General features: G+C 40.4%; 6 protein-coding genes across 11 annotated transcripts; 2 read left to right on the forward strand and 4 right to left on the reverse strand.

Annotated features, from left to right (window-relative positions):
- Window positions 1–744: 744 nt before the first annotated feature.
- LOC113135619 (gap junction delta-3 protein-like) lies at window positions 745–2,123 on the reverse strand. The gene has a single exon (XM_026315805.1). The coding sequence runs from the start codon at window positions 1,940–1,942 to the stop codon at window positions 1,064–1,066; it is 879 nt and encodes a 292-aa protein (XP_026171590.1). The 5' UTR covers window positions 1,943–2,123; the 3' UTR covers window positions 745–1,063.
- A 1,104-nt stretch (window positions 2,124–3,227) lies between these two features.
- On the reverse strand, window positions 3,228–15,634 carry top2a (DNA topoisomerase II alpha). Of its 2 annotated transcripts, none has more exons than XM_026316139.1 (35): window positions 15,480–15,634; window positions 14,742–14,888; window positions 14,406–14,496; window positions 14,243–14,306; window positions 13,923–14,068; window positions 13,301–13,398; window positions 12,985–13,197; window positions 12,639–12,812; window positions 12,199–12,300; window positions 11,898–12,035; window positions 11,647–11,785; window positions 11,366–11,523; window positions 11,008–11,133; window positions 10,630–10,740; window positions 10,130–10,235; window positions 9,879–9,988; window positions 9,604–9,696; window positions 9,404–9,518; window positions 9,142–9,263; window positions 8,759–8,907; window positions 8,386–8,617; window positions 8,167–8,301; window positions 7,840–8,040; window positions 7,509–7,704; window positions 7,175–7,266; window positions 6,941–7,090; window positions 6,739–6,822; window positions 6,302–6,508; window positions 5,968–6,088; window positions 5,168–5,332; window positions 4,667–4,832; window positions 4,486–4,541; window positions 4,287–4,406; window positions 3,807–4,033; window positions 3,228–3,720 (listed from the first exon to the last, which is right to left on the reverse strand). In XM_026316139.1, exons 1-35 carry the CDS (start codon window positions 15,495–15,497, stop codon window positions 3,571–3,573), a joined length of 4,722 nt encoding a protein of 1,573 aa, XP_026171924.1. In that variant the 5' UTR covers window positions 15,498–15,634; the 3' UTR covers window positions 3,228–3,570. The 2 variants fall into 2 exon arrangements, with proteins under 2 accessions (XP_026171924.1, XP_026171923.1); XM_026316138.1 differs by having other exon boundaries at window positions 14,742–14,891.
- A 5,828-nt stretch (window positions 15,635–21,462) lies between these two features.
- On the forward strand, window positions 21,463–26,249 carry lrrc3ca (leucine rich repeat containing 3Ca). Of its 2 annotated transcripts, XM_026315627.1 has the most exons (3): window positions 21,471–21,554; window positions 21,877–22,212; window positions 24,961–26,249. In XM_026315627.1, the coding sequence occupies exon 3, from the start codon at window positions 25,043–25,045 to the stop codon at window positions 25,835–25,837; it is 795 nt and encodes a 264-aa protein (XP_026171412.1). In that variant the 5' UTR covers window positions 21,471–21,554; window positions 21,877–22,212; window positions 24,961–25,042; the 3' UTR covers window positions 25,838–26,249. The 2 variants fall into 2 exon arrangements, with proteins under 2 accessions (XP_026171413.1, XP_026171412.1); XM_026315628.1 differs by lacking the exon at window positions 21,877–22,212 and having other exon boundaries at window positions 21,463–21,554.
- Window positions 26,250–31,506: 5,257 nt separating this feature from the next.
- csf3a (colony stimulating factor 3 (granulocyte) a) lies at window positions 31,507–33,871 on the forward strand. Of its 3 annotated transcripts, none has more exons than XM_026315844.2 (5): window positions 31,507–31,634; window positions 32,051–32,223; window positions 33,040–33,147; window positions 33,227–33,367; window positions 33,465–33,870. In XM_026315844.2, exons 1-5 carry the CDS (start codon window positions 31,547–31,549, stop codon window positions 33,654–33,656), a joined length of 702 nt encoding a protein of 233 aa, XP_026171629.1. In that variant the 5' UTR covers window positions 31,507–31,546; the 3' UTR covers window positions 33,657–33,870. The 3 variants fall into 3 exon arrangements, with proteins under 3 accessions (XP_026171629.1, XP_026171630.1, XP_026171631.1); XM_026315845.2 differs by having other exon boundaries at window positions 31,578–31,736; XM_026315846.2 differs by lacking the exon at window positions 31,507–31,634 and adding an exon at window positions 31,650–31,740 and having other exon boundaries at window positions 33,465–33,871.
- Window positions 33,872–34,559: 688 nt separating this feature from the next.
- On the reverse strand, window positions 34,560–46,039 carry med24 (mediator complex subunit 24). 2 transcript variants are annotated; one of them, XM_026315843.2, is made up of 26 exons: window positions 45,936–46,039; window positions 45,529–45,682; window positions 45,270–45,352; window positions 45,129–45,167; window positions 44,677–44,750; window positions 43,958–44,181; window positions 43,622–43,733; window positions 43,345–43,495; window positions 42,457–42,570; window positions 42,123–42,176; window positions 41,878–41,960; window positions 41,642–41,728; window positions 41,334–41,433; window positions 41,108–41,250; window positions 40,888–40,925; window positions 40,693–40,775; window positions 40,269–40,447; window positions 39,430–39,529; window positions 38,860–39,035; window positions 38,475–38,739; window positions 38,081–38,262; window positions 37,882–37,975; window positions 37,575–37,674; window positions 36,599–36,679; window positions 35,632–35,780; window positions 34,560–34,919 (listed from the first exon to the last, which is right to left on the reverse strand). In XM_026315843.2, exons 2-26 carry the CDS (start codon window positions 45,659–45,661, stop codon window positions 34,803–34,805), a joined length of 2,961 nt encoding a protein of 986 aa, XP_026171628.1. In that variant the 5' UTR covers window positions 45,662–45,682; window positions 45,936–46,039; the 3' UTR covers window positions 34,560–34,802. The 2 variants fall into 2 exon arrangements, with proteins under 2 accessions (XP_026171628.1, XP_026171627.1); XM_026315842.2 differs by having other exon boundaries at window positions 41,334–41,445.
- Window positions 46,040–56,343: 10,304 nt separating this feature from the next.
- Window positions 56,344–57,645, reverse strand: kcnj12a (potassium inwardly rectifying channel subfamily J member 12a). Its single transcript, XM_026315539.1, has one exon. It carries the CDS (start codon window positions 57,643–57,645, stop codon window positions 56,344–56,346), a length of 1,302 nt encoding a protein of 433 aa, XP_026171324.1.
- Between the last annotated feature and the right edge of the window lie 12,523 nt (window positions 57,646–70,168).

The following is a 70,168-nucleotide window of genomic DNA, read 5'->3' on the forward strand; positions in this document are numbered from 1 at the left end:
ACCATTAAAAACAAAGTAGCACTTAGTTCAATTGACATAGAGATTTGAGCTTTTTTTTTTCCAAGGTGGAACTGCTGAGTGAGACATTGTGAACTAACAATCCTGGTGTCAAAAAAAAAAAAAAAAAAAGTCCTTAAAATAACTGGGAAATTGGAATAATGCATCTTCAAATAAAGTCTTCTCTCCGGAGAGCTTCATAATTGAAGTCGGCTTTGTTTCCTGTTCCACTGCTGCCACCTGCTGTATTGGATCTTTATGGTTGGTGCAGGCATTCATGATGTCTGTCTGTTTTTACTTAAACAACAAATTCATCTGCACACTGTTTTGTGCAGTGTAACAAAATACACATCATGTTTGTCGACAAACAACAGCTAATCTGCATGTGACATGAGATTAAAAGCTTGAATTGTGTAATAAATTGTGGGAATATCAATGGAAGGAGAAGCAACAAAACAGTTCGTAGTTTCAGTTCCACCTGAGCGTGAGGAATGTCACTGAGCTTGTTTCTGACATGCTGTAACATAAAAAAATATGCCTTCGATTTAAGATTCTCTCTTTAGAGATATTTGTTTATTTCCAAAAACCTGCATTACATTTGAGCAGGACTATCAGTTACAGGAGGACCAATTTTAAAAAAATAGTGACAGAAACATAAATAATGTTCAGTAAAACTTAAACATTAACAGATTCTCATGAAGTCTGCATTTATTTCTATACAATCAAGTGAAATACGTACGTGGCAAATGCAAAGCCTATAACCAACCAGCCCAGCTGCTCAGTATCCTAAGAGGCTTTGGGTTATCATTAAAAAATATTCAACACAAGAGAGATTCAACACAACACCTCTTTTTAATAAAGCACCACAGAAATGGGCTTCGTAGGCTAATGACTTTACCTGTGCAGTTTCATAAGAACACTAATGTCACTCTCATATCAGTGCACTAAATGTCCTTTAGTATAAAACATGGAGGAAACTGCTTTACTGATGAAATGGCAGACAGGAATTATAGTTTTTAAGTTTAAAAAACTACTGTGGTTGGAGCATGTTTGAATCAGTAATCTCTCACACCATGAGTGTCTTCTTGTTCACGTGTCTGCCACTCCTGTACTTGCGGCCAGTGCTGGAGACCTTCCTGCTGGTGCTGGTGCTAGTCCTCGCTGATCCTCCCTTCACCCTCACACTGCTGGCTCTGCTCTCCACCGCTGTCCTTCCTTTCGGTTGCTCCTCCACCTCCGCCTCTTCTTGCTTGATGTTGCTGAGGTTCTGGCAGACGCAGGAGTGATACAAGGGGAGGGGCTCTTGCCTTGAACAAAACCACTTGGTGGTGCAATAGAGGAGCTCTAAAAAGCTGGAAATCGCTGATATCAGCCCTACAGCGAAGTAGAAGCAGAGGAAGATGGTTTTCTCTGCAGGGCGGGAGGTGAAGCAGTCCACAGTGTAGGGGCAAGGAAAACGGCTACAGGGGAACTGGGCCTCCACTTTGAAGCCATACAGCCACCACTGACCCAGTAGAAAACCAATTTCTGCCACCATGCGGAAGGCCACATTGATTATATAGAGCCTCCTTAAATGGCTTTCTTCTCTGTACTCATGGATGCTAAATTGGCTGAGTCTGGAGTTTCCTTGGCTGCTCCTCTTGGAATGCTGGTGCATGGCATACATGAGGAAAACCAGGGAAGGTGTAGCTATGAGCACAATATGGAAGACCCAAAATCTGTACTGCGAGATAGGGAAGGCCATGTCATAGCACACCTGTTTGCAGCCCGGTTGGAGGGTGTTGCAAGCAAACTCCTCTTGTTCATCCTCAAACAAGTCACTGGCAACGGTTCCCAGGATCAGTATCCTAAACACAAGCATGAGTAAGAGCCAGAAACGACCAAGCATCGGTGAGTGGGCCTGGAGCCGTTCAAAGAGTCCGCTGAGGAAGCTCCATTCACCCATGATTGCAGCACTGTCTCAGGTATGGCTTCTTGGAGGTCTGGAGATTTACCCACCTGGCTTTCTCAGTGCAAATGCCGTCTTCTTAAAAAAAGACACCAAAACGTATCTTACTATGCCCGATTCATGACTCATGGTCAGACTAACTGGACCAATGTGCAAGTCGAACGTTGATCTGGGGTTATGGTGATAGACCTGTTGTTTCCAGCGAGCTGAAACCAGAAAATGAAACAATTATACTGCATTTCATGATCAGTCAACAGATGAAACAAAATCATTGGCCTAAATTAATCCCAGAGTTGTGTCTGTTTCACTTTTGATTTCATTTTAACTGGTGATTTGGAAGGGGTTTTTTTTTTTTTTTAAAAAGTCAGTAATATCAAAGAACAAGTTGCTATAATGTAAATTTAATTTAATTACTGTGAAATTAATTTAGGCTCTGCCATTAACACTTTAATGATTCTCATTCACTCACAGGTTGTGTACATGTGTATACTGGCTGCTTGAGCTACTTGACAGTCTGAACCAACAACATTTCAGGCACAATGACAAACCTGTTTCTCAGATGTTTTACATACCTTATGAAGAGACACGCAAAGTCAACCCACATGGATTAGCTTTAAAAATCCTGTTTCTTTTCTTCATCTTGATCAGCCCTCATCTAAACCAAGGAAAAACTAAAATATATATATCTCCAGTGAAAGCACACCAACTTGTGTTCTTCTTGCTCACGCTTCAAATGGAGTATGACTGCAGTTTGACTGCACTTATAATTGAGAGGGCGGCAGCAGTAGAGGAAATTCCTGCTACGTCCTAATCTACACTCATCAAGAGCTCCAGACAGAAGTGATGTTTACCCAAGAACAGCTAACTCCTGATGAGCATTTCAAAGTGCTTCCTAAATGGCAGGAAGGTTCTTTTCTAAACTGTAGCAGCAGTTTCCCTGGTCACAAAGGATAACGTGAACATACAACATGCAAGCAGACTAAAGCATCCTCTTCCCCTTCACCTTCCTACTTCCACTCTGCCTAGAAAAACCAAAAAGTTAATTTGTCTCCATCCTCTGATGTGAAAATGTTACTTATCCTTTTCAAGTATCCCAGTCATCCGTTTCCTAATCATAACAGAGTTCGTACCACATGACTGTTGCTCCTCCCTCGGTTAAACATGGAATTTGGATACACCTACTGAGAACCTCAGGCAAAAATCTGACACTTCACTGCACACTAGCACCAAAGAAAAGTTCTATGCAAATACATATTTCAAACACACGGCAATACAATACAAATACAATACAACAAGCTTTATTTTTCAAATATAAAATGAACAGCCACTGAAATATTTACAAGAAAGACAAGACAAAGACAAACAAGTTGTTTCAAGAAATCTAAGTAACTAATATTAAGGTTAAACTAAGGTAGAACTGTGGCCGAGAACCTGAAGCACATTAAATTGATTCTGCGTTATTGATTTTTAGATTGCAGGTCTAAGGCTCATTCAAGTGTAAGTCCAACCAAATACTTTGAATAAAATTTCTTCCATATTAAATCATATGGCACAAGCTGTGCGTATGTAACGCATAAAAAAAACCGACTATAACACAAAATAGCCACAGGTTTGAAGGCTAAAATTTAAAAGTCTTCTTCTGAGTCGGAGTCTAGTTTGTAAGTTACAGGTTTTCGGCCACGTGAGGGTTTGTCTCGTGGTGCCACAGCTACAGGAGCTGCATCTTCCTGGTCTGAAAATCGGAAACTGTCATCCTCTTCCCACTTCTTTGTTTTCTACAAGCACAGAGAAATTAAGTGTAAGAAGGTGGTGATAAAACCAGAAAATCTCGTTAAAACCAGAGCTCATTATAAAAACTGACCTTGCTGACGACTGTAGTTTTGGCCTTGAGGCGTGCCATGAGATTATCTGAGCTGCAGTCTGAGTCTTCACTGACAATCTGCTTCCGTTTGACAACGGGCTTTTTAACTGGAAGATTAATTTCACCTTCTGAGTCACTGGAGTTGAATGAAGGGACCATCTTGGCTGCACTGCTGGATGAGGTTGTGGACTTGGAGAGAGCGTCGAGGATAGAGGGCTGCTTTACATCTAGGAGAATTTAATGGGAAAAACAAACCAGTATTCTTATTTTTTTAGGTCCATAATCTGCTTCACAAGACAAATTCTTGTTAAACTGTAACTTCTGTAATTATTACAGCTGCTACTATCATTATGAAACAAATTAAAGATGGCAGTGTCAAATTACAACTGTCACACTTCAATCAGTATCTGCTGTTCAGCCTGTGATGTATTTTTTACACTAAGTCGTCCCCAGTTAAGTGAGACACGATTGTCTAAATACCTGCAGCCTTCTTCTTGGCTGCAGCTGGTTTCTTGGAAGCAGCCGGTTTCTTAGGTGCAGCCTCTTTGGTTTTCCGCTTAACTGGAGCTTTGGAAGTTGGCATTGGATCATCTGACTGGGCTGAAAAATTCCACGAAGAGTAAACAGTTAAACCAAACCAGGGGCCCATTATAGATGAGTGTGCCATGACAATACTTACAGCTGGACTTGGATTCAGCTGGATTTGATGCTGATTTGCTCTTTGCCACTTTCTTCCTGCATAGAAATGACAAATCTTTATTAACAGTGAATAAAAAAAAAAAAACAAACAAAAAAAAACAAAAAAAACTTTGAAGGCTGATATAAAATGACAATACAGTTATTGGTTGTCTCATACTCACATGGGTTCTGCAGCCTTGAGAGGCGAGGTTGGCAAATCCGTGTCGCTGAGCTCTAGAAGAAAGCTCGTGTCGTCATCACTGTTTGCAGCTTTCCGCTTTGGAGCGTGCTTCTTCGCCCAGTCATCAAAATCATCTTCGCTGTCGGACATACTGTATTTCACAGCACCTTAAGAAATTGGCAACAGAACAGGTTGACTCAGCAATAGTAGCTATTAATAAGTTTCCTAAAATTTTCCCATAAGTGATGAGTAATGAAACAGCTGCTGCAAACATCAGTTAGGGGGGGAATTAAGATAAGCGAGTTAATCAGCTACAGGAAATGCCTTCCATCAGTGTTTTCATTCAAAGTCCCAAACATGATATGAGTGATAACATCTTGTCTCACGGAACAGTAAGAGAAGAGCTTAAAACAGTATTCAGCATGTCTGAGTAAAGAGCTGAAAGAGGGCCAGGAGATGAGAAACATGGTCTTAACCATCAGTGATTATCTGGCAGATTCACCTTTAGTTTTGCGTTCAACCCGCTCCCTGGGGGCAACCACGTCCTCTTTATCCATTTCACTGTCGGACAGATTGTCAGACTCCTCGTCCGACCATGGGTTAGTCTTGGCTTTCTTGGCAGCAGGCTTGAACTGAATAGTGGTCTGCTTGCTGCTCTTTGATATAGCTGCAGAGAAGTATGTTTATAATTAATCTTTAATAAAGATGCAGTTGAGAATCATTACAGTAAGCCAAGGTACAGTACTAAGAAGGTGCAACCTGGATTTATTTGTCTCTGACCAAAACCTGTTATCCCAGGGGCTTTAAAACTATCCACACTGGGTTTAGCTTTAGGTTTTTTCCAGCGTCTTCAAGCAAACATCCAGCAGAAATCTGTCAAAGCCCATTTTGCTATAGATACTGTATATACTTAATACTCTACAGCTTCAAGGTGCCTCCTGAACCAGTTTGTGATCATGGTGGAGGTGTGGAGCAACTATTGTAAAATTGTTTGCTGAAACTGCTGGTAGTGATAAGCTATGTAATGATAAGGTGTGGAATGTGGCTTTAAAAATACACTATGACCTGTAGATAAACAGTTTAGCAGATGGCCCATATTAACATTACTGTCATTAGATATTAGTAATGAGCCTTTTGTTACTGGTTGCACCTTTAAACAGAGCTGACACACAGGGACACACTAAAGACTATAAGGTATATGCTTGATGTACACTTCTGGACTTCAGACTCAACTCAAACTCCCAGTAATGGACCATTTACAGCAATTACACAAGAGAAGCAGATCAGAGCAGTCCAACTCACGTTTTCCCTTTTCCTGGGTCTTAGTTTTCTTGCTCAGTCGTGCAGCCAAGCCAACCTCCTCAATTGGCTCTGCATTTTCTGCATCTTCTCCAAACTCCATCTTTACCACCACATCTTCACTCTACAACGGCAGATATAAGGTCATGTAGAATGTTACCTTCCACTGGGGACTGTGCTGTACTAGAAATCAAATGCTGCTGACATACATCACACAAGAGTTTCGTTTCTGATTGGGTCATTGTAACTGTGGCCCCAAAACACAAATTAATGTACTTTAGGAAATTTTGAGTTCATCTTTATCTTGTCTGATTCACAGAAATATGAAAAGATATACCTTTATTTTTTTGCCCCTCTTGCCTTCTCCTTTTTTGAGATCAGCCTTCCTGTTGGCTTCAGCTTTCATTGTGCTGGTAACACGTGGGACAACGCGGCGGCCCTGGGGTGTGGGCAGTGTCTCTTGCTTCACCTTCACCGCTTTGCCTTTTCCAGTCCCTTTAACACGAGTCGTGGTGGTGGTCTCCTTTTCCTTTGCCTCGATGTTCTGAGCACAAGAAGGAACAAGACTGGTAGATGATTGAAGAGAGAAAACTCAAAACCCTGCATGTACAAGGATTTCTAGAGGCTTGGATGCTCAAGTGAGACTAGTTATATTGGTATTCACTTTCTAAAACCATGGTGGGCATAATGTATGTGACCATGTTGGACTGATGAGGTGCCATAATGACACGATGTACAGAGAAAAACAAGTGTAGAAAGATGAGGTGTCAATACCGTCAGTTCCTCTAAGAAAGCAGCAAGGTCTTCCCTCCATAGGTCTGATGGGGTCTTCTTCTTCAGGGTGTTCAGCTCTGTCAGCTACAGAACAGTTGGTCAAAAAAAGACCAGGTTTAGAGGTGAAAGACCAATTGCATTGAACAATGAATGATTCTGAATTTATCCATCAGTGACATTGTAACACAGCTGAACATGACACCTTAGCATCTTTCTGTTTGCACAGCTCCTCTTTCTTTTCTTTGGTCAGGAACCACATAGGCATGCTCAGCAGGTAGTTGTAGTCCGGTCCACTGGTGTCCTCCTTCTCCGCTCCTTCCTCATCATCTTGATCCTCTATCTCCTCTTCATTCTGACAGGATAGACAGAAATATGTTATTTGCTTATACAGTGGGTGATTATTATTATTTTTTTTTAATAAATCAAAATGCCCTACTTTCTCTTGAGCCTGTTTCCAAGCTTTGACTGGGTCGGAGTCATAACCCATCTGCTGCAGCATGCGAATCAGTTCCTTCTTCGGTTTGTTTTCTAAAAGCAGATGAATAGTATTAATACTTTTCATCAAGAAAAATCAAAACATACACTAACCCTGCACAATTATGACTAAAGCAACAATCTAGTGATTATCATTATAAATATTATACTTTCTATATAGGTGGTCCAGAAAAAAAAAAAACCCCAAAAAAACAAACTATAAAATCTGTGTCGTTCGTGTGTGGTTCAAATTAAATTGCAGCTTCAAACGACATCAGCCGTTACCAACTACTAACCAATGACCAAGGTTCCCTGAATTTTCTCCAGAATGAAGCGGGCCTGATTAGTGAGCTTAGCGCTCTCTGCCTCCAGCATGCCGGTCAACCAGTCCTTTCTCAGCACATAGTACTTCATCCTCAACTCAAAGAAGTCCTTTAGAATATCCTGCACAGACTCATACTTCTTCAGACTGCCCACATGGTCAAAAAGAACCTAAAAGAAATAAAGGTTTTGGATGGTTTGAAAACAAGTTAAGCTTTGCAGAAATGTCTGGGATTTTAAAGGTAGGTTCAATGCAACACTTATCCTCTATTGAGAGATTGACAGGTGGGTGCATGTGTCTCTTACCATAGAGTTACAAGTGAGGGGGCTCTGCAGTTTGAAGACTTTATGGAGGCCAGCAGCTTCTGCCTCCCTCAGCTTCTCTGCTGTCATCTTGACCACAAATCGCACAGTGGTGTCGGTGTGGTAGTCCTTGTAGTCTGTGATCAGAGGAGGGACTTTCTCTGTGCCATTCAACATAGGCTCCAGAACATTTTCCTTGTAGGCCTAAATCACAGATAATGTGAAATGCGGTAGCAAAAAAAGGCCTCAAAAATACTTAAAAGGAATCACCTCAAATTCTGTGACACTGAACACATCTCTAAAAGGAAGGACAGAGCTTTAGTGACTAACCTGTGTCCAGGATTTTACAGGCAATTCAGAGATCTCAATGGTGGTGGAGTCAATGATGGCCACTTCTCCACTGTTCATGTACTGGTTGTCCATCACTTGCTCAATTGTGCCTTTGAAGTCTCTGTAGCTTGGAAGCTATGGGAGAAAAGGCATCCTTATCAAGTTTTGTACAAAAGTCTGGAATCTTGGAAAGCAACACCAGCTATTTCCTTTCCTCACCATGGGCAGTGGTTCCTCGCTGTTGAGCATACGGTGGATGTTACTGATGATCTCACGTATGTCGTAATTGGGGATCTTGCTAGCCCACCCAGTGCCAATGCCCTCGGCACCATTCACCAGCACAGTGGGGATGATGGGTATGTACCATTCTGGCTCTACACGCTGGTTATCATCATAGTTGTATTTGAGCAGGTTGTCGTCTACAGGTGGGAAAACAAGTCGGGCCAGAGAGCTGAAGGACAAAAAGTTGCAATAATTTCAATGGATTATTTGAATAATCATGAAACCCCAACTCAACTTTCTTGAACATATCAAATCTGAGCAGGAGGCCTGTAGCTTCGGACTATTAGTATTATGCAAGGCTGCTGCTGACCTGAGCATGGTGAAGATATATCGAGGGCTGGCAGAGTCCTTGCCACCATGCAACCTGGTTCCAAACTGACCCAGAGGCTGCAGTAGGTTCAAGTTATTGCTTCCCACAAAGTTCTGGGCCAAACCAACAATGGTCATCATCAGAGAGACCTGAGAAATTTGAAGATGAGGCAATTAAGTAAACAGTATAACATAAAATATATTGATATAATATCTATTCAAAAAAATACTATCAACAGCTGTCTTGTATTTATTTATTTACAGAAACTTTAAAATGGCACACAGCAGTGAACTAGCATCTACTACTACTACTTTGAAGACTGGAAAAAGCAAGTTAACACAAACTATCAGCTTCATAAACTTATCACTCATGAGTGATGTCACCTCTCCATGGTGGTAGGCTGACATCTCAGCCACTGAGCCAGCCAGCTGGGCCACCTTCACTTCCCGCTTGTCATTTCGTTTGAAGCAACAGAACAGCACCTTCCTCTGGCCAGGCTTCAGGCCTGACACACACACACACACACACACACACACGCACACACACGCACACACACGCACACACACACAGAGAAACATTAACATCAGACAATTATTTCTGTGTGTAAGACCTACATAAACTGTTCTTGGTGATCATTTCACACACCATCTACCAGGCAGGGAATGGACCTCTCATTGTCAGAGTTGGAGAAAAGTACCAGCTCCTTGTTGACAAAGTCGTTATAGGAGAGGGACTTGGTGGACTGACCATACAGGTAATCCTGTGAAGGGAGGGCAACCACATACAGATAAACGTTACAGAAAACCACACACAATCATATTGCTCAACAAAAGTTAGGATGGTACCTCAGGCAGGTTGTGTTCCCTGCGCTGGCGTCTGTTGGTCATGAAGTTGGTCAGCCACTCTTTCCGCTCTTCCACTTTCTTCTTGCTAAAGGCCTGGTTTAAATGAAAAAGATGCAAGAATCAGATTTTCATATGCTAACTAATTCCTGATCAAAAAAACCTGAAATAACATATAGTGTATCCTATAACTGATTTACAAGACACTGCAGTGTTTTCTTAAACATTTTTATTAAGTTTAATATGATCCTTCATGGGGTCTAAACCTCACAACTTACAAGGGTGATAGCTTCATCGTCTTTAGGTCCTGAGTACTTAAATGGGATACGGTGTCTCTGCATATCAGAGAAGTACTCTTTGGCCTCCTGCGATGTGCTAGTTCCCAAACCTTGGTGGACAAAGACCAGAGATGGAGAACTAATTAGATAAAGAACCGTAACAACATATAAAACTATAACCTTGACACTGGCCAGATATGAAGGATTGCTTACTTTTCTGTTTTACTACCACACAGGGGTTTGTAACAAACCTTTGTAGTACTTGATTTTCCAAGATTTGTGATTGGGCTGGCTTTCCTTCCAAGCATTAAACTCTGGGATACTGTAGAAAGATAGCTGGGTTTTCTTGTAAGATGCCTAAAAGGAGGAAATAAAAGAAGGCTGCAACACCGTAATGCCTTCTTGCTTTGTCATTTCAATGTTTTAAACATTCACAAAATAAATAAATAAATAAATAATTTAAAAAAACTCTGGACTACAATGAAAGAAGAATGTTCCAGGTGTTTGTCACCAGATGGCAGTCTTGTTGCCAATTAAAGCAGATAGCTTTTTAGACCACTATCAGAGCTGGAAATTGACTTCTATTCAGTTATGAGGTAAATCTCCAAATAACAGTTCTTAACAGGTTCCAATTATTTTTTATGGCAGCTTAAAAAATTAGAGAAGAACAAGACCTATGAGTAGAGTATGTAGTATGGTGAATGGCTGGTACACAGAATTGTACCAACACATCCTGTGAGACCTACCCTACCTTGATAATGGGGGTGATGAACTCTTCCAGGAAGTTGTGGCGCAACAAAGATGGCCAGTTGTGGTGGATGAAGTTGATCAGCAAGCCCTTAATGTGGGAGCCATCTTGATCCTGACATGTTAGATCCCAATCAAATGTATGTAAAGAAGAAGGCTAAAGAACTACACCACATAAACTTTTTAAACATTTCCACAGGTGCAATGATCAGGGTGATGACTCAAACATATACTGAAAAAATTTCAATGTTTAAAAAGCTGTGTGACAGCACTAAAAATATGTTTTAAATAAATAGAAATTGTTTGAGTAAAAAGCAAAGTAAAAGACATGTCTGCATCATGATACATTAAAGATCATCATCAATACATGCTGAAAGCACACCTGATCTGTCATGATCATGATCTTGCCATAACGCAGAGTCTTGAGGGATTCTGGGTCGCTGTAGTTCTTCTTGTACTGAAGACCAAGGATCTTAATGATGTTGTTTATTTCAGCATTCTCCATAATCTGAGGGATGACCACAATAAAAAAATGTAATTAATAAAAAGTCATTTTCACCTGTTAAATTTACAGATTGTTACACACACACATACATGACAAATGGGGGGTGGGGGGACCATTTATTTCTGCTTTAGTCATGTTGATGCTCAGCAACACTGAATCTGTATGAATCCATAAAAACTGGCAGCTGCTAATCACTATGAATTCCTAAGAAAAAAAAAATGCTACTGGGACTAACCTGTTTGTGTGAGGCCTCCCGGACATTGAGCATTTTTCCTCTGAGAGGGAAGATGCCGTAGCGGTCCCTGCCAACCACTCCCAGCCCAGACACAGCCAGTGTCTTGGCTGAGTCTCCCTCAGTAAGAATCAGCGTGCAGCCGATGGAGTTCCTTCCACCTGCCAGAGGTTATCACGGGTTGTCAGCAGACATTTGCCAGAGTGCATTTAAAAAGGAGGAGAAGAGTTTTGTGTACTATACCTGCCATTTAAAAAGGAGGAGAAGAGTTTTGTGTACTATACCTGCATCGTTGGCATCATCCAGTTTAGGCACCCCTTTGATTTTTGTGTGTTTAACAGCTGAGCATTTCTTGTTAAGCTGGGACTGAGCCTTGAACTTCACCCAGTTCATGATGCTTTCCACAATTCCACAGGATGTGGCCTTGAGAGCACACAAAGAATTAGTAAAATCCAGAAGGACAACAGTTCTGAGGTTAAGCATGCCAATTGTTGCAAAGCCAATGTTTTTTTTTTGTTTTTTTTTTTATTAGTACCTGTCTGATGAACTTGTCACCGAGAGGACAAGCAGAACCAAAGTTCTTCTGCTGCAGTGTCATGTTCTCTTTGGTCTGAGAGTCAAAGGTGGGATTTTCAATCAGGCAGTTGACAAACAGCCACATGTGGTTCTTCACCTGAGTTGAGAGGAAGTGAAGCATTCTCAATTATTTGTCTAACAGAATATTATGAATATTTTACCCAGTAGTGCTTCAGGGATCATGACAAGAGTAATGACACCACAATTTCAGTACCATAAAAAACTGCCTAAGATCTGAGTTTACAAAAAGATGACTGTACCTGGAAAGGCTTGACGGCCACTCCAGCTTTGTTCTTCTTTTTCACCACTTCAATGAGCTTCCCAACCACTTGGTCGGCCACATAGTCAATATGTCTCCCTCCCTGGGTTACAGAGAAGAAACAAGATCCCATTTTCAGAATAAATGTCATACGTCTTAATTTCAGTGACACAAAGTGGCTGGGAGAGCAGCCAAACTTGTACTTAGCTGCCAAAGGAACCTGGTCTACAAGTTCAATCATCTTTAAAATGCTTTATAGCTCCTCTATCATGGAAATTTAAAGAGGGCTAATAAAATAAGAAAATTTAAATTGGCACTCAGTTTCCCAACAGATTATTTTGGCAGGAAGGTCACAACCTACACTCATTCATCAATCACTCTGTTACACATATATATTCACAGTAAATGCACAACAGAGGATCTAATATATGAGGAGATTACCTTGGTAGTAGCAATGCTGTTGACAAAACTGACTTGCTGGAAACCTTTCTCACTCAAGGTGAGGCAGACCTCCCAGCGCTCATTGACAGTTTCATGTACCACAGTAAGGGTCTCTCCATGCTCGTCCACCTTGTCTTTAACATACATGTCCACATAGCTACGGAAACCTGTTACCTGGAATACAAGAGCAGTTGTCTTAGGCTTAATCATATGATTTTACTAATACAGGCCTATGCAATGATCAGAAAAACTAGACAGGTTTTAACATTTTAAGCAGACAGGCAGTTGACAGAAAGCAACAGGTAGAAAGTGAAAAAGAGAAGAGTGATACAGCATGGTAACTCACTGGTAGCCTCTTGCCATTAAAGAAGACACGGACACCCTTTGTGGACCCAGCAATGTCATAGGCCCTCCTGGTCATCAGAGCCACTGTGTCCTTGTCCAAGATGCTCATTTTAAACTTGGGCAGATCTGGCTTGAAGGTGATGCATGTGAATTCCTCTCCATCAAAGGGTTTGATAGCAGAATCACCAGCTCTGCCCATGTTATCATACCAGGTCTGTGGAAAATATGGATATACTGTAAAAAAAAAAAATAAAAAAATCTTTTTTTCTCTTACACGTTACAATTAGACAGCACATGTCATTCAACCCCCTTCCTACCTGCTTGAAGGTCTTCTTCGACTCTTTACAGGCAGTCTCTACAGAGAACTTTGTGCTAAAGATGTTGCAAAGTTTAGCACCATATCCATTACGACCACCTAAAGAACAAATATAGTTACAAAAATGTGTGTGACATCAGCAAAAGATCGACTGATTAGACACCAAACATGGTTATAGCAAGTTAATACAAAACCAATGGGGCTTTAAATTAGATTTGTATACCATTTGGATTTTATGATCATAATTTTGTCCAGAGTAGATTTCTTATAATGAAATACTTTTTCAATTGGGGGATGCCAAACATCTCCAATTGAGTTAAAAACATGAATAAATAATATAATGATACTAAATATTTTCAATACTAAGGCTAAACATGTCTGATCATTTAATTGCATTTTTTTCTCCACACTATTTGGAATCTATTGTAATCTTGTCTTTAGAGATGTCATCACATGTCCTCATCGTGGCAATTCCAATGAAAAATATAATAACCAAACAATGGCCAAAACAAAATCCAAGTAATCCAAATGAAGCATTTTCTTTTAACACAGCTATTGTAATACATTGCATGGCCAAAATAATCAAAAAGAATTTTTCTTAGTAATTCCACAATCAGTCTCACCAGTGACTTTCTTCTCTTCATCATCATAGTTACTGGAGGTAAGGAGCTGCCCGAAGATGAGAGCAGGCACATAGACCTTTTCCACCTTGTGCTCCACCACCGGAATACCCTTCCCATTATTCCATATACTGATGGTGTTGTTTTCACTAGGAGGAAAAAAATACACACCTAAACACTCCATCATATGCTTCTGTGATACCAAGGAAAACAGTTCAGCTGGATATGACCCATTTGACAATTTACAAGCCAAAAGGAACTGTGGCCAGATGACAAGATAGTTTGATATCTTGATTGGTCATGCAGTATGGTATATTACTCACACATCAATGTTGACCTTGATGCAGGACATGTTCTTATCCCTCTGTTTATTGTCAGCTGCATTTACTGTAGGGAGAATAAAAAAATATATAGTTGGCCCAGCCTGAAATGGTGAACATTTTGTACATTATACACCACCTAGAACTATGAAAACTGTTTACTCACCAAGGATTTCATCAAAAATCTTGTAAAGACCAGGCACAAACGTCACATCACGGCAGTTAAGTCCAACCTCCTCGTCATACACCCACATTTGCTAAGAGAAGAAGTCAATCAGTGACAGCAAAGATCACTCATTTATTTGTATAATAGAGATCATTAATGCTTTGATCCGCCAATCAGTATTATGCAACTGCGCAGTGAAAGCCAACTTCTTCAAAAAACATCTAAAACACTCCACCGTCAGACAAGTTCCTGTTAGATTTACCTGAGGACTTAAATCAATAAAGGTCAGAGACACCATCAATTACAAAAACACCCTTTTATTCTGTATGTTCTTACTTGGGTGACAGGCTCTACAGAACCTATGTAGGAGTCGGGTCGGAGCAAAATGTGCTCCAACTGTGTCTTTTTCTGATAGATCCTCTCCACCGACAGCCGCTTTGGATCTTTCTTTGTCTGTTGCACCGTCTTGTTTTCAAAGAAGGCCTGCTGTGGAAGACAGATATTTCATGTGAATTTTCTTGCACTGTGGTCAAGACTGCAGCATGAGTTATATTTGATTTTCGACTTGGCTTCACATTCATACAATAATCAACACCACCTACAATGCTATTTGGTAAAATGGCTGTAATTACTTCAATATTGACTTTCAATGCATAGAAAACAAAACACCAGATATTTTAGTAAGCATAAAAACATATGCCTATTTCTACAAAACTACCCCTTAAAGTGGCTGAGAACTGATTTGTTGTGTCTATTATGAGGGCATATGTTTGAACAATTAGCATTGTTTATTAGCTAGCCTACATTGTGTTACCGTTACCTTCAACGTTAACTTTGATTTTTGCCATGTAGCTAGCTACTGGGGATGGGAGTTAACGCTAGTTAACATATTGCTATTGAAGGGGAAAGTATTTTTTGAACCAGCGCATTTTGGGGTTTAATACAACGCCCTGTTAAACACCATACCATATTTTTATTCGTCTTAAACTACACGACGTTTGCTAGCTAGCGAAGTTTCTCCGTAGCTAACGATAGCAACAATCCACAGCAACGTTAGAAGTGACAAAAAATTACCTTCAGAGGTTCAGCCATCCTTCTTATATTTATGGCTAACTCCCACTGCTTGTAATAACCAAAACACAACGTTTAGACCCAGTGAACCTGCTCCCTACCAACTTCTAGAAACAATTGCTGCCTAACTACAGCAAAAGGTATCGAACGGCTCGCGACCCGTTTGAAATTTTGAAAGGCTCGCGCTGGCTATGCTGACCAATCAGACGAAAGAATTCTCCCTCCAATGAGGAACGTAAAGACGTCAAGTGAACAACCAATCAACGACGGCAGAACAGAGACGAACCCGCCCACATAGCGAGAAACAGCAAATCAGATTTCTAATATAGAAAATAATGCAATATAGAGTATTCATCAATGTGGGTTTTGTTATCGGTCTTCGTAAACAACTGATAATTCAGATTTGGCAACATTTGGCTATTGTGGAAGTTAAAAAAAACTGTAAACATTGGCTCGATATATTGACCTATTGATTACTATTTTTCATACCAGTGTCAGAATCCTTTACCATTGTGTGTAATAAAGGGCTACAATTTCTGTTATTCATTGAATATTGATCTAAACACAATTAAAGCTAAAATTCAGTACTACAGTACACACTTTCATTTATAGCTCTGTATGTGCTGTACATACACAATGTCTCACCACATTGCTTAAAAACGTTAATTCATAGTCCCTTTCAGAAGTTTTAACCAGATATCATTACATTGCATATTCTAGGTGAAACAAACTCATTTAGTTTATTTCAAATTGTTAATTAGATTGAGCTTCATATATGTTAAAACACATAAATAGCTTGAATTGGTCATTTTAAAAATCCTCAAAATTTTTACCACAAACACAGTCTCTTTTTATTATTATAAATGAATGTAAGATCATATAGTGCGCAAAATGATTTAGGGACTTTTTGTGAAGAGTCTTGTCTTGAGCTGCCCCTGTAAAATCAGCAAACAAGTGTAACACTATTCCAAAAAGCTAAGCATTCAATAGATAACACAGGTTATGTATATCACCCTGTAGGTGGCAGGTTTAGTACTGGAGATGCAATTTTTTCATGGATGTCAAATAAAACAACAACAATGAAAAAGTAAGGTTTAAACAAAAAAGTTAAAGATACATATTATCATTAAAGTCGGAAACTAAAAGTGAATTTTAAAATCTACAGAAGCCAACGGATTGATGGATTCACCCAGATAGATGAGACAAAAAAAAAACTCTATCACAACAAACTCAACACTGCTGGGATCCAGGTTGAGTTGGCTCAGCCCCCACTGAAGCTGGCAAGAGACCATGTGCTGTTTGTCATGTCTCTCTCACTCCCAAGAATCAGAAAAGAAACGTGAGAACAGGACATTCCAAATTGGTAGGAAAAAGGAAAAGAAACACACCCATTTTCTCTGCACTGCCTAATGATAAGATCACTGTTTATAGGCCCACTGCTGTCTTTCTGAATGTACAAAAATGACTTTGAAAATGAGAAACTGTGCAGCTTATTCTCAGCGTTCAATTTTACTTCATTTATCAGTACTGTCTTCCTCACTTATGTCTCTTTTTCTCCCTCATTTCCTCCAATCTCTTTGTCACAGACACATACACGATGTACATGGTCTCAAAGCTATTTAGTGGCTTATCGCTCCAGAAGTGTGCCATTGTAGTTTCACAGTAGTGCTCGGCTGAAATGTTATTTGCTGCTGTGTATCATCATGCAGAGCCTTGCTATGTATTTTACGGCTGTATTCAGCTGATGTGAAGAATTTTTAAAGTGCACTATTTTAGAAAGCACTAAAAACTGAGGAAAGACAGATGATTTGAGCAAATAATAATATAATACTTATAGTGGCCTCTACATTTCTAGTCCGGTGGCCTGACCATGAGTGAATGGAAATGCGGTAACCTGATTTACCTAGCTGTTCTACCATTCTTATCTATCTTCCTCTGCTATGTTGCCCACTCATACTCATCTGACCTTGGCATGATAATAATAGGGCTGATCCAGCTGATGTAGCGGACTGTATGCACACAAAAACACCCACAGCCGCACATGTGAATGAAGGTGCAAACACACATTACAGCTTCATCAGCTGAAAGAATGATTTAGCCGCTTTAAAAATATGATAGATGACAGCTGCTTTTATTTGTTTTTATACATACAACCCAAGGGATGAGATAAATACTGTATGTTTTCAGTATTCTGTACCTGACTAAGAGATCATTTAGACTCAAAATGCCATTCTTTTTCTAACGAATGAGAACTATGAATGGGAGCAGATGACAGTGTTGAGAGTCTTTTGAGAGATCCAATTTGTTAGCTTCAAAAAATAGCCCATCGTTTCATCAAAACCTTAATCAAAATCATAAACTAAAGCATTCAAGCAGCTCTCAGGTTATGCCATCACATTAATCTAAATAGTTTGACATTTTGCGAGATATGCAGATTTGTTTAATTGACATTTACAGAGCAATTACTCAAGTCTGTCCATTAAACATGAGGCTACCACCAGAAGACAGCTTAACCTTTAACTAATGTTTAGTTTAAGAAAAAACAGGAGGCAAAGAAAACAGCTGGCCTGGCTCTGTCCACACAATTAGTGATATGTATAAACTAAAAACTATAGATAGAAAATGTTCATTTGTGAGTTTGGGTGGTGCTGGGTGGCTTTCACCCTTTATGCTAAGCCAAAATAGCTTGCTTGTTTCATTCATATTTAACAGACATAGAGTTTAAGAAATGTAATCGTACTGTACCTGTCATCTGGGTACATGTTTTTCATGTCATTTAAAAGAATGAATTCTGCAATAGTGTCATTCTATCCTAAACTATAATATACACACACACAGACGCCCTCTTATCTAGTACTAGTGGGCAGTTTGAAACAGAGAATACTGAGCACTTAGCATCCAAAAATAGTCATCTATCTGAAGCTGCTGAGAGACGTTAGGAAAGTAGATGAACCTGAGTCCTCAGTACTGCCTGCTTTCCTGTTTATTTATTGATAGCTGTGTTTTGTTTTTTTTTGGGGGGGGGGGCTGATACAGTTTGACTGCTGGGGAAGCAGTGGAGATGGATCATAGATCTACTGGTAGCTGTCTAAAGGGGCTGTTTAGTGCAAATTGACATCTCGTGTCTGGATTACAGATGTTAGGGTGATAGGAGAACAACTGCAACTTAGCAACTTCAGCACTTGACAGGTGTGTTGGAACAATCACCAGCGATATGGATGCCGTCCTAAAAGATGCTTAGATGAAAAGTATAAATGGGAAGAGATGACAAATAAAAATAGTAATGGTAATGTTCCTTAATATGAGTATCATGAAAATATAAAGGACCTCCCAACAGTGTTTAAGAAAGAATCTACTGTACCTTTAATGTTTCCAGCATGGAAAGGCAGTTTGTATTTTCTCACTTTATTCTTTGGGTCATATTTTGCCCAGGGCATTTTCAACATGCATCCTTGGAGGTCCATAACGTGACCTTTAAGGTGAACACCCCTCCCCGGTTGTCATTGTGAATATGTCAGCCAGACACAATGAAAGTCTAAGAATTATAGCTTACTTTAAAAGGGCAGTGGAAGACAATTTAAATCACCTCTATCCTGTGTTGGCAGGCAACTGCAGGTGACTATAACAACATAACATTTAAGATCCCATATATCACAGTCGGTGACAGCCCTTGGTTGATTGTTTGCACTTGAAAAAATAATGTTACCACGAGGTGTTACATAAAAATAACAGCTTGTCACCAATAAACAATCTGTAGCAAATGGAACATCTTGTATTCACAGTTGGCTGGGTGTTTTTTTTTTTGTTTTTTTTTTAAGCTTCACTTTTTAAAAAAAGTTTTTCTTCTGCAAGGTCACATCTAATATGGATTCAACAAAGAGAGTGGACTGGATTAACTGGCTTCATCAGTGCAATATTCTACCATGACCTTAATAGTAGATAAAGCAGTACTGAGATAGAATTCAGTTTCTGCATAATTTGTTCCTGTGCATGTATCAGTCAGGCTCAGACACCAGCTAATTCCATATTAACCTGCCCGACTAACTAAACTGGCAGTGAATAAACTCAGTACATCAAACTCCCTAAAGCTATTTCTTTTTCTTTCAGAAAAATGATGAGCTGCAAACAAGAATCAATTGGAACATGCCAGTGGAGCATAAATCTTTCATATTCTGCCTCTGCTGAAGATTTAAGACTCCAGGGCCTGTGATGGAAATAATTTGACAACACCCAGTAAGACGCAGCTCTGTCAGCGGGCAACTCACACAAGTCACTTTCATAGTACCAGTCCATTGTTTCCTTAATGCCAGTGATATCAGACTTCAAAGACGGGACTCCTCACAAGGAAGATGAGGTGAGGTGACCCCCACTGGTACCGACAGTAGAAGGAAAATGCTTTTTAATACACTGTTCTCACAGTTACTGATGAAAAGCCTCAAGACAGGCACAGAAATAAAGAAAGAAAGCAGGGTAATGTTGTATTCACAAAGACAAAGCAGGACTTTGATCTTGCTCAGGGATGAGCGGTAAGCTGGGAGCCACAGACAGTGTGTGTGTCGGGGGGAGACAAAGCAGAATAGAAAATGTGAATGAAAAATCTCATTTATATGTATACCACTTGTTTGTTCCACTCCACAAGAAAAAGCTACTGTTAAAACATGCCGTGTGGAGCTGGCATTGTAGAGACGGTACCAGCATTTTCTCAGCCAAATCCCCACTGAGCACTTGACTTCATGTACTAATGTCAGCTTGCAGGTAGTGTGTGCCACCGGTACAGGCACTGGGGTAATAGAACCTGAACCTGCCCCAAGATACTTGACAGACTTAAAAGGAAAAAGTAAGAGCCTTTGATCCACTTACAGCCTATATCAGGACTAATGCTTTGTTGATCATGCATACAGCACCCGGTCTGCCTCCTAAGCACAGCACTGCATTCGAAGTAATCTGATAAAGCTGGGAAAGACTGCCTGCCAGTGCACTCTCTTCTGTCAATGAGGAAAGTAATTCTATTTTCTGCTGTTTCACTGGCATATACCCTACTCCTCCACCTGTCTGGTCTTCTAATTGACAAGCCCAGCCTCACAACCTCAAGGCTGCACAGCTAAAGGATGCATGCATACATACAGCAGCATCAGTGAATATCACGTTGTATGTGTTTCCCCCATGGGGATTGAGATGCACACACACTGGTTCAATAAATTAATTGACCAACAGTAGTAAATAATAAAGACTAAACTAAGATTAAACCAGTATGAAAGCATTCAGAAAAATTCAGTATCTTATGAGCCCTGTCTCATTGTTTATGCATTTAGCAAACGTATCTGTAGGTTGTGTGGAAGACATATTTACAACACAGTCCAATTAGGCCAAAGAAATACAGGCAACTGCAGACTTAAGAATAGTGCACACTATAATTAACTGCATTTTCCCAGGTTAAACTGCATGTCTCCAGGTTCTAAAATAATGGTCGTAGGTACAATCTATGATTAAACTGTCCAAACAAAGACATTGTTTATATATTAAAAGCCAGTGATTCATGTTACATAAATGCTTAATTATCCTGCTGTACTTTCTGTCATCCACACCCTGCCATCATCACTTGAAAAGCTGCCTATTTACCACTCATGCAATCAAGACAAGATTAAGTTAAGAGTGAACCCCTCTTAACCCATTTTTCCTGGAGTCCCGAAAAACCAACCAATATACTGGAATACTGACTCATGGCCCAGGTTTGTTAAAAGTTAGTCTGAAAGTCTTAATAAACCTATTTTATATTAAAGCTTACTTACAACTTAAAGAAAGAAAACCAAAGAAAAGGGAGGAAAACATAACTGCAGTTATATATACAGTGTGTTGCGTTTAATCCCATTGATACCTTACGAACAGCTACTTGGCCAGTGCCAATGCACTTCTGTTTTGACTTGACAGGTCTTTCTTATCAGCAGGCAGCAGGCAGGAAAATGACGTGCAGACAGCCAAAGATCCTCTGACAGCCAGACTTCATGTTAGAACCAACAAGCCTCAGATCAGTCAAGACCCAAGAGCCCCATGTATGAGAACTACGTCTGAGATCACTGGGTGAGTGTGTGTGTGTGTGTGTGTGTGTGTGTGCGTGTGTGCGAGAGAGAGAGGGTGTCAGTATGGGTTGGGAAAAAAAACTGCTTCTTAATTTACTGTCACCTGATGCATGCATCAAATTCGCTTCGCTCACAGTAATCAACAGATGCATATGAATGAATCTAATCAGTCACATCTTATTTGCATGAATGCATTTCCAACACTCAGATCTTTCCAGCAGCACCGGATCCATCCAGCCATTAAGCCTTCCATCTGCGCGTAAATGTATTGCGCGTCATTAAACTCTGCATCAAAATGTGTTTCCTTTTTCTGTCGGATCCAGGATCGGAGTGAGATACCACCATTAGTGGAAGCCTTGCCCTCACGCTGCGTCCTTGCCAATTCTTGCTGGCTCCGGTAATGTTGCCTACTTTTCTGGTTGCGTGGAAACTAAAAGGCTGCGCTGAGCGAGCCCCGGACTGTAGGAGCGTTACCAGTGGCGAGACGTGGTTGCCAGAGCGGATCTCAGCACAAGTTCAACGAGCTGCAAGAAGAGCCAAGGGAAGCGAACCAAAACATTAACCGAACCGCCATTTGGAGTGCGCTCTGGTCTGTTGTACGGTTTTCTTGTTGGGGAGCTGCTGAGAAACATGAAAAGCAGAGGAAAAGCGGCAAAGACGTGAGTGCGTCTGCATTACGTTTTTTTTATGACATTGCTTACACTTACACCTTTCCATCCATAAAAAGCAACTGATTGCAGGCTGATGCTGAGTAAAACAGGATGAAATACATCTCCTCTTTTCAGTTCATTTTCCATCACATACCAGTTGTTTCTCAGCAGAAAGTAAAACTCAGCTCTAACTGATTCCTTTCTCACTGTTACACTTTCATTTGAAGTAATCAGTTTGTGCATTAATTACTAACTAGAGTGTGAAAGTTACAGCAGGATGGAGTTAGTATGCACCTATAGGTTGCTGAGGATATAAGCTTATACATTAAATGCCATTACAGCATCAAAAAGAGCAAAAGAGCTGCTCTTCTGTAACAGTGTTCACTCTAGGTAAACTCAAGATTTCTCTGGGGGGGGGGGTCTTTAAGTAAAAAAGGAAACCAGCCAAGCAGAGAGTTTGTCTCAGTGGAACAAAAGAGCATTTCTAGTAATGGAGATTGACACTGAGTAAGGGATTGGTGGTGGATGGAGCTAAGAGCACTGAAATATGATTGCAGCTGCATTAAACATCTGCATCAAGTTAAAAATGTTTTATTTTCCTGTTTGCCTTTTTGTGTCATCCACACCAGCAGCTTATTTACCATTCATGCAGTGCTTCGAGTTGTGATATGATCACGTGAAAGACGCAATCAAACATAATATATTGATGTTGAATTTGAATCCCTTTAGTGTTTGCATTTGATTCCAAATTGCTGCTCCTCATACAAGTGGCGCCAGACACTTGTCAGTACAGCACTGACATCAGTGAATTTATGATATGAGAGAGTGGCCTTTGCCTACACAAGTGTTGTATTTATTGTGTGGATTAAAAGCAGGAGAGTTATTCATCAGAGAAGTAGGCAATGTGTGTAGGAACACTGACAAAGACCTCATCTGAGGCCAACCAGTTCATTGCTTTTACATTTATTTGATGTGACTCCAGACCTGTGAGTCCTTTTTTGTCAAAGATGTGTTTGAGAAGCACAAAACAGTCTCTGAAACTCTAATTGGCAGCTACACTGGCGCCACGCCCTCTGATTCATTTCGTGAATGCTCTCTTCTCTGTGTCTTGAATCTCATCCACACTTTCCTCCATCCTCTTCCCTTTATTCTATCACTGCCAGTTCCCTCCATCAGCTGTCCCTGTGATTTATCAACATTTGCGACTTTCCTCAGCATCTCATTAGTGTCACACAGTGTTCTCCATGTTGTGGTCGTAATGTTATCCGTCTCCTGAAATCCTCTTGATATCATTCTTTCTCTCGTGTGTTCAATTTCCCTTCTTGCCAACTTGCTTTGTCCTCCTCCGTCACCACCGTACTTCTGCTCCCTCATTAGCTCGCAGCAAAATACCAGGCTGACATGCTATGTGAAGAGAAAAATACAGCCTTTACAGGAGCATAACATTACCCATTGAGTTTAGCCAAGACCTTCCATTTGCTTCGGTGTTAAGCTGCATTTGTAATGCTATTTTACTTTCTCATACACCCTGCTGACCCTGTGTGCGCAGGGAAGTCCTTCAGAAGTTGCAATGCATGATCTTGATAGAGATGTATGAATAAGGATGCTTGAAGGAGGCAAAACTGCAGCAGTCAGAGCTTGATAGACACAGGCTTCATCTGTGTGTTGCTCATGTGCATCTGCCTCCATCTCCCCAAATTGCTCATTATTGAGGTCGTCTGGCAGACGAGATGGAGTGTTATTACCTGTGTCATAGACAAATCACCTGTTCCCCTCACACACATGTACATGCACACCACTATTGCGATTATACTCTGTCCGATTCCCCCAGTGTCATGCGATACTTAGAGGTAGTTAGAGATCGATTTCATTTTTAATCTTGGTAAGTGGATCTTGCCCAGTGTCTAACCATTTTTAAGAAATTAAGAAGTCCGGTTGAACTTTGTGGCTCCTTTTTGGCTCAAAGAAGACAGGCCATGGCATTGTCTGCTTTGCTGGCCTTGGTGCTGTTTATAGCATTAGCATTTACCCCAAAACAAGGACTGGGTGGCCAGCGCTGATGTTACACTGACTTAAGTAGTTTTTCCTTAAGAGGATTAGTAACAGGATATGAGGTCCACCTGATCAGCTATTAATGAAGCGTGTTAGGGTGGCTAGATCTGCCATTTTCTTACATACAGTATATAAAGTGTCATTTTTGGGCCATGCAGACAAGCTGTGTTACTTGTGTTTTTGAGTAAATTATACCTAAAGGACAAGCAACTGCACATTTACATAGATACCAAGTTAGAAATAAGAAAAATGTTGCATCTATATGGCAGTTGTAGTTTTAGAATAAAACAGAAACACGCCTTTTATGTTCCTTTTTCCTGTTTTATCTTCCTTTTGGTGTCACATCGATATGTTCCGTTGTGTACTGGAACAGTCCAGCACTGTGGGGATGTCAATTATAAAAAAGGCACAGTGACACTAAAGGATTTGCTCAGCTTGTTTATTGTGCTGGTGTGAAGGGAATGTTTGATCCTTAGACTTTCCTTGGTGTAGAAGAGAAGTACAGTTGTTTGCGGTCAACATGATGAAATGAGCATGCAGCACCCCTGCTGCCCCTGTACTGCAATTAGACAAGCTACTGTACATCCTGTTTCTGCATTAAAAAACAATATGGCCATGGCAAAACAACATAGCAGACTCGAAGTGCAATTTGCAGGGTAGTCTTCATAACTAATAATGTGACTTTATGTTGTTTTTATCCTTCAGGCTCTGCATCTTCAGGGGGGTCGATGTGGACATCACCCTGTGCACCCTAGCGGTTCTTCCATGAGCATGCCCGTATTCCGTGATGTCCCTGCTTGCAGACTGGTTCCTGTGCCACTCAGTGGTGATGTGTTTGCTGCTACACAGCCTGGTGCTAATGACCTTCTGCTTCCATGAAGCTGCCACCAGTTGCTCTAAGAGCTGCTACTGCTCAGAGAATGAGGGCAGCGGCAAGACGGTGCGCTGCAGCAATCTGCAACTCACAGAGATCCCCCAGGACATCCCCAATGACACACGACGCATCTACCTGGACTTCAACCTCTTCACTACAGTCCCAGCAGACGCTTTTGCTGGTTTGCCCCATGTGGTCGAACTGGATCTATCACACAATGAATTAAGCCAGTTAGAACCGGGGGCGTTTCGAGGCCTGGGCTCCTCACTACAGTTCCTGGACCTTTCTTATAACAAGTTAGTACATTTTAACCCTGAGGCCTTTGAGGGCCTGCAGGCTCGCGCCAACCTAACAAACAATCCATGGCATTGTGACTGCAACTTGCAGATGGCCATGCCCCGCGTGGACCTGGAGCCCGCTTCACTCGCAGGAATTGTGTGCCAGACTTCAGATCCTGAGGAAATAGGAGTTCAAGGAATTGCCTTTTTATTGGCACCAGATGTAGATCTATGTGTGGTAATGAAGAGGACTACAGATGTGGCCATGCTGGTTGTCATGTTTGGCTGGTTCACTATGGTCATTTCATACTTGGTCTACTATGTCAGAGCTAATCAGGAGGATGCCCGCAGACATCTGGAGTATCTGAAGTCGTTGCCCAGCAGACAGGGCAAGTCAGAAGAGTCTTCCACCATTAGTACTGTTGTATAGAGCTGGAGGAGCTACGTGTGGGACCTGAATGTAATCCACACCAAACAGGATGGAGCTATGCCCCTGACAGCACTGGCTAGCTATTGTCAGTGGACAAGAAGACATGTGGCTGCACAAGAAAACCACGCTGATGCAACCTTGCACAGATGAATAATTCATCTTTCGATGGCCCATTAGGAGTTTTTCCTGTTTGAGCTGATGGTCTAGACTAACAGAGTGAAAGCAGCAGCCTGTTTTGGGCAAACTCCAAATATGGGATACAAATGGGATTTATCCAATGGTGCATGCATCTTGAGGCATCTCTTTCAGACAGAGACAAATTGAACGGTTGGTAAATGCAAGACTATGAGGAAACTTGTACTTGTAATGAGGAAATTGTACTGTTTTCCATTAAAATACATCACCAATATAATACAAGTAAAATCATGTTTTCCATTTAAATGGCGGTTTTGGATTTCTCTTAATTTGATGTGATTCATGTGCATATATGTACATGCGAATCATTAGAAGCCACTAATCCTGTATACGGAATCATGTAATTATAGTTTGAAAAGACACTTTTAAAAGCAGGGAGAAGATTTTCTTGTTTTGGTAGGAAGATATCATCAGTAAACACCTTTTATTTAGAGTAATTATGAAGAACATAAGAATCCATCGTGATCATCCCTGGTTATACACACTGAGCCTTTGCGTTTGTGCTGTTTCTCATCCGCTTTCATCCCTTTAAAAAGCTCTTAGGCAGCCTCTGGGAGCCGTGTAGTCTGATGTGGTCACTCCCATGGGTTATCCAAATGACATTTATGGGCCATGACCTATTGGGCCATTAACAAGAACTGATGTGGTAGAGATCGTCAGTGTAAACCGAGACCACAGAAAAGGGAATGTTGTTAAATGGAGACGTACATCATCCATACCAGATCATGCTTTCTTTTCCACAGAGCAAAGTGAGAATAACCCAGTGCGGTGTTGAATAATGAAATTTAATGTTTAAGATATGAAAAATGGTTTTGTCAACAAGGGTTTCCCACATAAATGCCTCTAGAGCAGAGCAGGATCAATACAAGATTTATGATAGCCATAGAAAACACAGAAAGCCTGGGAATACACCCATCATTTTGTGTGACCTACTTCTTGAGGAGAAATAAAGCGAGAATGCCACAGGGGATCAGCTGCCCCACTCTCTGCTGCCTGGCGTTCCCTTGCTGGGGTAAAACACTTTCGAGAAGCCCTTGGGCTGCTTGCTGAGGCTCCAGAGGGCTCACAGTAGCAGCTGAAGTTCACACTTCCTCACTTTCTCATGACAGTTCATTTAAGATAATGTCAATCACAGGTCTATACAGTGAATATGTACCTGGAGCAAGTGAGTGCTTGCACTAGTTACATTCATTTTGTTAGCCATAACTTCTCAATAGTCCCTGTTGGTTTTACAGAAAATGATATTGATCTGGACAGAGCTGATCTTAAGGAAGCTCAGGTAAAGCCTCCCGTGACGAGAAGCACTGAAAAATACATGGTAAGCTTCTCTCTCTGACATTTCCTGCCACGTACACACACACACACAGCTCCCTCCTTCCCTCTTTCCCTTGATAACGGACCCTCACGGTGGCTTTGAAACCAGCCACTGTTAAGGGACTCTCGGCAATACAGGTAAAGCGTTCGTCTGTCGCTGTATTTCACTCAGCAAATGTATTTGAGTGTGTACATTGTTTTGTTCACCTGTATGTACAACAGGTGTGTGTGTGCATGCCAGGAGCGAGGGTACTGGTAATGTAACACCTCTGCTCCCCAGCATACATAAATGTCGCTGAGGTTAATTTAAATTTCAGGGCATCTCAGCTTGCCCCGCCTGCTACCTTGGACACGTTACACTGGTGTGAGCATTACAACTGCTGGGTAATGGGACACAAAGTGGGGGATAAAGTGACGCACCCAATCCCACAGAGCGTGGCCCTGTTTGGGATTGGGTTGCAGGTGAAAATGTTTCCAGGCTCTGAGATCAGATGTGGTCTCCCAGCAAGAGCCTATGTGTGGGCATCTGTCGATTTCCCCTCGTAGCCAAAAAAAAAAGGTAAGTGACACCCAAGATGAGGCTTGTAAGGAGAGTGAAAAGGACATCCTTTGGGTGAGTGTCAATACTCTAAGATAGTCTCCTTCTTTTTGGTCTCCTCCAGGGGTTGATTCAGATACTAATTAGATTATTACAGAAAATACTGTTTCAAGGTCCTAGCTTCATTTTGTGTTACACAGCTCCCCCTGTCCTGAAAAGTGTGTAACTATAAGGAAAATTAATGCTGTATATTTAGGCTTTCATATTTAAAATTACCATTTGTTAAACAAATATACTTTCGTGTTGTAAAAAATATACTTCAGTAAAAACACACATTGGAAACATACAGACTTAAAAAAACACACGTGCAGCAGCAAAAGGGAGTATTGCATTAACAAGTGAATCTGTTCACAACAGGGCTGCATTAAACATGCATTAGACTAGTGGGCCCTTGTGCCAAAATAAGGCACCACCCAATTATCCCCAAATCATTTTGCCTGGAACTTCAGAAACTCAACAGTATGAAAATTTGACTGAACATATTTGTTTAGGAACATCTACAATGTAAACCTATATTATCAAATGACATTAACAGTGTTAAAACTTTTATGTAGGATCTTAGGATTAGGGAAGATTGGGCAAAAATGCAGAAACAGTGTAGATAAATAGATACTTTGTTAATTCCCAGGGGGAAATACTTGTGTTACAGTAGCAGAGAAATAAGAAAAACAGCCTATTTAACTATATAATATACCTATTTGAGACACAGTGTACATTAGTGAAAATCTGGCAGATGAATCATGGCAAGGTGGGATAAGTTTGGATGTTAAAATAAGGTTAACATCCATCCATCATCATACCCGCTTATTCCTAACCAGGGTCACAGAGATCTGCTGGAGCCTATAAATAAGGTTAACATATATAGGCCTATGATTACCATGGTGTGGCATCCCCTCTACTTGTAAAAACAGTCTGTAAACATCTGGGAAATGAGGAAACCAGTTGCTGGAGTTTTGGGAAAGAAGTGATGCAGTATGACGTTTAGCATTGTCCTGTTGAAATACGCAAGACCTTCCTTGAAAAAGACGTTATCTGGATGGGAACATATGCTGCTTTAAAACCTGTATATGTCTGCATTGATAGTGCCTTTCCAGATGTGCAAGCTGCCCATTCCATAGGCACTAATGCACCCCCATGCAATCAGAGATGCAGGCTTTTGAACTGAGCCGGAAGGTCCCTTTCCTCTTCAGTCCGGAGGATGTGTCGCCCACGGTTGTCAAAAAGAATGTCAAATTTTGATTTGTCTGACCACAGAAGACTGTGGACAGAAGAAATTCATAATATTATGAGAGATCCATAAAGGCAAACCAGCAACACTAAGAATACACAGATTTTTTTTTTTAAACGTCTCAGTGTGTATACGGATATGTCAAATTCAGCTGATAAATGTCTCATGCATCTGAGTCAGACTTTTAATGGAATAAAAAGTCATTTGCAGTGAAACAATTTGTTGAGCAACATCCAATTCCTTCCTCTAAGGATGACCAGAGATTGCTTCGCCCAGTTTCAACATGTCAAACCGCGCCTATATAGTTATGTGAAAAAGAAAGTACAACCTCTTTCAGTTCTGTTGTTTTATGTAACAGGACTGACAAAAAAAAAAAAAAACTGGTCTTAGGCAAATTTAACCTCAGATGACAACACATGACAAAGTTGTTTTCTGTATTATTTTATATCTCTCATTCTACAGCAACACTTCTTTACAACATTGCTTCAGTTCATTGATGCTTGAGGCCATTTGATTAGTCGCAGCTCTCTTAAGGTCCCATAACAGCATCTTAATCTGGTTGATATCTGGACTTTTATTTGGTCATTGCAACACCTTGATTCCTCTCATTCTGTGGGAGATTGGCTGGTGTGCAATGCTCCTGACATGTAAAACCACAGAACTGTGGTAATACTATGGTTTTGTGGTACTTTCTTTTTTGCCACTGTAAATTCCCAGGACAGTTCCTTAGTTCTGTCATTTTCCGAGACATGGATGAGCTCAGAATTACACTCTCACGGTATGTGTGTGTGTGTGTGTGTGTGTGTGTGTGTGTGTGTGTGTGGGGTTTCTCTAAAACACAGTTGTTATAATGGGGTTCAGGGCAACCTAACTTAAAAAAGAAGATGAATGTCTCAGAAATGAGAGATTCAATAGACAAAGGCTGAATATAAAACCTCCTTCTGCTTTCTTAATGCCTGCCCATGCTGACCTCTTCAAGCCACAAGATGGACCTCTGGATCCATCATCAGGTTTGTAGAGGAGCAAGTTGATTTTTTTGGGATGGTGAAAATTTAAATCTTGTACGTAATGAGCACTCAAGCTTGTTGTGACATATTTTTACTTGTAAATGGGTCCATCTTGTGGGCTTCACAGTAGTGACATTTCACTGCTGCAAAGCTTTCACACACAGCGAGTCACATTATGCACCATGTCTTACAAGTGCAGCCTTCCCAGCACATTGTTCCACAGAGACAGCCAAACAGTGTTTCCACCTAGATCGCTGACGGGGCCATAGAGCGAGGCCTCGGCAGAGAATAATGCCCTGCTCTCAAGTGCAGGATTGATTGGAGATCAGACGAGTGTGGATTTCAGGGATCAGATTTGACGGCTTCCCTTCGCAGCCTATCAAGCATGGCCAGACGTAACATACAGTAGCTACACGGACTGATCAATGGACCTGGTGTCAGAGCATGACACAAACTGACCTGCTAGAGTTCAGGCACAGAAGAGACCCATTAGCTGATCACTACAGTGGTATATGTTAGGAATTTATAGTTTTGAAATGAACATATAGTGAATAATTTCAGATGTTAAAAAAAAAACAACCTTAGATCTTTTCCAGTTATTCTAATTGTTCTAAATATAGTCATATTTTAGGAAATTTGTCAGGTGGCTGTTAATATTCATACACTTTTTTTTTTCTGTTTTTTTTTTTGTTTTGTTTTTTACAGCAGGTCAATAAGAAGGCATGCGTCACACTTTCCACTTTGATAATGATAAGTCATCCTCCCCAGAAGACTCATGATGTCCCAAAATTGCATGGGATGAACACAGACATCATAGCAAAAGCAAAAAAAACCTTTCTGCTCCCAAAAACCCTGTATTTCAGAAGGAATAATCATTAAAACGCTAAAACACTGTCCAGTATATAGTTTCCTGTTACTGTTGTCAGCGGAAATGCCTGTTTCCCCCTAGACATCTTTAAAAAGACTCATACTCTAGCTATGTTACATCAGAATAAAAAAATATAAGAAATCAGGAGTGAAGGAATCCCAGTTCCAGAAAAAAAAACTCTTAAATTGTGTTACTTTTAAAATTGTGGAGCAAAATATAAAATCACTATAAAATTACTAATGCACTCGATAACTACCGGTACAATTTGGATTTTTTTTTTCTCATTTTTCTTGTATTTAAATAGGTGTTGTTTTTTTTTTTTTTTGTACTTAAGCTGAACTCAGTATTTGATGAATTTGCATTATCAGTTCTAAAGATTGGCGCTAAAGCCATTTCCTAAAAAAAAAAAAAAAAAAAAAAAAAAAAAAGGACACTTCTTTTTAAGTGGCACAAAAGTCTGTGAAATCACGGGAAATCCCTTACATGATCTGCTATATATATGGGCCTATGCAATAAATCATGGCTAGTGCTCACTGGAGGTCAACACTTAAAACAATTCCCAAGAGAGGCCATGAACATCCTGATTGGTGAGTAGTGAGGTAATACTTCACAAAACGCAGCTTTCTTCCTCTTGCTGGTTGTCAGTCAGCAGAGACTAGGAAGCAGAAGCTGTAAGAAAAGACGGACATGTAGGTGATGATGCAAAGTTTATTTTAAAGCTTCGGGATCTGTTTTAAGGAACTATGTTGTTTATCACCACATCTGATCAAACGCTCATATTTACCTGCTGCACTTACTTTAGGCTTAGGTTTCAGATTTCAGTGACTATTCTCAACTCGTGCAGCTGTTTCAGCCTGAGGGGGGCATGTCCGGTGCTGCAGCACAGAGGAGCAGCAGAGGAGATAGCCAGGCTTTGTTCCGGCCTGGTGTCACACTGATGGTATTGATGCCTCGGCCCCGGCTGACATCTTTCTCTCGCTTGGTATTTTTTCTCCTCTTGCAGTTTTCGCAATTCCCTGCTACATGGCCGGCCTCGCCCGCAGCGCACCTCTGCCGGAGAAACGCACGCTTGTTGAGGAGCCGGAGTTTCAGGAGATCGTCCAGAGGAGCCGCGGTCTAACGCAAAAGATCCTGCTCTCGATTCCCGACACGCACAAATCCTGCATTCACACAGGGGTGAGCTGCTGTAAAGAGATGTGTCCGTTTGTGTTTTTGACCAAACTGTCTCAGGCTGCGATGAAATGATAAATGTGCAGGTCTGTCTAAGCTTCTGCGCAACTGAGCCTGACACAGAAATATTGAGCTTAAGCTGTAAGTTGTTCACTTAACGCCCCATAGACCATAACCTCTTTAAGAGTTTATATAGAAAGTAAACTAATGCTTGGTATCAGTCATAGTACCATTTACACCAGTCACAGGGTTTATTTCCAGCACCAGGTCTGCCATTACTAAACATTTACACTACATAGGCCAACTTTAATACTCTTTCAACTGACTTGGAGCCTCCTTCATCAGAATATGTCCATTTTATGCAGTTTTTAGCCTATTATAATATTTATTATAACACTCAACATGTGTAACTGTTTAACATTGCAGCCAAAGTCCAGAATGATGAAATATGATGCATTATAGCAGGTTATAGGTGCCTAAAAGAAAAAAAAAATAGCTGAAATGACAACTGCCATTTAAAATGCTGCTCACAAGTTAATGCAAGTTAATAGCCTGAGGTTATCAGGGTACAGTTACCTTTGGTATTTTAAGTACACGTTGCTGATGAGAATAGATTTTTTTTGATTGCATGGCTTTTCCTTGTAGTGCTTTTACATTGTGGTATTAAAAATGGAGCCTGGCTCTTTTTTCCACCACTGCTTCTCCTCATGGAAGGATTTTGCAAATCAATAGACCTGCCAGGAGATACGAGCAGTGTGTGTTTGCTGCTGCGTGCCGAGCTGTAATCTGTCCATAACATTCGGCCTTATCTCTCCACTGCAGACCTTGAAACTCAATTCCTCAGAAAATGCCAATCTTGTGATAATGGCATCCAACATCGGCATCCCCTCTGCTCCTGTACTCAAAGCTGTGTCAGAAAACTTCACCTTGGTAAGTATCTTCCAAGGGGTGACGATTCTTTGAAGCTAATGAGGGTTAAGAAAACTAATTTGCTGCTGTTCTTTATTAGGAGACCTGTCTGACACAGATGTCTGAGGGTCTCCAGCTGTACCGGGCCCTGCTGAGCTCGGTCTCCCCTCGGCTGGAAAACAGAGACACAGTGACCGAGCTGATGGCTGACATCAGAGACCTCTCCATTCAGATCAGTAAGGTAGGAGAGCGTTTCTAAGTCACTGAGCACCTGACAAATGTTTTGGCATTTATTGCACTCAATCACAATCAATGATGCCTGTTCCTTCGCCCTGCAGCTGCTGAAAATGGTACAAATAGAGGTTGTGGTGCAGCCCAGCCCAACTCCTATTGCTCTACGCCTGCCAGGGGAATATGAGGTTCAGGTGGCAGCGCACCTGACCCTGGTGCATCTCCAGGCCTTTGGGCAGGACATGGTTCGCTGCCTCAGGAGTCTGAGCCAGAGCAGCGAAGAGGAGACAGAGAGCTGACCAATACTCTAACCCGGTTTTGGCTTGTCCAAAACGTGCTTTAGCTCGCCATTTTTTTTTTAATGGCATTTATTTATTTAACAACTAAAAGGTTATTTATTTTTTTAAAACTTATTTATATATTTATTTGTAAAATTAACCACCAGCCACTTTTTGTTGACAGTGGAGACGACTTTTAACACTAGTCTGACGTACTTCACTATATTACCTGTACACAATAATTGAAACAAACAAACAACACTCAACAAACAATACTAAAAACAGCTGTTTAAAAACAATATGTAATAAAACATTTACCAAACTGTTAACACTCATGTTAGGGGACTGTATTGATTTAAAAAAAAAAAAGCTGTTGAATGTGCCAGTAATGAGATTTGTATGAATCCTGTGGAACAATGTTAAATATTTTTAATTTAAATATATATATATTTAAATAAAAACAACAACAACAAAAAAAAAAGTTCTTGAAAACTTCCTTTTTCAAAATGAGCACACACACAATCACACATCAGACATCAGACGATGGCACCTGCTGACCTCCCGCTGTCTCATCAAGAGTTTCTATCTAAAATTCCACTGAAGATGACACTGATAGAGAAGTGCAACTAAAAGTGAAATAGATGCTTTCGTCGCATTATTTTCTGCTACCCTGCCAGACAAATTTCCTCGTGGAAGTGTTGGCAGATGTGGGTGACATGACCACGAGCTTTTTTTTTTTTTTTTTTAAGAGAATGGTTCAAAGTCCCTTATGCATCATATCATGTGGTAGCCATGCTGGCATGTGACCATTCAGCTGTGGTTTAGTGTTGGTGATCACAGCGGTCAGATCTCATGTTACTTAATCTTTCAAAATGTGATGTAGCTGTAATAGGATCTGATGAATAACTACAGAATAAATAAAACTCTGTTTGAGGAAGTAGATACTCCAGAGCATCTTCGTTTCCATTTCTTTTAATTCTGAAACTTAGTTTTCATCTGAAAAAGCACATAAAAAAATAATAGAAAAACAGTATTTCATTAGAAACAAGATATTGTCCGAAAAGAGAATGCCTTTAACTGAACGATGGAGGCAGGCACAGCGTTGGTATTCCAATGTGGGGTCCACAGGGGGTTAATTTAGGACTGATGTAAATTTAAACCGACAGTTTATAAGGCAGAGATGGCTTTGGCAGCTACTCTCCTCCCCAGGGGCAGAGACAAGTCAGTGATGGCCAGGACAACTTTAGGTTTGGCCAGAGCAGGCAGCTTCACCAGCTCAGAGACCTGGGTGCACAAAAGGACAAGGAACCATTACTTCTCTTTTTTGTTTCTGACGGGCATCATGTTGCTCAAAACACAGAACTCTGACGCTTTTCAGGGCAATCTTGAGCCTTGGACCTGGTTTTCAGGGCACTTTGCTTTGACATATTTAATCAACTGCAGCTAAAAACACATTTGAGCATTTATTGAAATAACTGGGAATGGTTACAGGCTATTGTAAAACTATCGTGATTGATTTGAATAAGCTGAGGACCAAAGTGAACAACTCAAACACCTCTCTTGTTTTCTTAACCTGTGGTGAACACATGTAGCACCCATCAATCATAACCCTTGAACTCCCTCATTCTTGGCTGCTGAGTATTTACTCTCTGCTTAGGCAAAGAGGGGAGTTAAAACATCACATCAAAGATACTGCAGGTTATAGTTACAGAGTGGTGCTGCCTGTTGTTATGTCCATGCAGATTTATGATGGCCCAACACTGGCCGCAGGACAAGGGAGGCCAAACATAATTTAACACATAACACTGGCTTCCATGGGAATGCTCACCCTATTTTTAAAAACGCGTTGGTAACACTCAATCCTTAAAATATGTTTGCGATCACCAAAACAAACACTGAATTTAAGGAGGTCCAAAGGAGGTCTTTGCAATAATGTCTGATATTTCTCCCTCCTTGACTCAACCTATCTGGCCTCCTCTCCCAGCACATGACTCACCATTGTAAAGGGCATGAACTGTAGGATGCTCCCCCGACTTCCCTGCTCCAGGCACTCGACACACTCCTCTATAAAGCTCTGTACAAACTGAGTATGAGGTCCAGCTGTCTTTGAGCCCAGGATTGAGGAAATGAGCAGGAAAAGGTTGGCTGGAGAGAAGAGAAAAGGTGGTATTGCTTTGCCATGGTTGAAGTAACCACGTTATTACATTTCATGTCATTTTGCTGAGGTGATGGGCAGTGACTGTACAGGTTTTTCCCTGGAAACTTCAAAAACTACTCAAATAAAGATTTTTCAAAATTTAATTAAACGCCACCCAAAGTCATTCTATTTTGGTCAGAGAGCACTTGTTAAAACCTTCAAATAACAAAAGGAAATAGCAAAAATGCAAACTCACTGAAAGTCTGACGCATTAAGCAATAGTTGTGCAACTGCTGTCTGCAGGAGTGTCTGAGGCACTTTAAGTAGTTTAAAGCAGACTTTAAGAGTTTATCGAATTTAGATTCTTGAATAACAATGAACTTTACTTTTATATAAATAAAAGATTACTATAATTTCATTACTTTTACAAGTCATAGAGGCTCCTGTGCTGTTACAAATATTCCTATAAGCCTGTACAGGATTTAAAACTGCTCTTACAAAAAGCATTTCCACACAGTTTGTGTTCTGATGATGCTGCCTGACCTAATGGACCCAAACCTTTATAGCTGTTCAACTGGGTTTGCACAATCTGAGATCTGGTGACTGAAGGCTACACATAGCATATGAGTCACGTCATTGTCAAATGCATTTATTCACTGATCTATGGTACCCTGCATGGAAGCATTTAATCAAGATTTTCCTTTAATTTGTCCTCTGTCTAATTTATTTATAGAGGACAGAGCAAAGGAGGCACAGAGTAGATCATTCTGTGCACAACGGCAGTAAAAAGTACTGTATGTGAGCATAACGCAGACAAAAGGCTCACCCAGGACTCGGTTCAAAGGGTCTCTCATGTTGACAGTGTGGAGCTGGGAGGCCGAGAGGGAACTGCTCATAGATCGGTCTCCTATGAGATAACGTGACATCAGAAACAGTGGAAGAACTTTTGTTTTCATATTGTACATTTGAAAAGAAAGAAAGAAAAAGCATAAACACACAAAACCATATGCTAAAAAGGAAGTTATTCATGAAGTATTATGTTGTAGTTGACAAAATTTAAATCGGAGTAAAGGTTGGGAAACCCAAAGGCCATCTTCCACTGCCATCTTACATAACCTCCTATTTGTTCCTAAAATAACCTTGTTTGACACATTTCAGTTGATTTTAAAGATGAAGGGCAGATTTATCTTCTGTATATTCAAAACAGATGAATTTATCATTAACCCACAGGTGTATGATTTAAAAGGTGCAAGTGTAAAATGTGAAAAGATTTAGCAGTATCTACTGGTGAGAGTCAGTGAATGAGGTGGAACTTGCTGACTTTTGGTTGGAAAAAAGAAGAAGAAAGAAAAAAAAAAAAAAAAAAAACCTTAGTTGAGTTTCAATCTTAACAAAACCAAGTAGCTAAGTAGCTTTTCCTGAGTCTTGTAACTCTGACTTTGATGCATCTGTGGGTATTTCTCAATGAAGCAGTAGCTAAAACTGAAAAAATAAAAATTCCCCAGGGTGTTGATCTGATTCCACGTGTCAATCAAAGACTGAGAGTGAATCCCACCGAAGATCACTTTTAGTACTCTTGATAGAAATCTTCTTCTTAACAACTAATTTGTTACAAACAAAAGACTCACATGCATCATTCAAGTTAAAAACCTTCTGGTGAGAGGATCTCCAAACATACGTGAGCCTTTGGAAACCGTCTGGTATTTGCATAATCCTCAGCTCAGCCTGACAGACTAATGACTGAACAGTCGGCAGCTTCAGAATTTAACTGTGTATTAAAACCCAGACATTAATAGACTGACCTGGACTGGAAAGGGCTACAGGCTCATCCTCATTGGAGCTGAGGAGACGCATGAGTTTAGACGGCTGAGTGTCATCCAAGGGAAATAGGCTGTTGTAGTCCTGCGACCAGTAATGTTAATATTAGATTTCACTTTATCAGAGATCATTAAAGCAATAGTTATTTTTATGAAGCTATGTATGATGTTAATATCATTTACAAAGAACTGTATACTGTATAACACACTTTTATGTCAGTTTCTCACATAGAAAATAGTATTTTCACTGGTAACACAACATGCAGCTCATGACCTCAGGTGACCGTTTTACCTCTATGTCTTCCCGCTGCCTTTTGCGTTGACGAGCTGAGAAAGAGCCTTTGTGGTGAGAGGAGTAACAGCTGAGGGCGCACCACACAGACAACCTGAGGAGTCATCAGCAGCGTGGATTTAACATCAGATTCGAAAATAACAAAACCACTGCCCTACGCGCCTTCATAATCTAAAACAAAATATTCAGTGTCTCTTACTTGGCCAGTGCCTTTCCAGGTGGGTCTGTCAGGCTGTGCCAGTGTGCGGAGTCCGTGAGCAGGTTGGGCAGTATGGTGCCCAGCAGGGTGAGTGTGATTTGCTGAGTATCAAGACAGAAGATGCTGTAGAGTAACTCGACCCCTCGCTTGGCCCACTCCTGTCGAGTCTCCTTCAATAGCTCCTGAAACAAGACGCAGCGCTCAGATGATGTTATCATCCAGCTGTTGATAATGACTGCACTTTTCTTTTACTTTACAAGGATGCAAAAATGTTTGTGCGTTTTCAGTGTTGATATTTTCATAACTGACTCATCAAGATAGTACGAGGCAGATTAATGACTGCTAGCTGCAGAGTTGGCAATACTCATCTGCACCTTTTTTTCCAGCCTCCTACCTTGACCAGATTGTTAGTGAACCAGAAGACCCCTCCCATGTTGAGAAGAGTCTCAAACAGGTGCAGGGCCCGGCTGTCCACCCAGCCTTTGCGCAGCACCGCCTGGAACTGCTTGCTGAGGGCGTTTTGAATGGGCTCCTTAGCTGGCAGCAGGTTGCGGTACGGGATCGGCTCCTGGCCCTCCACTGGGGCGCGCAGGGCAGCCGCCGTTTGTTGGAAGACGTCTGCACACATGTGCTCCATGATGGAACTCATGATGACCACGCTGGTGAGAGTGGGAGGAGACTGGTTCAACAGACTGAAGATTTGTATACATTTGATCCTGGGCTCGTGTTGTGAGATACAGGTTAGTCAAGTATGAAGTGTGTGTTACAGTCATTTGTACCGTTCAGTGTAAAACTGCAGAGTGTTCTCCCCATACAGCGGGGTCACAAGATGCCGGATCATAGTCTGGGGCTTCTCTCTCTCATCCCTCCCCAGCATCCTGACGTGAGCCACCAGCCAGGCCACCGCACAGATGGCCATACTACACACCTTCCCTTTGATGTTGTCAGTGATCTTCTGCAGAAAGAGATGACAGCAGTTGGAATCTGCTCTCCCTGCATTCTTCTAACCACATCCTTCCTTCCTTCCTCTTTTCTGACAATCCACAACATACCAAAACTTGAAGGAAGTACGAGAATTCAGCTACAGCTATAGAAATCTGGCACGTCATTTCTGTTGCAAGTTTTTCGATCATCATTACTCGTCAGTTTCCACAGAATACGTCACGCTCACTTGTGTAATGTGATTATGACGAAAGTAGGATAAGGAAAACTTTTGAAGTAATGGGCACAGGGCGATTCCTGGTAGGGCATGAGCATCATATGAGCAACTGATACACAGAAAATCTCTCAAAAATATTTTCCAGTCACAGGAAGACAAATGAAAAACAGAACAATGAAGTTGGACAGACCTGAACTGCCTCCGCAGACAGAACACCATTCTCCCACGCATTCAGAACTTCCAAGATGGCTGCTGGAGTGCTGAGGCAGATTTCATGCCATTTCACCTGACTGTCACAACAGACGCACGTCAGAGGAAATTCCATATTTAGAGTGTTGCTGGCCATTTTCAGAAATTCCCATTACAAAAGAACTGCCATAATTAAAACATGAATTAACAGAATCACATACTGAAGTATGGCATTACTTAACTAGAATCTGTCCTGACAGGATTTAAAAGATTTTATTAATGATTGATTAATGATGAGTGATCTAAAGCAGAGATACCAAAATATATTAACGCAAAACAGAAAACTCAACACTATCAAAAGCAGAAATGAGGTGTTCCAGTACTGCTGCTTCCATGTACTGATGAGAGGCTTTAAAACATATGAGCCACACAGAGCTGCAAATACAAGCCATATTTAATTGCACTCTAAATTATTTCTTGCCTCAAATAAGTTTTAAAGGGTAACAATTTAGCATCAACATTTAATATTATGATTATACCATAATGTTTTACAATATTCAATGATCTATCTGTAAGTAACAGATTCAGCACCCATTCATGAACTATATTAGAGCAATAAGCACATATCAGCTTAAAGCTACATCATAAACCAATTATTAAATGTTTTTATACATCTAAATACTAAATACAGGGACTTAAGGTAAAGTGGGGGATGTGCAAATAAATCTGTATTTTTCACTGAAAAGAGTGGAGACCAAACTGCGTATTGACATAAAATATATTAAGTGACAGTCAGTAAAGGCAATTTAAAAAAAAAAAGAAAACAGAGCTGTAACTCACACTAGTTTCATTTCTGAGGAGTTGTTCAGCAGTGTGACCAGGCTCTCCACTTTGCCTGGCTCAGGTCTGAAGCAGGGGTGGTCTGGGTTCAGGGTCTTGCCCTCTTCGGGCATACATGTCTGCAGCCATGTCTCAAAGAAGGGCGTCTCCCCTGAAGGGCTGGGGTCTGACAGGATCACCTGGAGATGGGAGATACACGGCAGCCATATAATCTATGAATCAATCCAGACATAATCAACCACAAAGGAGAGATGACAGAACTAATCAATCTACAAATATCCTGCATACTGTAGAAAATGTTGGGTCACTAATGCACAGCCCTCTCTGGACATCTTGTGGCCAAAGAACAGAATGATTTGCTGTGTAATACACACAGGGAATGCTCCTCTCTACTTCTGATAAGCTTGAATTGCCAGGAACTAACCTCAGAACCGTATGTCTGCACCACATGGCAGAGCATGAGGAAGGAGATGTCGAAGAGCAGAGCGCGCACTGATGCAGACTTGGCTGTGGGAGAGGCAGGAAAGTCCTTGATGTTAGTATCTCATTTAGGAAACAGTATATCAATGGAAGAGGAAATTCCCACATTGGAACATGTCACTCTTGTGTTTGAACTCACATCCTTCACCACTGATGTGCTTGGGAAACTCATTTAGCCTGGAAAAAACAAATTACAAGATATGAAAGAGCTTGTTAAAAATCCACTTCCTAAGTCAACATTTGCAATCTGATTTGGAAATTTTGAATTTTAAAAAGTTGTGAAGTTGTGAACTTGCACGGGTGATCCTGGTGACTGAGGGGACCGTCATAAACTGCAACATTTTCTTGCATTTACTCACTTAATGAACTTTCGGGCAAAGGATTTGAGTTTCCCTGTAGCTGCTGCTGCTGCCAGGAGGAGATCCAGGCTTTTCCCAGACAACATGTGTCCAAGGACCCCTAGCAGGCCCTCAGGAGACTTGGAGTGGTCTGCATCTACTGTCTGATGGACATGAAGAAAGAGTTCATTTTTATACTTCATTTTTATTTTCACTGTAGTGCTGTTATCAGGTTACAGTGCTGTACCTTGAGAATGTTGGTGACAGTGGGCTCTGCTCTCAGGATGAGACCAGGATTTGGTTGGATATTGGCATTTTCTGCAGTTTTTAGCCTTGGGGCAAACTCCCTATCCTCGGTCCTGAATCAAATGTGCAAGGGGAGAGGGACAGGAAGGGAGGGATACACAGACACAGGGTGGAGGGGTTGAGGGGACAGAGTGATACTGTGTGAATATGGTGAATAAATCCGTGATCATATTCAACAACAAAGAAAATAATGGGAAAAAGAGGTTTGCGTTGTGCATCGTGCACCTTCTATGAAATGCGAACTCATACCGTTTTGAAGTGAGGCAGGCTGTGTTTGAATCTGACAGCAAACCAAGCTTGTTACATTCCTGGAGCAGCATGCCCAGACAGTCACAACTATGTAAAGCAGAGCAAGAAAAATGATCACTAACAATAAGTTACATGTTGTTTTCCAGACATTTCGATGGTGTTATTATCTAGAATGTCTTAAAAATACAACACAGGAAATAAAGATCATTATTACAGAATTATTTTGGTGCACTTACTTGCACCTCTGATCAGCTTTGTCAAGCAGTGGTGTGAGCTTGAGTAAGTACTGAAATGCAACATTCACATCCTCCATGAAGTCCTGGAAAACATGTTTGCTATGTTTAAAGGTGAAGGTGCAGGTTCGTATTGTATGGTTTAATCATATATCAATAGTAACCATCATGTTAGACCACGTTTGCTTGGCAATACGAAGTTCATGTGTTCATTTCTTAGAGAGGCATCGGGCATTAAATTGTTTTACCTGTCCGTTGTCACTCTGAGGATACTTCTTTAGTCGGAGCAAAACTTGTGGGATCTAGGATAAAAATAAACCAGAAATGGATTTCTTTAAACTGTGGTAGTAGTGGGAGCCAGATTAAAGAGAAGAAAAACTTTAGCTTCTGTTTTCCTGTAAAACATGAAAGCTTTAATATTTTAACTGTAGATTCAAGATTTACTACTTAAGATTTTATTTGTTTAGAGTTGACCAGATAACCTTGACTGAAATAGCGCCTTGGTTTATATATCGTGATGTATATCGGTAAGCAAGAAATTATAATGACGAGATTTTTTTCCATATGTACACTAGATCTTACCTTGAGAAATGTGAAGGCGGTCCATTTGAGCTCCTCTGTGCCCTCTGGTGACTCAATAAGGCCAGTGAAGCAGGCCTTCCAGATCTCCAGGACAAAAAGAGAAGCAGGGATCCGCTGTAGAGGATAAACAGTTTTGGGAAGACTGCTGCTAATAAAATTAAAAATGAGACACCTGGCTGCACTCTTTCATCTGGCAAGTGCAGAAATATTTTGAAATATTTTGTGCAAAAATCCAGATCTGCACAGTTTCTCCAGGTACTTTGCAGCACCTTGGAGAAGCTGCTTCAGTTCTTCTGTAGATTCAGGCTGCCCTACACAATGAACCTGGGCTCAATCCAACACCCGATGGTGTTGTGAGATAAGAATGTAAAATATCCAAAGTGCCTAAAATATCAGCACAGTACTGTACATCAAACCCATTACTTCTTTTGCACATATTTCATTCTTAGCATGACACAGAACACTGGCCACTCTGAAAAATAAATAAATAAATCTTACTGTGTATCTGGATATTTTCCTTTTGTGTCCCTGCCATTTTCATCTGCTAACTTAAACAGGTATCTGTGCCAAGTTCCTTGAAACTAAAGTTCTTTTCACATTATAAGCTGAAGGGGCCCAAATCCTATTTTTGGAGGGGACATATTGTAACTGAGCTGTTTTAGGGGAATCAGTATGATTTGACTGTTACATAGACAAAGCTGTTGTTGCTGTTTTTGTCTTTGACGTTTTAGTTAAATCTGTGCATACATGGAAGTTCAGAGCTGAAACGGTGTGGCATTTAATACATGCTGCTTACAAGTAAATATGAACACAAAAAGGTCAGATCTGACAAAAAAAAAGTAAAAATGGAATTGAGATCTGTAATGTGAACATAGCCTATATGTTCACCTGCATTCTCTTGATCATCATCAGCTGCTCCACCAGAGGCTGCGTCTCTCCCGTCAGATTCATGGTCCCTTCCAGCATGATGAAGGCGTGGATTGATGGAAAGGAGGCTTGGACCGGAGGGTCACACTGCACAGACAGCATGAAGGGAATACTGAGGAAAGAGTGAAGAGTTAGCACAAGGAACGCTGATCGTGATAGTCTCAAAAGTAGGATGATGCCAAAGCTCAACAACTCTGTGTAATATGTACTATTTGAGATCAAGGTAAGGAATCCTTACCCTTTTACTAGTAACAAACTCTCCTCTAATTTGGTCCTCAGTGTTTGGTTAGATACACTGCCCAGGCTATCTGTCACTTTCAGCACTGCTTGTTCTACACTGCTCCAGGAACCTGGGAAAGAAAAAAAGACTTTAATCACTCCCTACAGATGTCTTAACCAGCATATAAAGTCTACAAACCTTTTTGCACAGTAGTCGATAGTAGATAATTTTGCTTTGGCAGGGCAAGAAATTGAAAGCAAAAAAGATGTTTGTGGCATAATGCAATACTGTATGTTGCAAACTTTACATACATACACACAGACACACACACACACACACACACAATCCTGACACCTTGATCCTCCAGCCGAGCAATATGGACCAGGGCTCTGTTCTTGGCGCTGTTCATCAGATTGTGTAGCCTCTCCTGGCAGGCTCTGAGACTGGTCTCTGTGCTGCCTGATGGGCCCAGTTCCCTCAGCCTCTCACAGTACCAGGCACAGCCTTGCAGCAGCCACACTACCACTCCCAGCAGAGCCCGACACAGCCCAATGCATTCCTCTGCTTTACCATGACAGCTTCAGAGCCAGGGAAGAGAGGCAGTGACAGACAAAAGAAGGAGAACAAATGCATAGTTTTCTGTGAACAATAATTAAAATAATCTATAAAATGATGCCTGGGAACCTCAAAAATGTAAAAACACCCCAAATTAATTTAGTTGATTGTTGAGATTTGTATAGCATGCAATAGTGCAATAGTCAATCACAATACACCAACATAGGTTTTCTGCATCTAATGAGTTTTAACAAATTATTTAAATCAACAATTTTTAACTATTACCATTTGTGCAAAGTAAAACAAGTTTAATTCTGCATTTTGGAGCAACTTTGTTTGAACTGTTTCTCTAGAGCCCAAGTCTTTGGGTGGCGTACATATCTAAGATGCACACAATGTATTTCACCATGGGCTGCAAGGTACTTTTGGGATGTGGGTACACTTGGGAGGTACACTTGGGATGCGGGTGGTGTAAAGATATGTTGAACAAAACTGCCTAAATGAATAAATGAGCATACCTGAGACGATGGCAGAACATGTCCATTATCTCCAAGAGTGACTTGACACACAGCTCTCGAGAAAAACCCTCAAACTATGAGAAAAAGACATACTGATGAAAACCTTTATACTTTATAGCAGAGATGCACACAAGTCATGCTTTAGAAGACCAAGTCAGGTCTCAAGTCTCTGGTCACAACTGCAGGTCAAGACATATGTTTTTATATATATAGCAGAGATGTCTGTGACTTAGACTCAAGTTACACTTATGCCACACACTGACTTGAGACTTGACTTGAGACTTGACTTGAGACTTGACTTGAGACTTGACTTGAGACTTGACTTGAGACTTGACTTGAGACTTGATGTTGGATCATTGATGTTTGGGACTGATGAACAATTTCTACATACATATATGAGATATCTATATATCTGCTTTATAGTAAACACATCTTATCAAACCTAAAAGTACCTTGCTGATAGCTGCGAGCATACTGGAATAAGACACCATCTAGGGAGAGACAGAGAGAGAAAATCATTCACAACATATATAAATACTATTTGACGCAGTGTTCAGTTACATCATTTTTCATAACACAGCTCTTTGTCATACCTGAGAACTTATGGCATACTTGAGGTAAGACAAAATAAGAGGGTTAGGTGAAGGACCAATCATCGCCTGCTCCATCAGGGTCTCTGAGAAACACACACACACACACACACACACACACACACACACACACACACACACACACACACACACACACACACACACACACACACAAACAGTTCAGAGCCACAGCAGCAAAGACAAGAACTGGTGTGCTGTCAGATAAATGTTATGGTGTCTGTGGAGTGCTCTTTGCTCCAACCTGCCAGGTTAAGGTAGTCCCATGTTGTTCCCTTTGGAAAGTTCTTCTTGATGTTGATGGCCCACTGGTAGTCGCTCCATTGCTCCTTCCATGCCTGCAGAATGGCTTGCTTCAGATTGACCATCACCTTCATCCTGGTAGGAGCGTGCACGCACTGATAACAAAAATAATAATAATACTACTAATCCGACCTTTATAAGAAAGAGTTATTTAATGCTAATGTTTCTTTTCTGTATCACACACTTGAGTTTGTGTTATTCATCAGCTTTTTGGCGTTAGCCGTTAGCTGCCGATGTCATTCATTGATGGAGAAAATAAAGAAAATAAAATAAACAGCTGCGTGCAAAAACAAACCAGTGCCACAGTTGACAAAGCAAATCGCTAAGCAAAACAAATTTGGTCCTTACCGTCTTGTTTCAAAACAAAAACTATGTTTGTTTATAGCTCCTTCGCTAAAGCGTCTATGGAGTCACAATACGAGGTACGTCATCCTTACGTATAAAAAACAAAAGCGTTGATTGGTTAATCGTGAGGCGTCTCAGTATTCTCTCTGTGGATTGGTCAGTTTAAGGCTCGGTGGCTTGTAATGATTCAGCAGCGTCACCAGATGTCGCCCTCCCTTAACACGGTGAAAGCTGGACAATACCTTTCTCTACAAACAATATATATATAAACTTTATTACAGCGAGTCCTATTGTATGGTGAGGCTGACCCGTTAGATCATCTTAAATTTTAACATTTTTATTGCTTTTTAATGTTGACTATCAGTGGCAGACAGAAATTAATTAACTGCTTCAATTTAATCTTTTTTTGTGTTAGTTCTGCCTTTTCCAGCAGGGATTATTTTTGTCTGTTATATCATAAGAAAAGCCAAAAATATATTCATCTAGAAATATTTAGTCAAAAACACAATTTAATGTGTGAGAGTGTGTCTAATGCCAAGTTTGGAATTGCTTCTCATGGTAAGAGGTTAAAAACAGTAAAAACTAATTAGTTGGTTTACACCAGAAGTCCCTGCCAACAACATTTGGTTAAAATAGTGTACAACATAATATAAAAAGCTCTACTCAAACATGGTCTGCAGAGTGTTTTTGTCTCTTTTCCACTTTTGCAATCCAGTCCATTGTTTTAAAAGGAATATTGTTCTCCATGTTAATGTCTTCCAACTTCTTCTGCAAGTGAAGGTCCTGTATTGAGTCCGCTGCAACAATGATGCCCATTCTACATGACACTGGAGACGTCCTGGCCGTAGTGAGTTCTGTGTCCTGGGACAGAGAGATGGCAGCCAGCAAGAGATGATTCATGCATCCTGGCATAGTCCAGGTAGGCTCCGGATGGTGGGGGTGATGAGACTATGAGATCTATGTGTATGTGTATGCAGAGAGTTATTTGAAGAGAAGCCTCCTACCCTTGTTGCCTTCTTCTGAGAGCTACATTAGAAAAGTGTGCTGACAGATTTGACTCTCCCTCTGGGGAGACCCCAAAGATTACAGTCACAGTTCAGTGTCTGTTCTCATGACTTCACTTCTGGGACAGACAGAAGTTATTTTTTTTCTCCTGTTTGTTTTAGGTTGAAGCTATTGACTTATCCCAGTACAATGGAGCTCACTGGCATTTTGTGTGTGGTTTCACCTCAACAAGAACCCATTAATTCATTCATGTATATCTACCAACTGTGTAATCTAGATCGAAGACAATATTCAGAATGTGTTCTGTTGATTTACATGCGTATTATATTGAAACAGGTGTTTAACAGTATTTCAAATGTAGTTTTATACCTGTTTTGAGAACCACTAAGAACCACTGAGCTCCACTGTACCAGACTAGCAGCTACAAATAACACTGAAATTGTATTGGATTATTTTTTTGGTAAGTTATGTATCCAATACTTTAGGATAAATTGGCAACTAACCTATCCGATAACCAAAAACCAAAACCTGCAAGAAATAATAGAAGTAAATAGAAGTAATATTTCATGGCTTCTGCCTCTGGGCTGTCAGAAAACAGTATGTTACAATAAAGGCCATGTGTGTTTTTTTTTTTTTACGCAACTTTACTGTCTTTTTCTTTCTTTCTGTCTTGCTCTAAAACACACTGAGGGCCTTTGGGCACACAAAGGTAATTAGCAAAGGTTGAGAGCCAGGAAATGAGTGTGGCCCCTTCATGTCCCCTCAGGTTGTCCCTTCATGTTGCTTCATGAATCAGGATAGACTAGACTCACCCCCTGTAACCGAGAGAACATTAGGCGCATAAGATGTTTCCATGTTTAATGCTGCACATGGCCTCTTAGGTCTGAGCTCCAAATGGTGGGCCCTGTCAGTGGAGGACACAGTTACTGGTGGAGCAGCTGAGCATTAAAATAATAGAGCTTAACTAACAATAAAATGAGGGGCATGAATATTTAGTTGCAAACATCTCATGTCAAAGCTGCAGTGACAAACTGTGGTTGCAAAAGCCAAGAAATATTTATATTATGCGTAAATGTCAGAGTTTGCAGACCTCCACTGGCAGTGTCATAAAAGACACTGGCAGATAGCACTGGATGCCTGAAGGCAACACATGTGCCAGGACTAGCATCCCTAACTCTGATGCAGGGTGTAATCCATCTTGTTATTTATGGTTGGATACGCATTTTACGTCACAGCATAAAATCAATTCTTAAAGAAAACTATGTGCTTGGTTTTCTCATAACCATGTGGGCTTGGACAGACATGCTTGTTTGACAACTCCCTCACTTACCTGTGACATCATGTATATTTGACGTCCAGCAGTCTAATTAGTCAAGTGTAAACACCTACAGTGGGTACGGAAAGTATTCAGACCCCTTTAAATTTTTCACTCTTTGTGTCATTGCAGCCATTTGCCAAAATCAAAAAAGTTCATTTTATTTCTCATTAATGTACACTCAGCACCCCATCTTGACAGAAAAAAACAGAAATGTAGAAATTTTTGCAAATTTATTAAAAAAGTAAAACTGAAATATCACATGGTCATAAGTATTCAGACCCTTTGCAGTGACACTCATATTTAACTCACATGCTGTCCATTTCTTCTGATCCTCCTTGAGATGGTTCTGCTCCTTCATTGGAGTCCAGCTGTGTTTAATTAAACTGATTGGACCTGATTAGGAAAGGCACACACCTGTCTATATAAGATCTTACAGCTCACAGTGCATGTCAGAGCAAATGAGAATCATGAGGTCGAAGGAACTGCCCAAGGAGCTCAGAGACAGAATTGTGGCAAGGCACAGATCTGGCCAAGGTTACAAAAGAATTTCTGCAGCACTCAAGGTTCCTAAGAGCACAGTGGCCTCCATAATCCTCAAATGGAAAAAGTTTGGGACGACCAGAACTCTTCCTAGACCTGGCCGTCCAGCCAAACTGAGCAATCGTGGGAGAAGAGCCTTGGTGAGAGAGGTAAAGAAGAACCCAAAGATCACTGTGGCTGAGCTCCAGAGATGCAGTAGGGAGATGGGAGAAAGTTCCACAAAGTCAACTATCACTGCAGCCCTCCACCAGTCGTGGCTTTATGGCAGAGTGGCCTGATGGAAGCCTCTCCTCAGTGCAAGACACATGAAAGCCCGCATAGAGTTTGCCAAAAAACACATGAAGGACTCCCAGACTATGAGAAATAAGATTCTCTGGTCTGATGTGACCAAGATTGAACTTTTTGGTGTTAATTCTAAGCGGTATGTGTGGAGAAAACCAGGCACTGCTCATCACCTGCCCAATACAATCCTTACAGTGAAACATGGTGGTGGGAGCATCATGTTGTGGGGGTGTTTTTCAGCTGCAGGGACAGGACGACTGGTTGCAACTGAAGGAAAGATGAATGCGGCCAAGTACAGCGATATCCTGGAAGAAAACCTCTTCCAGAGTGCTCAGGACCTCAGACTGGGCCAAAGGTTCACCTTTCAACAGGACAACGACCCTAAGCACACAGCTAAAATAACAAAGGAGTGGCTTCGGAACAACTCTGTGACCGTTCTTGACTGGCCCAGCCAGAGCCCTGACCTAAACCCAATTGAGCATCTGTGGAGAGACCTGAAAATGGCTGTCCACCAACGTTCACCATCCAACCTGACAGAACTGGAGAGGATCTGCAAGGAAGAATGGCAGAGGATCCCCAAATCCAGGTGTGAAACACTTGTTGCATCATTCCCAAGACGACTCATGGCTGTACTAGCTCAAAAGGGTGCTTCTACTCAATACTGAGCACAGGGTCTGAATACTTATGACCATGTGATATTTCAGTTTTTCTTTTTTAATAAATTTGCAAAAATTTCTACATTTCTGTTTTTTTCTGTCAAGATGGGGTGCTGAGTGTACATTAATGAGAAATAAAATGAACTTTTTTGATTTTGGCAAATGGCTGCAATGACACAAAGAGTGAAAAATTTAAAGGGGTCTGAAAACTTTCCGTACCCACTGTATGTGGGTGTGCTGGGTCCTTAAAAGTTTGAATGTAGTGTTTTTCTGAACTAGCGGGGTACTCAGTTAGCAAACATTAGATCAGTAGAGCTCTTGAAACTGAGTCACCAGCCCTTCCGATTTAGTTTTAGGGCTGTCATTTGTGATTCCCAGGGACACTGACAGTCAGTAGTGTTTTGGATGGCCAAGAGCACTAAGCCTGTTTCACAGTGGACATTTTGACTTGTCACAGTTAGAAAAGCACAACGTGTGACTAAAAACATTAATGCTCTGTCCTATTCAACGTCCACAATCCTATAAAATCAAGCAGTAAAATGTCATTCATCCATCATTCTTTTTTTAATCTGTTTTTTATACTGTTACATGTCGAGTTATATCTAAATATATCTGTCAATGATAAATATATCTATCAATGGTCTTCTTTTTTAAATACTTACCTAAATGAGCAGTATCAATGTAGTGGACTCCTTTATGTTTTCAGGTATCTAGTGTACATTTGCAGGCTTCATACATGGGACAGTTAAAGTACAACACCAGTGGGCTCCTGGCTTATTACACAAGACGACAAACGTGGGTAGAAGGACAGAGCTGTTGTGTCTCTTCCATTTGGGCAGCAGACGACAAAACATGTCTCAGTCATTGGATAAATTCCCATCACACTTGAGTACCAGAGAAGGATCAGTGTGTACTTTCTGTCAACTCAGCAGCACTTTCATTTTCAGCTTTCTAACTCAAGCCTTTGTGTTGGCAGGCAATCTGCTGTGAAGTGTCTGTCTAGAAAACCAGAGTTTGTGTCTCTTTATAGAATAACTTAATTTACACTTCAGTTTGTATCAATTATTAATTTCCTAATGCAGTACTGTGTATTTCTCCCTCCCTATGTTTATTTTGGAATCTCTTAATAGTATCAGAGATGGAATATTGGCATGAGTCTTTGTTTCTTGCATTATTTCTAATGTTCATATATCTTATCTAATTACTTACAGAGGTATAAATCATAGATCTGTAAAGTCTATATCTACATTTTAAAAATAGATTTACTTAGTGTGTAATATAAAATGACGAAATACCATTAAAATTATATTATATTTGAAACACTGTGGATTATCTATTGATATGATCACAGGAATTAACAGGGAGTACTTTTAGCAGTGAAAGCATTGGCCACAGAGGCACATGTGGCTAGACACTGAAGAGCTTTATATAGCCGCTTCAACACAATTTCCCCTCATTTCAGTGTCATCAAGGGTCCAAACTACAGGGAGTTTGTTCCAGCATTAATTATAACTAGTCTGTATGAGCTGCCTGGCAGAGAGCCTGGCAAAGCCACTTCCTTGCATCCTTTCACAGCCTTTGACTGCTGAAGACTTTAGTAGGTGTAACACTTTCTGTTTTATATCATCTGAGCAAATGTCTGAGTTCAGGACCCAGCTGGCTTTATCAACTGTTCCCTGGGAGTCACAGAAGGGACAGTCCCAAGAGATCCTGGGTGTTAACTTTGCTGTTGTGTAATTTAGACAAAAAAATCATGATGATATAGAAAAAAAATCATATCTATCTATCTATCTATCTATCTATCTATCTATCTATCTATCTATCTATCTATCTGTTTTGGTTAAACCAAATTACAGTAGCCTTATTTAGCATATTGGTGTATTGGTCTCTGTTGAAGTTGTACTGGTTTGTTCCACAGCTGCGCTTTTTTTTTTCTGGCCAGTGGGTTACGTGGCAACAGCCTCCATATGGTAATTAATAGGTTTTATTTGCAGAAGCCATGAGTGTGAAGGAAGAAGCTGGTGCAGCAGTGGTACTTATATCTCTGTCAAACAGGCAACAAAAAATTACTATTATGTAGCAATTGTTATGTGGAAATAGCTGATGTGCAGCATATGGAAAGGTAATTGCCAGGCAATTCTGCTTTATAGGCTATATAATAATCCCATCTGTGTGCCATGTGTTCGGGATTATAAAGCTACTATCTCACTTTCAGTGCAGTTTATCCTGATGTGCCCTGAATTATCCAGGACCTCTTGGCATCTAATCTCACTATGACAATACACCAGTGTGACATCACAGCTGTCAAAACATGGCTCACTTTCAGAGTCTAATTAAATTACAATCCACAAACCGCGTTACATTGATAAAAAATCTATAATGTGTTCATGCATTATTTCCTTGTTAACAATGACCATCGTGAAAGCTTCACTTGATGTGTGTAATACCAAGCCACACAAAGAGTGACATACACTACCCAGGCCGTGTTACATAATCAAACTTGGCAAAAGCTTCCAGCATTACCTCTGTGATCCCAGTGTCAGTGCTGAGACCCAGTGCCTGAGCTCAGCACAACTGGTAGCCAGCATGTTAATCCCACATCACTCTGTCACTGTCACCCACTGTGGATGACTTAATCACCCCAAACTGAATTATTTACAAAGAACTGATGGCCACAGATCCTGTACAGGATTACTCCCCTGTCAAAAATGTGTTTAGTGGTGCTGATGATGACATTGTAGTAACAAGCTTGCTCTTTCAGCTTTTCACTCTAAAGGGACCCTGTTACAGAAATGCTATACATGGCATCATTGATCTTTTGTTTACATGTACATGTGATGCACATGTCTTATGTCAGCAATTGTTCTCCAGTTGTCATTGCTTATGTGTCACTTTCACAAATATACTAAAGAAATCCCTCTTTTTTTCATTTGAGTGTCCCAACCAGATTGCAGCAGTACAACTTTTATGCCATAGAGAAGTTCATCAAAGTTTATGTAATAAATGCTCTTTTATATAACGATGTATATTTTTAGAACATTATTCTAATCCCATTTTACATTACATTTAAAAAACCAAATGCCTGCCCAATGGAAGCTGGTCAATGAATCACAGCAGCTGATATCAGTGTATATGTCGTCCTTTTGTCATCCTGACAGGTTGATTTTTGAATGTAAAATTGTAAGACCTTTAAATTTACAGTTATTGCGCAATACAGAGCGAAAGGCCCCATAGTGGAATTTAATACTTAGAAACATTAAGGTTGCCTCAGTCCTGAGGTAGTAGAGTCATAATGATCTTCTGGGTGTTGTTACCATATTGATCTGACAAGTCTGCAGAGCTAAAGGGCCTCTGGCCTGATGGTTGTTTGTTTGCCACTGTGATTAACTGATGGCCCAAGACCAGGGAAGCAGGTGATGTATAACCTTAGCTACTTCTTCATCTATTGATTAATCAGGCTTGAGGATGTCCAGGGTTTTGCAGTGGATTTGACATTTCAATATGTATGGCTCAGACTGGTGGACCATTTTTTTTTTAAACAAAGGAGATAAAAACAGTCTTTTTCACAGTTAGTTTTTAATTGAATAATTTAAATGAGTTTGAATTAAAATCAAAAGCCCAGTAGACATTTAGCTGGACATAGGAAGACTTCTACAGAGGTCAAAGGTTTTTCCAGTCATCCCTTTAAGAGAAATATGTTTAATAATTATCTGCGCTGAAATGAAACAACAGAAATTAAATTATTGATAACTGAGACAAGGCGCATATTATTGCCTCTCAATAGCGATTCCATTGTAGTACTATGATAAAAACAGACAAATTGCAGGTTTCTGTATTCCTATCAAAAACAACTTAGTATAAAAATAAGCAGGTTGGTTCAGCCTGACTGTTGCCTATTATGATTTTTATGTTGCTATACTTTTTTTTTACATAAACCTTTCTATTTACCTAAAACATTAGTGTTTCTTATTTAAGGGCTCAGGTGGGCAACATCAAAGCTAAAACAATCTCAGACAAAGACTGGTTCAATATAAATGATTGAGATGTGCATTTCAGTTGATACACAGTAGAAGCTCCAACTTATTTTCACCTTTGACATTTTGTGAGTAGGTGCAGAGGCTTCACATATTAGTATATAGAACCTTCCCAGAAGGCAATGAGCGTAATAATAAATGTATATGATTGGGTAAAGAACGCTTCACTTATTAGCCAAAAAGGGCTGTTTATATTTTACTGCATCCTATAATTCTCTACAAAAAGCAACAGAGTCCAGCATACTTCTACATGACTGTTAGGAAAATATTAGTCATTGTGACCAACATACTGACCATTTTATGGTTTTCCTCTTATTTTTTCATGTCATAGTTTTTAAACCATCTCCTGTACAAGCTTTCATGTGTAATCTCTCATGTGAAAGTGAACTAATCTTGTTTCACAGGGACATGAAATCCACATTTTAGTGAGGTATTACATAGCTGGACGTAATAAATTGTATTTTGTGACACAACATGAAGTCCTTGAGGTTTGAATGATAAATTCTGACAAGGCATCTAGATCAAGTGATCATTTTAAAATTCATCTACGCCAATAAATAAAAAACTGTCATGCATCATAACTTTGCCTCTAAACTACAGTATATAGTGATAGAGAATGATGGAATCTATAACTACAACCTAAGTTTATTATTGACTCGGTTTTTCGTTCTTGATTGAACAGAGCTATGCTTTTATTAACAGCTTCTTTAGGCATATGTAATATTTTAAATCTGTAAAGAGATTCAGATAGTTTAAACAGTTTTTTTTTTTTTTTTTTTTTGTAAGATTACCTTGGGAAGAATCAAACCTTCTGTCCAAAAAGTCTGAGCAGCACTCCATTACTTTGGTATCAAATCTGATAACATCACAGAGAGGTAATAAGCATACAAGTACGATTAAAAAGTAAAACATTCACCTCACATAATATATTTTGCTTAAGAATTATAAATCTGCATTTGTATTGTATTAGAAGAGAATTATTAAGAATATGCTCGTTAAAATTATAACAAAAGGTGTGCTTCCATGTTTATTGCTTTCATTTAGACTGTGGTCTAGTGTCTTCATTGCTCAAGTTCAAAACAGAGATCGATTCTGTTAGCAATAATATAAAGGGGAGTAAAATTTACACAAAGTTGATGAAAAATGAAAAGAAATGTTTATATTATCCGACATATTTGGACAATTGTAACCTTATAACACAACACAAAGTGCTGTAGACAAATCTGCCCTTATGATGCTTGTTCATTTAGCATTTAAAGTGGATGCTTGTTAGAAACAAACAAACCTTACATTTTAATTTCAGTTTCACCAAAGGACTACTCTCTGGCCAAAATAATACTTTTCCTATGGACCTTTTAAAATTTTTTCATATGTAATGTTTTTTAAAATAATTTTAATATAACTCTAATAGATATAACGTCTTATTTTCCATGCACTAGGCATTGATTAGAGCATTGTCATTGTATCACTTCATCTCACACAGAACTCAATAGGATTTCTGTATGCATAGATTATTTTAATTAGGACAAAAGCACATTAAGGGTATTCATTTCCCCGTGGAATGGAAGAAAACTTGTTAATGATTGCCACCCTATGGGTTTTAATTAGACTTAGTTTATTAGATAAATGTCAATAGTTGTGAATATAAAGGTAAAGTTTAAGGTGCATTTCTTTCTGGGAATAGAGATTGGTGTTATTCATTCATTCTTTTGATCAAAACAACCTGCATCTTGCAAAAATGAAATTTTGTGAAATGACAACATTGATGTCTGCTGACGACATTCTTTCTACATGACATGATATGTGTATTACCAGTGAAGCCAAATGATGATGTTTATTTTTAAGATAAGGTTAAAATAAGAAATTATAAATAGTCTTTTTCTCTACAGTTTTGTTTCTCAACATGTTCCACATACTTTTCATAGTGCAGCTATTCTTCCGTACTCTCCCTGTGCTGGTCAGTGTTTGGGTTGCACCAATACTATAATGAAGGAGTTGAATTATGTTCTTAGTGGCTCGCGGTCAGCTGTTTTGTCATGGCTCATTGCATCTGAATGCATGAATTTTCAATGTGTCACTGAACGCACGTCAAGCAAATGACGTCAATGTGATGAGAGCCTAGACAGAAGCCTTGTAGCATTATTATTTGTGCCCCAAAATACGTGGAAATGGTCATGTCTGTTTTTTTAGAGGTGGTTTTGGAAACTGATACTGCACACAAAACGTAACTAACCTAAGCAATGTATTTACACCTAATATTTGATTATAAGCTTTTGTCCCAATAGTTTTTTTGGATGCGCTATCGTTGAACACTAACTCAAAATGACCATGTGAAAAAAGATTCAAGTTTCCATGAAGGAAGAAGGTCTTTCTGTAGCCTTTTCCTTGACTGTAGACATTCCTTACCACACTTTTCAAGCTTTCCTCCCTGTTCCTTCCAGTTAAGTCCCTTTTTACTGTCGTTCATTTTCAGTCTTTCACAGGAGTCAACTTTTCCTATGGCACTTTGCATTGTTCTGCATTTCTACTCTTTGAAAAAGTTATTGAAAGTTTAACCTTGGGACAATGGGTACAGGTCATATTTCTGATTCTCTACGATATGACCTTTGATCCAGTGTCCTGGTGGCCTGTAAGCGTTCAAATTCATGTCGGCTGTTATGGTCTGGACTGAGGTTTGCCAGTGCTCTGCTCCCACCACCTACGTCCTCCTCCTCGTCTTCGCGGTTTAGGAAGGCCAACTCATTTTCATAGCAGAAGGAGTTGGAGCTGGGGACTAGGAACTTGTTCTCCACCATGTCCTTGGCACTACAGCGGGGGGTGGACGGCACCTCATAGGTTTTGTGAAAGTGAGCATAATCCACCTTATACAGGTTCTTCTCTTCGAACAAGACTGGCTCGAATCGATGACCCCAAAGGATTTCAGAGGCCAGGTAGGAGCTGCGAGCCTGCGTGGTCATGGCGGTTGCTTCAACCATACCCTCCAAGATGACAACAATCTCAAAGTCTGCTGTTTCCAAGTCCTGTTTGCTGATCCCAAAAAGAGGGCTCTCCTCGTCTATCTCATGGAGAATAGTAATGGGTGAAACCAAGAAAATTCTGTCCAACCCTTTATCAAAGCCTACATTAATGTCTATCTGGTCTAGAGGAATATATTCCCCCTCCTCTGTGATCCGAGGCTTGATGAGCTGTGCCCTGACATGGGCTTCTACAATGTGACTCTTGCGAAGATTCCCTACCCTCCACATGAGGCACAGCTTTCCATCCCGCATGGCAATAACAGCATTGTGGCTAAACAACAGAGTCTGTGCTCGCTTTTTAGGCCTCGCCATTTTGGCCATGATGGCGCCAATCATGAAGCAATCAATGATGCAGCCCACTATGGACTGGAAGACCACCATGAAGACAGCCACTGGGCACTCCTCAGTCACACAGCGGTAGCCATAACCTATGGTAGACTGTGTTTCAATAGAGAATAGAAAGGCAGCCACAAATCCATTGACCTGTAGGACACATGGAGTGAAGTTGTCATCTCCAGCTGGGTTATCCAGATCTCCATGCAGCAAAGCAATGACCCAAAAGGCCAAGCCGAAGGCCAGCCAGGACACAACAAACACAAGCGTGAAGACTACCAGCATCCATCGCCAGCGAATGTCGACACATGTGGTGAAGATGTCGGCCATGTAGCGCTGTGACTTATCGTCCATATTGGCAAACTGCACATTGCACTGGCCATTTTTTTTGACAAATCGGTTGCGACACTTGCGCCGTGTGTGGATCTTGCCATTGCCAAAGCCGTTCATGCCATGCATGGTAGTGAGCCGGAGGCCCTCTTCCTCAGATGACACGATGCTGTAGCGACTGATCCTTCCCACACTCATGCTCCTGGCGGCACCTTCAGCTGCAGGGTCAGAGCAGAAGGGCAGGCCTGGAGTCCCAGAGTGTGATCGTGGCCCCTCACTGCTCAATCACTGACTAAACTGCATTTTAGTGAGTTGTAGGGAGCTGGGTGGGAGCCTTGTCCTTTAATCCAATCCCTGTAGAGAGTATCAGGAGAGGAAAAAATGTGAGCATCTTCCTGTGCTATAATGGTCAATTCATATTATACCTGTGTTTGAAACATCCATAACAAGCTTTTAGCTTCAGACCTCAAATTACCAGTTCACCATCATTTCTCAATACATTTTAAAGGATGAAAAATTATTGAGGAAAGTACCGTCATGCATTTCTCATGTAATTTTATGCTATTGTGACATAAGATTTCCTATAAATTAATGTAGTTAGTCTTAATGTGGTCTATTTTCTGTTTAGTTTGCCCTCTTAATAATGCAACTCTGAAAATCAACATAATAAGTAACGCTAGAGATTATCATGACTTGAAATCCATATGGCCCTCACTGAAGGGTCATTTGATGCTGGGTAAGTGAAGACCTGGTCTCACAATAGATCCACTCCTGTCACTTGGCTTTTCCTGTGCTTTTCTTTTTCAAATTATAAAGGTCGGCAGTGGAGACAACTTGAGTCATCACCTACCAGATGTTTATTATTATGTAATTGACCATGGAGTGACTCATTGCTCGTGTCTAGTTATGTGTTTTAAATAATGAGGAGGGAATAATTTATCCTTACTGGGGATTGGGAAGGCATTGACATGTTAGTTTTTAGCACGTCTTCATTGTATTCATAGTTGATCAGCAGCATGCCATGCCATGCCATCATCATGTGTCCAACAAACAAACAGCTGCGCTTTTCTATCTGTTTTTTTTTTGTGGACTCAGTTTGTCATTGTCCTTTCAGCACAATACCTTTGTTAGCCGAGTAGTGGGGGGGGGGGGGGGGGGTATTTTTGTGTGTGTGTGTGTGTGTGTGTGTGCATTTTAACTCCTAAGGGACTTGTATGTGTGCCGCTGATTCCACATACAAATCCAGATGCTGCATACAGAGAGGGAGAGAGAAGGACTTTATTTATTTAGCCCCATTCCATACAACTTCCAGCGTTATTCATCATGTAGTGAGGATGTGGTAATTTATGGCAGCTTCTCATAGTGCTGCAAGTCGGTAGTAGATTTCACCCCTGTGCACTGCCCTGTATTACAAATTAATTTGAATTACATAGTGGAAATTTACACTGCCCATTCAAAGCGAGAGGAGTTTGATGAAGTGTTTTTCCTAACCTGCCACTGAGGATTTGAGTTGCAACATGTATAAAAACACAACTTTATTTAAATCCAAATCATGTATTATGTATCTCTTCATCCGTCTTTGTTTTGAAAGCAACAGCATTACCGATATGTTTTGCCTAAAGAAGATTTAATTTGCAAGAATAGTACAAGTTGGACATATGACACACTTGACAGCATGAAGCACATACTCATAGTGTATGTGTCAAAATGTTAGTTAGACATGCTTGTTGGGTGACCCTAAATTGCTCGTAGCTGTGAATGAGAGTGTTTGTCTGTCTTTATGTGCCAGCCCTGTGATAAACTGACATACTATCTGGGGTTTACCCACCTCTTAACTAATGTCAGGTTCTCAACTTCCACCCACAGCCCTCAAGAAGACGTGGGTACAGCTAATGAAAAAGGGATATTAAAGCTGCAGTATGTCATCATGGGTATCAAACATCAGGCAGCAGATAATCTGACTGCCACACTGGATGTTGAGTCTTAGGGTCAAGGAGTTTTGCCCACAGGAACTGGACAGAGGCCCCTCTGGGTGCAAACACCTTTTATCGCCTGACCACATGCATACTGTGTCTGTCTGCCTGATATGGGCCCTGAAGACATGACAGTTCACTCATGTGCGCTCCCAGATCCCAAGGGGCACTGCCGTCAGCTGCACACTCACACTCTTTCAGGTGGAAGTTCTCCTAATCTGGAGCCAGATTACCTCATGCACAATCTTAAATTTGTCCCTTAGGGGCCAAACACATATCTGTATCAGAAAAACATACTGTAGGTAAATGTTATGGTCTATTTTTATACTTCTGACCAGAGGTTCTTTCTGCCTTTTGACAATATCACACTACATTCCCAAAAGAGAACAGCTGTCAGTGCTAAAAATAGTGATCCACACCTCTCAAATATGTAAATTTGTAAACAAATGAGATTGCACTATTATTTCTAATTGTAGTTTCTAATTATGTAGTGCTTGAATTTTAATTTTGCTTTTAGTTTGATAAAGGAACTATGTGTTCTTTGCACCTGAATATCGTCTCAGCATTTTAAATTATTTTCACATTATCTCTTGGTCTCCACACTACACACACAACCTGATGAGTACTACACTATGTGCAGTCTCCATATTATACTGTAGTACTGCAGTACCAGGTATAAAATGAAAGTAAAAACCCTCCCTGTGTCCTTGGAGTCATTAGATAAGTGCCTTAGAGTTTCAAACAATGCAGAAAACACCTGCTTTAGCTACATGGGAAGATTTTTAAATCAGATTGTCCCACTGATTGTGCATGTCAGCTTTGTGTGTACATGGTGTTTAAAGATTAATCTTTGTCACAGGGCTTCTCATCTAGATTTGATAGTCTTCCACCAAACGTTTGACATTAGGTAGAGGTCACAGGTAATGACAGATGAAGAGCTATAAGTTTTCATTTCCCTCATTCAGATAAATCAGAAATTAGTGGCAATCTGTAATCTTGAACTATATTAATTACAGGTAGAGAATACAGTATTGGAGGCAAGGTGGTTAAATACATTTTAAAAAAAGGATTATTAAATATGTGCCTGATTTAATTAAGTATGTCTAAACCCAGGAATGAGCAAAAGACAACTAAAATATGAGGTTACTGCTGTTGTTATTGTAGATCCAGTTGTTATTCCTTTTATTGAGAGACGCATTAATTAGTCTGGAAGTGATATCAGGTCCTAATCTTGTTTTGGAGTTTGGTGGTGGGTCAACCTTTTATTTGTATCGTTCTTTTAATATTAGTTATTAATTTCTGCAGCAGTGAAGCACTAACATGCAAATCTACTACATGCAAGAGGGAGGTCATTAGTAGTACACTTGTGTAGAATAAATTCATAACCAATTAAAAGTGCATCTTTGATTCATAAGGCAGGATATAGAAAGTAGCTTGCACTAGAGCCAGTAACTTTTTAAATAACCTTTTGTGACCTGATCTGCTGTGCGTGTTCTTGGGGAGCTGGAGGACTAACTAGGGCAGATGATAATCCAGAAACTGATTAGGATGAATAGAATGAATAATTGGATGAGCAAAATAATGGGAAGGATTTGGAGGAACAATAATGTGGAGAGGGTCCTTCATCTTAAGACAAGCGTGCAGGAAACTGAGCTGTACCACTACGATCCCGCCCACCCCCCAGTGCCATTGTGAAGGAGGCGCTCAGGCTCAGGTGTCATTGTATTTTCCTCAGACTCCCCACGTGGAACTTATCTCGTCTCAAGTGACCTTCATGAAAACAGTAGCGCCATCTCAGCATGCAGACATGAATTGCTCTATGTTATACAAAGTAGTGCACAGTTTTTTTTTGTTGTTGTTTAAATATGTAATTGGAATAATTGGTGATGCTTTGTTTCAAAGGCTGCAATTTACAGACAAAGAGACAGTAAAAGTTAGGCCCAGACAGGGACCAACCCTGCAGGCTGGTTTGGTATGTAGGCCATTCCCTGTGCTGAGACACCAACTCAGGTGGTTGTTTGAGAGCAAATGTAGAAAGTTGTGTTCATAAAGAACTGAGTCACCTTCTCAGTGTTGTAACAGCTGGTACAGTCTGTGCAAGAGGATCAAAATCTGTAGCGTTTTTTTTTTTTTTTGGGTGCTAGCTGCACCTGTAGCTTTTCCACCATGCAAACACCTGGTTCCCATTGAACGATCATTCCCATGTGTGAGCTTCTCTCTGGGCTTTTTTGATCTTTATTTGTGCAGGTGTTTAATTACTTGGACCCATTCACAAAGGCTGAATTACCCATATTAAACCTGAACTCTGTCATTTCCAATTTTAAGTGACACCTGTTGGTTGGAGCAGACAAACATAGATATATTACTTTTAATCCAGCACTGCTAGACATTACAGATTAGATCACACAAACAGGTATATAAATTGTGGTCCACATTTCTGAAACGATATTATACGTTTTTTTGTGAATGTGTTTTCATACTGTTTTACTCCACACTAAATATCTCTTCTCAATAATAAACAGTAACTAAGCTGAGATGAAAAGCAGGATGAGGTCATTGAACTGTCAGGCAGTGCTGCATAATCTTTGTTCTCTTCATCCTGTCTCTTTTGTCCCCTCACATCAGTATTTTCTGTGTACCCTGATAGAAATGTGCAGTACATGGAGCAGCACATTTATCCATTAATACCTGCACATTTCTGCCCTCCCATTATTATTGTTATTATGCTGAAAATAAATGAATGCAGCTGTTATGTGATATAACACTCCCAGGAAACTGGGTTCCTAAAAAGTGTTAAAGTGTATTCATTACCAAGGTATTTGTTGAACTAGAATCTGGAAGATGTAATGCACTAATGTTTGTTTACAAGCCTCAAGCTAATGTTTATTATAGTCTATTCATTTTAAATAAATAATTGAATTTGTTACGTTTCTCTCATTAATTTGCCTGTTAAATGTAAAAAATGTTAAATTCCATTCATCATATTTAAAACTCACATTTCACTTCACTATCAGTCTATTCATTGTTAGTTGTCACAAACTTTTAACTGATTATTTTAGCTGTACTATTGTTGCACACAATGTTTTTACACCATCACCCTCTGTCGTCCTGTCCGAGTGAAGTGTGTGATATGGCTTGAGATGATGTAATGTGAATGTGACTTTATCGTGGACTAAAATTTGTTTGTTGTGGTTTTAACTGATGAATTGTAAGAGTGGTCTTTTTTACCTGCCTTTTAGCTCTACATTGCAGGGTTTTATTTTTTGTTTGTTGCATTAAGTTTTTGGGTGCAGGGGATGTTGTCTATATCACCGCCTGATGCTGGACGGGAGGTCCTTCTTGGCCAAACCAAAATCTAAGCTAAAGACTAATGCTGATCAACCCATGAGTGCCTTCATTAAAAAATAGGACAGCTTTCTTTTATGGTGTTTACATTTATATATGATAAACAGTCAAGTAGGGGACGTTGTCTTTGGACACAAACATGAACCTACTCATCATATAAACTCCTTTGCGTGCAATGACTAGTTTCATTCTAAATCTGTCTATGTACTGAGAAAACTGATTCATAAAATGAATTGATGATATTGGTTGTCTGATTAAATCTCAGTAGAATCACTGTAGATAGAAGACGTTTCCATCCACCTTTCACCTTTTAGAGCATGACATCTGACAAACACTGAGGTGACATTCAGGCTTAAGTTTGAAGTGAAGTTTCCTGCCATTCTCTTACCTTTGTTTCTGCTTGTCCTCCCCCCGGGCCGCACAAGTCAAAGGTGGTATCTTCTCTCCCAGTGTCCCTCTCAACCAAACTGAGGCATTCTCTGCATCTGTCACCACAGCTGCTCCTTCTTCATTGGTTACTCTAATACTGGAGAAAACCACTCCATCATCTTCAGCACAAAGCACAGGGCCCCTTTGAATCTCTTCATTCTTGCTTGATATCTTGTCTCTCTATCTGTCTCTCTCTCTCTTTCCAGAGCTGTTGTGAGTGCAGAAACAGATACCGTTCTCACCGCAGAACCTCTGGCCAGGCTGCTGCTGCCGCTGCCTCAGTGCTGGATGTGCAAAGCAGGTGCGAAGTGTTTAGCAGGAGGACTATCCCAGTGAAAATTCAGGTTTTTACCTCTCCATCCTCAGAGAAAATTTCTTCAGCTGGTCTTCTGCTCATCCCTCACCTTTACTATCATGAAGTCTGTCCTCCACATTTCCCATAAAGCTGTACAATACTCCTTCAGTGCTGATTAACACAACAGCTCTCTCTATCAATCTTTTGCAATCTGATCTACTTGGACTCCTGTTCTCTCTCTCTTACTCACCCTCACACTCTCTCTCCCTCTGACTATTTCTTGCTCACTCTCTCCCTCCCTCCCTCCTGTGGTGTCACAGAAGCTGCCATTTGCAGCCTCCCTCCATCCCTACCCCCTCTTTCTTTTCTCCTCCCATCCTCTCTTTCTCTCTCTTGTTGTCTCCCTCCCTCCCACATTATGGCACTACCAGTTGACAGCAACTTGATGCACAGGCATATCATTCAGAAAAACGCTAGCAGACAATCGGCCATACACTTTAATCAAAAGTAAATGGAGACGACATTAGAAAGAAAGGCTTTCACAATGACTTCACACATAAAAAATATCAACCCAGAGCCCATCTGCTCTTTTGTGCTCTGAGTCCTGTTATCCAACCACATACCCTCGTAGAAAAGGGTTCATGATTCATGAGTGGTTCTTCGTTTTCATTAGAGCTAATTCTCTCAGCCTCTGCAGCACCAGGTGATAATAGTTACTACTGTGTGGCTTTGACATGACTAGGGCAAATGTATCTCTGTGACCTGCGATAATGAAAGACTATGTGTGCTGTGCAGAGTGTATATCGATATATCTTACAGTCGGCTGATGTGTCTCGCTGCAGACTGATGCCTTTCACACTTGTCACCAGCAACTAATCAACAACAATTGACCCAAGGATGTGTGTGTGTGTGTGTGTGTGTGTGTGTGTGTGTGTGTGTGTGTGTGTGTGTGTGTGTGTGTGTGTATGTGCATTTGAAAATATAAAAGTCTCACGACTCCAGGACTCCTGTGTCAGAAGAACTGAAGTTTGCCGGTCACTCTATGAATGATGGTTAATAATAACGATTTACTCCAGAGGAAGAGCTATTTTCAGTGCTCACACATTACATCATTGTCTTGCTGTGCCACTATGCCCATATCTCTGAAACCTTCAGTGTCCCTATTGTTTTTTTGTTGTTTTTTTTTTTTTTTTTGTCCTTTGTTGTTTTTGGGAGGAATCTATAGCTACAATACTGTTACCCCTGACAGCTCCAAAGTGTGATATTATCCTCCGGGTTTCTCACGTCTTTTCAGAGAGCCAGTGATCAGTCAAGCGCTAAAAGAGATGACAATTAGTAAGGGAGGGGTCTGAAGGAGTGAGAAGTTTCTAAATACAGCCATACTGGCTCAGCCCCAGCTTTATCACTAATGATTCATCAGTGTAGGAACCCTCTCTCTTTTCTCTCTCTGTGCTCCTTTTCTTTCTCCCTCACAGCCTCTGATTTCAGACTTCTGAGGGTGATTTGCAATAGCCTGTGTGTGATCATCACCAGGCTATTGTGCTTGGCTGAGGACGTCAACTAATGGAGCACAAAGCTTCCCTTTAAAGCCCCCTCTCAGTCTGCGTCGGCAACAGGTACTGCACCGGTTCCTGCATAATGTAAGGCATCGGTTCCATGGAGCTGCAAGCCCGGAGAACAGTAGATCACAAGGTTCACACATCCAAACTGTAAACCTTGTTATGTAACAGCACCATAATCACAGGTGGCAGCTCACATATCTTTTGCATGTCTGTGTCTAAATGAGAGGGCTTTGCCTCCCAGGGAGCTGGGTAAGTGGAATTAACTCCTGCTTCCATGGCTACAGGTATAACACATTTTTACTATTTTCACACCAATAAGAACGACTAGAAATAAAACAGAGAGAGAGACAGAGAGGGATGGGAGAGGGGGCTGCTGGTCAACTAAAAGCTTTGGCTGTACTTTAGCTATTGTAAAAGTGACTCAGAGAAAGAGTCTGTTGAGTGAAAAAATTCAGATTATCAGCAGTTAAATATGTGCTACAGGAATTCAATTTGTAACCATGAAATCACAATTTTCTTTTAAATGGGTATATTCAAATTATTGCATATTTATAAAATTGTTTCACATTGGATCCACTTATTAAGAATTCCCTATTTAATACATCAAAGCCATTTGCTAAGTAAATTTAAAAGAAATCATTAGATTTAAAACCACAGGTGTAGTGTGACTGAAAGTAGGCTAATATGGGACCTTTGAATTAAAGCCTGAGCCTGAAAATGGAAGTGATACGCTCAAGTATTAAAACAGCCACAGAGCAGAGAAAGTGAAGAAAAATGAGCGCTGGAGATTGTGAGATCTCTCCTCTCGTGTCAGTTGTGTGCAGCAAGGTGTAATTTGCATTAATCAGAAGGGCTCTAAGAATAAACTTTTCACAATCTTTCTGCTGATAGTGATCGTGGCATTTCATCTTTTACAGTGACGCACGCCCAAGGCAGACACTGCACAGGAGCTCTGTTGACTTATTGATGCTGACACCTCAATCTCTCTCCATCAGGATAAGGAAATATAATCTAAAGGGATTTGTCACCCAACGTGAAATGTTAATATGTGCAGACTTGGTGACGTGATACATGAAGTTAATGAAATCAGCATGTGTGTTTTCCTCGTTTAGGTAAAGATTGAATGATCTTTTGAAAGTGATAGATTAACCTAATCGATTTGTAACTTTACAAAAAAATACCAAACTCCTACTTTATGTCGCAATCATTCGTTTTACCTTGATAAAGATTGTTCAATTAATTCATAAGTGTTTGGCCAAGGAAACCTAATATATATAAAACCACAGCTACATGCTGTGATTGAACCTGCCTCCTTCTCTTTACCGTTCATCTTAACAAATCCTTTTGTGCCACACTAATGCATCTTTACACTGTGTGGAAGCCCAGAAGAGCTGTGAACTTTCACCCTCCCTCCCTCCCTCCCTCCCTCCTTGCTCGATACTGTCACTAGGCAGCCCAATTACATTATTCTCTGCGACTCCTGTCTGATGCAGCTATTTCAGGCTTTAGAGCCATTCCTGTTCATTTCATTTTTTGCAGCTTCATTTCTTGTCAGCAGGGATTAGAAATGTGATATTACTGTGCTCACACTGGCTGAAATAGTTGTGAAAAGGCCGTCTTGTTCTTGGAACCAGCCGGTTGTTCTTCGGTGTGGTGGTGGTGGAGTATGTACCGTATATGTGTAGGGGAACAAACTTTTAAAAATGTGCAGGATATGAAAATAAAGCTTTAATTTGATTCTGTAAAGGTTTATTTATGTTTTGTCATTCTTCCACTTAGAGCCGAGGTTTTCAGATCAGTTCAGCAGTGCCTCATTAAGTGGCTTTATATTGACCACAATACCTAGTGGCCACTTACTGGTAGTAATGTCTATATCAGGTTCCAGTTCCATTCAAACCTGAAATCTTCATGCATTGAAGCAGCAGTGCTACCCACCACATCGCAGTCCTGCCTACTTAATCATTACCATAATTATTATCATTAATCATCAATGGCCTATACATGATCTATACATGCAAATTTTCCTCCAGTCTGTTATGACACAGGTGATTACAGGAGGTAAGAAAGAAGTGACAGGCATAGTTTTTGATTAGCTTGCAAGTGCTCATTAAACTTGTGTATGACAGGAACTTCAAACATATAATATTTAACAGTTAAAATATTTAAATATTCTCTCCTGCGTCTTTCAAATGGATTGATGAAAATATATGTACATTTCTAAAAAGATTTCAAGTGCTGTCTGTCTCCCAGATTAGGCCATTAAAAAAAACAAACAAAAGTATTTATTTCCACACTAATGTGGAATACTAATACTAATGTCTTTACCTTCACAAAAGCTCTTCCTTAGAATAACTGCAGTCTGTTATTTAGAGAAATGAGTTTTTCGTTAGACTGGCTACACTTTATCCAACAGCATGAATCTAAATGTTCATGTGCCAGTGATGCCGGTTTATGTCCCTGTGGAGGTGAGAGACAAGACTGCATGTGACAGTAACATTAGCATTGTTGTGTGAAATCTGAGTGTGTATACCTTGATGATTATGATTTCCACTCACCAAAAAACTGAATAAAAAGCAATTTTCTACTCAAGTTACCTCTGAGCAAAACTCTGGAGCTTTGACTGTAGAAACAGCTCTGTAAGAATATTGACTTGTTACGTTGTTAAAAAGAGACACAGGTTAATGTGTTTTGTTCTTTATTAAAATATCTTCCAAATTAATAGGAAGTGCACCCTGAGACTGAGTTTGATTACTGCTGGTTATGCATTAGTATTGAGTTTGGGAGTCAGTGTAAAATGGAGGAGTCAGGCAGAAAAATGTTTCCATTTCACTGAAAAACCTCCAGAGACTGTTTACCTCACCCAAAACTTGTACCCTAGCTTTTCAAAGAGTTTCATTACCTAATGTGCTGTGCGGTGTAATGCGGGGGGTGGCAGTTGGGTGTCTACAGTTCACCACGTCTCCACTTTGACAGCATGCTGAGAAAAGCTCCTGTCTTCTTTTCCGCCGATACCCTGGGGGTGAGAAAACTAATCGGCTCAGGATCCAGTGTCCTCACGGCCACCTTAACCGTCCCCCAGCTGACCCCGACCTCTGCCCAAACCACAGGCTGATCCTGCTCTTGTTCCCTTTCTGTGCTTTTGGAAGTACATTTAATATCGCTTCAGTTTTGTGGCACTAGTCTGTGCTTCAGAATTTCATTTTTAGGAAGGTTTAATTTTCTGCTACTAGATTTCAGATAGTTTAACTTAACTACTCTAAAACAACTTGCACCTCTGTCATGTACCAAGACTGACTTCAGGCTTTTATCATAACACATTCAACGCCTTTGACATTATCCAGTTTGTCTGTGAAAGAAAGTTTTTAATGGAACTACCTACTGTGCACTACCTAAATAATATTTCAATCAATTTAGTTCAAAGCACGAGTGTTTCCTCAGCAGATGATTTTAGGGTTTGAACCACTCAGATGCTATTTCGGATGGACACATGGCCACTCACCAGGTGTTCTGGTTGTCTCCACTCCTTCTCATGTGACACTGTATCTTGGCAAGTTCATTAAAACAGATGTTGTCACTCATGACACAAATTAAACCTCTCTGCTGAACTGATTATGTCTTCAGGCCCTCTTGGACTCCCTCTCTGTTCCTGTAGTTGATATTTTTAGAGCTGGTTTCACACAGCAACAGAAAAAAAAACCAACCAACAGCAGGCATGGCCACCTGTATGGAGGACTGCATGTCATTCAACCACTACACTAATGCAGGGTGTTAGCATTATGGGTGAGTAGATAAAACAGATAGGTATTCCCTTGTTTCTCTGTTGGTCCCACAATGCACGGCGTAGTGCTCGGGACGTTACCAAGTACAACCAAGCCGAGAACCTTTTCACGTAGTACTTGAGAACGAATAACTTTATAGCCTGCTACTCTCCTCCTCGTGTGGGTCTCACTGTCCATTGCATAAGCCAGTATAATTAAAATATACGTGATGCCTGAAAGCATCAGTGTAGAATATTTCATGCACATATTTTCAGAATTGTCTGAGTGGGTGTGTGTACATCTGTGTTAGACCTTGTTCTGAGCTTCTTTTCATGTTTGCATGTGTGCACACACAGAGCTATTTGTAGCAGGTAGGTCTGGCTCCCTAGGAACCCATCCTCCATCTGTCGATTCGCACAGCAGCATCCAGCGAAGCCCTAATTTTACCCTAAATTTACCAGCAGCTGACCCTTTTTCTCAGTGGCATCATAGACCCCATTATATCTAAGCATCGCTCTCTAATACTTTTTCACTTACTGACTAATTTTTTCTCTCCCTCTCTCTCTCTGACATGCACACTCATAAAGACCTGTCTGTCCTCTCCGTATGCTTTTTCACACACTCAGGCACAGTCACATCACACCTACGCACACTCATTTTCAGTGTCACTAGAATAGACCCGAGTCAGAAATGACAGATTTATACCAAACAGCAAAGAGCTTTTGGAAGTCAGGGATGATTTCAATGCCACACAGTAGTTTGAGGAGGAACAAAGGTTCAGTGGGGTGTTGTGGTATAACTGGTATGTTAAGATGCTGAAAAACAGGCCTGTGGCCTGGGAAATTTAATTAATTATTGGGGCATATGGTGGTTATGTGCAGGCATATGGTGGGGTGCCACTTGCCCCTTTAGCTTGGGGTCTTTTTGGAGACAGCATCAAGATGCCATTCATGGGCTAAGAAACTCTGCTTTTCGCATAAGAGCTGGACTGAGCTGGATGGACGACATGCCAGGGCCTTGTAATACATTTATTTAAATTGCCATTTAAGTGATTTTACAGCTTTCATTCATTGGAAATATGACTTTACTGCTGACAGCTGAAGATTTTGTATTCATACTGGTGTTTTATGAAAATCGCACCTGAAGTGACATGTGACTTGCTCATTTGTGTGTATTTAATTTGAAATAAACATCAGTTTGAGATGTTAATTAAGACTTTTTAACCACTAAATTAATTGCACAACATCTGGATCAACATTGACTTTTAGATCCTTTTTTTTCCTACCAGTGTTATTCACCCTTTGTATGCACATCCATATCAGCGTGTCTATATAAAAATAAGGGTGTGGTAGTGTCATT

This window comes from Mastacembelus armatus, chromosome 19 (assembly GCF_900324485.2).
Source record: "Mastacembelus armatus chromosome 19, fMasArm1.2, whole genome shotgun sequence".
Classification (NCBI taxonomy): domain Eukaryota; kingdom Metazoa; phylum Chordata; class Actinopteri; order Synbranchiformes; family Mastacembelidae; genus Mastacembelus; species Mastacembelus armatus.

Bases quoted from the DNA above. Each gene is read 5' to 3' on its own strand.
- csf3a (XM_026315844.2), top strand. From the start codon at position 31,547: ATGGGCCTATGCAATAAATCATGGCTAGTGCTCACTGGAGGTCAACAC. The intron at 31,635-32,050 runs GTGAGTAGTGAG...CTCCTCTTGCAG, and splicing joins GGCCATGAACATCCTGATTG to TTTTCGCAATTCCCTGCTAC. The intron at 32,224-33,039 runs GTGAGCTGCTGT...TCTCCACTGCAG, and splicing joins AATCCTGCATTCACACAGGG to ACCTTGAAACTCAATTCCTC.
- kcnj12a (XM_026315539.1), bottom strand. From the start codon at position 57,645: ATGAGTGTGGGAAGGATCAGTCGCTACAGCATCGTGTCATCTGAGGAA.
- med24 (XM_026315842.2), bottom strand. From the start codon at position 45,661: ATGAAGGTGATGGTCAATCTGAAGCAAGCCATTCTGCAGGCATGGAAG. The intron at 41,961-42,122 runs GTAAAACAATTT...CATGTTTTCCAG, and splicing joins CTCAGAGTGACAACGGACAG to GACTTCATGGAGGATGTGAA. The intron at 40,926-41,107 runs GTGAGTAAATGC...TGTTTTTTCCAG, and splicing joins TTTGCCCGAAAGTTCATTAA to GCTAAATGAGTTTCCCAAGC.
- LOC113135619 (XM_026315805.1), bottom strand. From the start codon at position 1,942: ATGGGTGAATGGAGCTTCCTCAGCGGACTCTTTGAACGGCTCCAGGCC.
- lrrc3ca (XM_026315628.1), top strand. From the start codon at position 25,043: ATGTCCCTGCTTGCAGACTGGTTCCTGTGCCACTCAGTGGTGATGTGT.
- top2a (XM_026316138.1), bottom strand. The intron at 9,697-9,878 runs GTAAGTTGTGAG...CATTTAAACCAG, and splicing joins ACGATGAAGCTATCACCCTT to GCCTTTAGCAAGAAGAAAGT. The intron at 8,908-9,141 runs GTGACATCACTC...CAAATTTCTCAG, and splicing joins CAGCCTACCACCATGGAGAG to GTCTCTCTGATGATGACCAT.